The sequence below is a fragment of the Mirounga angustirostris genome, unplaced genomic scaffold (assembly GCF_029215605.1).
Source record: "Mirounga angustirostris isolate CCGP_5_RB_7025 unplaced genomic scaffold, mMirAng1.0.hap1 SCAF_9, whole genome shotgun sequence".
NCBI lineage: Eukaryota > Metazoa > Chordata > Mammalia > Carnivora > Phocidae > Mirounga > Mirounga angustirostris.
This window is the reverse complement of record NW_026991717.1, coordinates 58,944,309-59,002,343: the sequence shown is the minus strand read 5'-3', so window position 1 is coordinate 59,002,343 and position 58,035 is coordinate 58,944,309. Positions and strand designations below refer to the sequence as shown.

The 58,035-nt window shown below is 45.5% G+C and overlaps 1 protein-coding gene and 3 pseudogenes across 2 annotated transcripts; 1 reads left to right on the top strand and 3 right to left on the bottom strand.

Annotated features, from left to right (window-relative positions):
- The first annotated feature begins 12,206 nt into the window (after nucleotides 1-12,206).
- On the top strand, nucleotides 12,207-42,588 carry SORD (sorbitol dehydrogenase). 2 transcript variants are annotated; one of them, XM_064570526.1, is made up of 9 exons: nucleotides 12,207-12,391; nucleotides 21,731-21,764; nucleotides 24,464-24,628; nucleotides 28,822-29,014; nucleotides 32,304-32,422; nucleotides 35,591-35,656; nucleotides 36,779-36,954; nucleotides 40,137-40,258; nucleotides 41,153-42,588. In XM_064570526.1, exons 1-9 carry the CDS (start codon nucleotides 12,329-12,331, stop codon nucleotides 41,316-41,318), a joined length of 1,104 nt encoding a protein of 367 aa, XP_064426596.1. In that variant the 5' UTR covers nucleotides 12,207-12,328; the 3' UTR covers nucleotides 41,319-42,588. The 2 variants fall into 2 exon arrangements, with proteins under 2 accessions (XP_064426596.1, XP_045756118.1); XM_045900162.3 differs by having other exon boundaries at nucleotides 12,209-12,391; nucleotides 28,855-29,014.
- Nucleotides 42,589-46,925: 4,337 nt separating this feature from the next.
- Nucleotides 46,926-47,587, bottom strand: LOC123862339 (signal peptidase complex catalytic subunit SEC11A-like; annotated as a pseudogene).
- A 1,722-nt stretch (nucleotides 47,588-49,309) lies between these two features.
- On the bottom strand, nucleotides 49,310-49,899 carry LOC123862338 (thioredoxin-like; annotated as a pseudogene).
- A 7,220-nt stretch (nucleotides 49,900-57,119) lies between these two features.
- Nucleotides 57,120-58,035, bottom strand: part of LOC123862337 (eukaryotic translation initiation factor 1A, X-chromosomal-like) — a 1,443-nt pseudogene continuing 527 nt past the window's right edge.

Sequence of the window (58,035 nt, the reverse complement as noted above, 5' to 3'; positions counted from 1 at the left end):
TTCATCTGTTACACATTTACAAATAATCCCTTTGGCTATATCATTTCTGCTGGTGTCGGATCTCATTCCTTTCATTTGGGTCTTCCTGATTTTATTCTAAGTTCGAGGATACGTTGAGGTGTCAGTCCAACATATTGCCCATATAAATACTGTCTCATTAATTCCATAAATTAACATATGGAGTAACTAGTGTTATTTTCTTTTTTTAATGTTTTTTTTAAAAATATTTTATTAATTTGGAAGAGCACACGAACAGTGGGGAGGGCTAGAGGGAGACAGAGAAGCAGACTCCCCGCTGAGCAGGGAGCCCGATGCAGGGACTCAATCCCAGGACCCTGGGTTCATGACTTGAGTCGAAGGCAGATTCTTAACTGACTGAGCCACACAAGCTACCCCAGATATTTTCATTTTAAAGCTGAAAAAACTGACACTAAGACTTGCCCAAACTTGTCTGAAATCATACACCTTGATAAATTATAGAATTATGACTTCATCTCAGTCTGATTTCAAAGTTTAGCCTCATCTTACATAATACTGAAGTGACTATGAAAAATCAAGCTTCGAAACTGACATTTCAATCAGGAATTTACCATTATGTTCCCTAGTGATGACATCTTATACCATACACAATATTTCTTTTTCTTTCCTTCCTTCCTCCTTTCTTTCTTTCTTTCTTTCTTTCTTTTCTTTCTTTCTTTCTTTCTTTCTTTCTTTCTTTCTTTCTTTCTTTCTTTCTTCTTTCTTTTCTCTTTCTTTCTTTCTTCTTTCTTTTCTCTTTCTTTCTTTTTCTTTCTTTCCTTTCTTTCTCCTTCCTTCCTTCCTTCCTTCCTTCCTTCCTTCCTTCCTTCCTTCCTTCCTTCCTTCCTTCCTTCCTTCCTCCCTCCCTCCCTCCCTCCCTCCCTCCCTCCCTCCCATTCCTTTCTTGTAATGTCCTTGTCTGGTTTTGGTATTAGGGTTATGCTAACCTCATAAAACCTATCAGAAGCCTTTTCTATTTTTTTATTGTCTTATGTTGAGAAAATGTTATCTGTATATTTGTACCATTAAGATTGTACCATTAAGAGATTTTCTTTTTGGCCTAGTATATGGTCAGTTTTTGTAAATTATTCATGGATACTTAAAAGAAAATGTATTCTTTTTAGAATGCCACGTTTTACCTACATTATTAATTATAAATTTAGACTTTCTACATCTTTAAAGCTCCTACTACTGTGTTTCTGTTTTTCCTGGTATGTCCTGTGGTTTTATTTATTAATAGTAATTAATATTCACATTGATGCTATGGTACATAGTATTCATAGATATGCATAGATATTCATTTGGTACATTTTGGTTTGGTACACAGATGTTCATGACTTTGTAATTCATTGTGAATGCATTCTTTATCATTATAAATGACTACTTTTTGTCACTTTAACACTTGTTTGTCCTGGTGTTAATTCTGCCTGATTTTAATTATAACCCTTCTCTGCTTGTTTGCAATTGTGAAGATTTTCTGAATTATTTTGTTTTGGGTCCTTTGTATATAGCACAGAGTTGCATTTTGCTTTATGATTCTATCTGAATTTCTTTTACGTTAATAAATTAGTTTGGCCCACTTACATTTATCAAATTGATGTATATTTGGTCTTAGTTCTCTTATTATTTTATATGTCTTCTATTTCTTTCTTTTTTTTAAGATTTTATTTATTTATTTGAGAGAGAGACAGATAGTGACAGAGATAGCACAAGCAGGGAGGAGAGGGAGAAGCAGACTCCCGCCAAGCAGGGAGCCCAATGCGGGGCTCGATCCCAGGACCCTGGGATCGTGACCTGAGTGGAAGGCAGACGCTTAACTGACTGAGCCACCCAGACGCCCCTGATGTCTTCTATTTCTTTACAGATTTTTTAAAGACTCTCAAACTGTGACACATATTTTTTTTATTTTTTCTGAAAAATTGGAAGGCTTATATTTTTGTTTTAGTGTATAATTCATACACCTAATCCTCATTACTTAGGCATTATTTATCAATCCCCTAATACAAACAAATAATGAAATTAGTCCATTTTCTTCTCCTTCTCCTGACTTCAGTAGCCCTTCTCTTTTTGTCCTTGTTTTCTCATTCATCACATGGTTGGCTTAAATTCATCTTCTAGTAGTTACTTCAAGGAAGGCTTATGGAAACAATATTTGAGTTCTTGCATGTTCCAATATGTCTCACTGTGCCTTTTTGTATAAACCACAGTCTGGCTGGGTACAAAATGTATGGGTGACACTTTCCTTGAGGACTTCTTAGGTATTGCTTCTAGCAATGAAAGCTGCTATGGAGAAGTCTAAACTAAGCATGAATTTTTTCCACCCTTATAAGTGACTAGATTATTTGCCTACCTTCCCAAAGGATTCTTTATTTATCTTGGAAATCAAGCTTTTCTCAGTTTCCAGAATAACATTTCCTTGGACGTCATGTGAACTTTCAGTTTGTAGATTCAAATATTCCTTTATTTTTGGAAAATTCTCTCAAATTATATATTGAAATTATTTTCTATTCTATTATTTTGGGTATCTTCATCAGGAAATCCATTATGCAAATATTGGATCTCTTTTGCCTATCTTCCATATCTGTCATTTTCTCTCTATTCCTTTTAAACTTGTTCCTTTCCATTTCATTTTGTTTGCTTTTCTCAATCCTGTCCTCTATGTCTTTCAGTGTTTTTAGCAGTGCCTACTCCTCTGTGATACTTCCCGTTTTGCTTTCATTTTTTTCCACCTTCCTGAGGTCTTCTGGCTCACATTTCATTTCTTTCTAATATTTAACTATTGCTCCTCTTTTTCATCTCTATGCTATTTTCTTACAGAGGCAAATACATTATTGAATTTTTTCATACATATTAATTTTGTAAACTTTATTTATAGAAAAGTTGCAAGTACAATACAAAGAACTTTATTTCCTAACACAATTGTTAACATTATGCCCCATCAAACTCAGGAAATTAACATTGATATATAGTATTACTATCAGATAATCCTCCGACCCTATTCAAGTTTTACCAATTGCCCCAGTAATGTCCTTTACCCAAATGGATCCAATTCAGAATCATGTGTTGCGTTTACTTGTCTTGTCTTTTTAATGTCCTTCAATCTGAAACATTTCTTCAGGCTTTCTTTGACTCCCATGACATTGACACATTTAAAGATTACAGAAAATACTTGCAGGATATCCTTCAGTTTGAGCTTGTCTAATGTTTTCTCATGATTAGATTCAGCTTATACATTCTTTGGCATGAATATCTCAACTGTTTTCTTCTCATTGCATCCCATAAAGTGGTACATAATTTCAGTATGTCCCATTGCTGATGATATTAAGTCTGATTAAGGTGGCATATACCAGGCTTCTCCACTATAAAGTTACTCTTTTCCCCTATGTAATTAATAAATATTTTGTGGGGAGGTGCTTTGGGTTATGTAACTACACATTCTTTGTCAAATTTTCAATTTATTAATTGATTTTTATCAGTATGGAGTTATGGTTCCTATTTTATTCAATGGGTTATGATCTGTTATTATTATAATTTATTTTTTATGCCCCAATTGCCTGTGTTTTGGCCAGTAGAAGCTTCTTCAAGCTGACTTCTTTGTCCTTTGATATGTCGCATCATTTGTGGAATACTTCCTTACTCTCTGGCACAACAAGATGTTCCAGGTTCATCTTGTACTTTCCTTTTTCCAGCCCTAGATTAAGTCATTGCTTTAAGAGAAGCCCTGGTTCCTTTTAGTGGAGAATGGAAACCAAGATTTTGGTGCTAGATATATATTTTGCTATCAGGTGTCACTGTTCCTAAGCTCTTTCTATAGACAGAGCTATGGAGTATTATGTGTGTGTGTATACACATATATTTATAATTATATTTATTTCTGCCTATATTGCAGATCATGAGTTCACACTGATCCCTTCAATTTTATCTAACACCATATAGGTTTCATTCTGTTTTTCTCTTTCCATATGTATACCTCCCTTCTCCAATAGTGAGGAACCCTGTTCCCATCATCCTTAATATATTACTTATTTTTTCAGTCCTCCTGTATGTACCGATCTCTTATCTCTGTGGCTCCCTCCCCACCTGAGCAAATGCTATCCTCAACATACTCAGGATCCTATACCCAATGCTGCCCTTTCCCTACGGTCATCCTCTTCATCATACCCAGTATCCCTCACCTCACACTGAGCTGTGCTCCCCCCATGTGGACTCTTCCTCACCCTTTTAGGGCTTTGAGACCCCATGTTATTACCACCTCCCTGTGAAGATGCCCTTCTCATTCCATTCAGGCTCTACACCTATGTTGCCCTACCCCCAACCCTACACTTTGCACCCCCTCCACCCCACCCTACCTCCAATGTGGAGATTGGATGCCCTCTTTAGTGTAACAGCAAACTTTTCTATCACAACTGTCATTTGCTCCTCAGCAATATTTTTCTGGTGAATGTTCTTTATTTCTTTTCCTCTCCCTTTCTTCCTTTTTTCCTGTTTGTTTCCTTTTTTTTTTTTTTTTAAAGACTTTATTTATTTATTTGAAAGAGAGAGACACAGCGAGAGAGGGAACACAAGAAGGGGGAGTGGGAGAGGGAGAAGCAGGCTTCCCGCTGAGCAGGGAGCCCGACGCGGGGCTCGATCCCAGGACCCTGGGATCACGACCTGAGCCGAAGGCAGACGCCCAACGACTGAGGCACCCAGGCGCCCCTCCTGTTTGTTTCCTTTATCATGTTTGTACAGTTCCTATTCTGGAACTTTACCGATAACCAATGAATGATGTGAATTACTCCTGGACCAGTTATTTGTAGACTTGACATGAAGAGAAGAGGACAAGGCAGAGTTCTAGGCTAACAGGAATTTCCTCTATAACCCAGGTTGTCTATAAGAGTTCTTTTAGGGACACCTGGGTGGCTCAGTTGGTTAAGTTTCCAACTCTTGATTTCAGCTCAGTCATGATCTCAGGATTGTGAAATCGAGCCCCCTGTGGGGCTCTGTGCTGATTCTCTCTCTCCCTCTCCCTGTGCCCCTCCCCCACCCTTACTCTCTCTCAAAAAAAAAAAAAAAAAAAAAAAAGAGCTCTTTTTAGCTCCCACCTCTCCCAGCCACAGACAGGCTGTTTATAACAGAGTTGGCCAGTTCCTCCCCATTGCCTCCTACAAGTAAGACTTGTTAATGGGATTCCCTTTTCAACCCTATCTTCTCTGATTCTCAGAATCAAACCAATTCAGGGAGGTTCTATGCTCCCAGCTATGCTCCCTGTCCTTGCTGCACTTTTTGTACCTCAAAGGGAACTCCTGACCTTGGAGAAGTATGATTTTCCCACTTGTCCCCTAAGATCTTTAGGTATTCTTGCCACATTTCTTCGTGTACCCCTATATTTCAGTAATGTGAAACATTGGAAGACCTTGTATACCCCTGGATTGGGTCTCCTTGTTCACCATGGCCCTGCCACACTGCTCTTTTTTTTTTTAAGATTTCTTTTACTTATTTTTTATAAAAAGAGGGAGTGCGAGAGCACATGCACGAGCAGGGGGAAAGGCAGACAGAGGGAGAGGATCTCAAGCAGATTTCCTGCTGTGAGTGGAGCCCCACCCAGGGGCAATCCCACCACTCTGAGATCATGACCTGAGCCAAAACCAAGAGTTGGCTGCTCAACTGACTGAGCTGCCCAGGCACCCCAACACACTGCTAACTTTTAAGGATGGTCTCTTCCCCCTCTAGGACTCCATGCGTGTGTTGCAGGAACACACACTCTCTCTTCTTCACCTCACTGCTGTGACTACCTAAGCTTTTCGATTACAGCTTTTATATCACTTCCTGGGGGCAATCTTCCTTTGCTTTCAAGCTGTACTGGGTTTTCCTGTTACACACTTTCATGGTATCCTTTCCTTTTTCTTCATAGCCCTTACCTTAATTATGGTAGAGTTATTACTTTTGTAGTCATCTATTTAATGGCTTCCCCTCCTTGAATGGAGATTGTTTCTGTCCCGTTAATTGTATCTCAACATTTTATACCTGCATGTCATAGAATACTTACTATGTATTTGCTAAATGAATATATGAATGATTCCAAACCACTATGGCTCCTGTTCCTATCTTCATACCAAAATTCTTTGCCATGATCACCCAGGACCTCCTTTTGGCTAAATTCACTAGACATTTTTGGTTTCTATTGTGATCCCTCATCAGTATTCAACAGTTGGCCACTTCCTTCTTAAAACACTGCCTTTCCCCAATATGATCTCCCTTATTCTCAGGATTCTTTGCTGGTTCCTCTTTCCTTTTCCTGGTCCCTCAATTTTGGATGCTGGAAGTTCAGACCTGAAGTGTGTCCTTTTTCATTCTATATGTTGCAGGATTTCTTTTCCTTTATTGCCCACAGTTCTTGGTCATGCCACTTAGAAGAATAAAGAGGTAGACCAGAAGAAGAATGGTGGGCAGCAAAGCAAAGTTTATTGGGCAATAGTACAAAGCTCCTGAAGAAGGAGGGGACCCGAGAGAGTTGCCAATTTGGCATTTAAATCTAGGGGTTTTTAGGGACTCTTTGGTGTGGGCTGTTTTAATCTGATTAACCCTCCACATGCTTGTCACCCCATCAGGTTTTTGTCCATGCACTCATCTACCTATCAGGTAGTTGTTCACGTGGGAAAGGGTGGAGGGCTCCTTCCAGGGTGGTGTTTCGTAGCCGGGGACCAAGAGGGCGGCAGCTGCCACTGTCCTAAGGCATGCCGGCCAGCTACAAGCCACCAGATCAAGCTCTTTAAATATCCCACTGGCTGTTGAGCTGGCCCCCAGGCCTGGGTTAGGACGCCCAAGGCCATTCCCTTCCTTTCTGTCAGCCCCTTCCCTTCCTCCCAGTAGAAGACTTAAAGCTGGGGCACTGAGTAAATAAAGTCTAGAATAACAGGATGGGGTCTTTTTCCTTTTAAGGTAGTTTTCCTCTTAGGACGGGGGCCCCTTGTCCCTGCCTATCTTTCTTCTGACTATCCTTTATCACTATATACTCTCCCTACATTACCTCCTTCTCTCTTATTGCTTTAAATACAGTCTATATACCAATGATTTCCAAATTTAGTCTAGATTTTTCAAACCAAGGCTTTCTCAGACCCTCATATCCCTGGGTTATTTCTCTTGGATGTCTCACAGGCATCTCAAACTTGGCCTATCCAAAATTACCTGCCTGATCTTTCCCCAAATCTCCCTCCCTGCTCAGTACTGCCCATATCAGATAATAGCACTCATCCATCCAGTAATCCTGTCAGAAATCTAAGCGTCAACCTTCCAACTACCTTCTCCTCAAGTCTTATAAACCAATCCCTTGCCAAGTCCCTTACCAACATCAAGATAAATCTCGGGTCTACCCGCTTCACTCCATCTCCACTCCCAGCATTTATCCAAGTCACCATCCTCAGCTATCATGTAACAGTAATATTTAATGGGTGCCCTTGCTTCCACTCTTCTGTGCCAGCAGCATTGCCACCAATACCAGCAAGTGCCTCTCTCCTCTGGATAGTTCTAGACTAAAATACCTGCTCTCCTTGTTCTTTTCCTAAAGTTTTTTTTTTAACAGAGATTTTCTTTCTTTCTTTCTTTCTTTCTTTCTTTCTTTCTTTCTTTCTTTCTTTCTTTCTTTCTTTTTTTCTTTCTTTTTAAGACTTTTTATTTATTTGAGAGAGAGAGAGAGAGCATGAGTTGGGGGGGTGGAGGGGCAGTGGGAGAGGGAGAAGCAGACTTCCCACTGAGCAGGGAGCCCGATGTGGGGCTCAACCCCAGGACCCCGAGATCATGACCTGAGTGGAAGGCAGACGCTTAACCAACTGAGCCACCCAGGTGTCTGGAATCTGAAACAGACTCTGGGCTGAGTGTAAAGCCTGATGCTGGGCTCGATCTCACCACCCTGAGATCGCGACCTGAGCTAAAACCAAAAGTGGGACGCTTAACCAACTGAGCCACCCAGGCTCCCTGTTCTTTTCCTAACTTTCCTTGAACTTTGTTAATGGCAGGTATGTTACGAGTTCCTTAGGGAGGCCCATTAATCTCATTCACTGCATGTGGAATTTATTAGTTTAACTCTCATTGGTAACCTTATTTCCAAGGTCTGCAAGAAACTTCATAGTTTCTTTTTTCTTTGTTTTTGTTTTCTTTCTTTTGTTTTGTTTTCTTTCTTTTGTTGTAAATAACCAGGTTGGAGTAACGTGAACAGTTGATGACCAAATGTAACGTGAACAGTTGATGACCAAATGAAACCAGGATTTTACAACTCTACTGACCTTTAGAAAACTAAGGCCCTATGGCACACTTTACTTGTTAGTACACACTGTTATCTCTACCTGAAGTAACCCAGTGTTTATGATAGGATACTGCCTGGACTAAAGTGTCCCTTTTCCTAGATATGTGACCCTGGAGGATATACATCCTGTGATTTAATTTTTAAATTCCAATAGGAAATTTATCAACAACTTGTAGTTGTATTCAATGGAGACTGCCTCAAAGTGCTGTGCTGTATGGGAAAGTTAGGCAGGCCACCAGCAAAGGCAAAGCCAGCATTTTATGCTCTATTCAGTAAAATGCCTAGAAAAATCTGTTCCTTACCATCATGAATGCTGGTCTGTGTTAGGAAATTATGTAGAAATGTCACACCAAATTGTTTAAATACTATTATAACAACTTGCTTTTTTACTTTAAAAATGTCAGTTTCTTAAGAATCCTTATCAACTCCCCCCCCCAAAAAAGAATCCTTATCAACTCCCCCTTTTATTTTTTCTTAAAAGGCCCTCAGTCATATTTCTGTATTTGTCTCCTGCCTTTCCAAATCTCTTTACCCTCAGGCAACAACCTTCAAGACGGTTTCAAAATGTTATTGCTCATGAGAAAACAAATACCTCTCCAAAGTGGGGCCATTCTGTCATATTTTAGCGTCAAACCTCTGCTTTGGTTCTGGTGTTCTGTTTACTTAATTTAAAAGTCGGTGAGTGTCTACTTCAAGTGGCCCTCAGCTCTTAAGCCATTCCTAGGGCTTTCTCCATCGTCAGCTTCACCCACTGGAAAGCCATGCTTGGAAGACTGTGAAGGAACTCCACAAGGCAAGAAGGGAAAGCTGAGTTTTAAGTTCAGGTGCATGAGGGAAGCCAGGTAACCCCGAGTTAGTCCATCTCTCCAAGCAAAGCCTGCTCAGAAGCTGAGTGCCGGAAGTGCGGGTGGGACCTGCCAAGTATAGTCTAGCCTTGTGGGATATGTCTCAAAGTAATAAACATGACGGACTCTACGTGTCCCCTACAAAAATCCATCTCATTGCTTTGTCACACCTTACCCCCTTGCCCTGACACATACTTTCATCTTTACCATTATTGGGGTTCCAGAGCTTGATCCATGTTTATCATCAAATCTTTTTTTTTTTTTTGAGTTCCTACACTGTCCAAAACACTTTACCAAATTCTATTTTTACAAACGAGGCCTTGGTGAGGGTTCTGGAGAAAAAGAAAATTGGTGAGGATGTAGAGAAAAAAGAACCTTCATGCACAGTTGGTGGGAATACAAGCTGGTGAGACCACTGAGGTCAGTATGGAGGTTCCCCAAAATTAAAAATAGAATTATCATATGATCTAGGAATTCCACTACTGGGTATTTACCCAAAAAAACCAAAAACACTAATTTGAAAAGATATATGAACCCCTATGTTTACAGCAGCATTATTTACAATAACCATGATATGGAGCCAGCTTCAGTGTCCATCCATAGATGGATGAAGAAGTGGTATATATTTACACAATGGAATATTACACAGCCATAAAAAAGAGTAAGATTTTTGCCATTTACAACAACATGGGTGGCCCTAGAAGGTATAATGCTAAGTGAAAGAAGTCAGTCAAAGAAAGACAAATACCATGATCTTACTCATTTAAGAAACAAAACAAAGAAAAAAGAGACAACAACAACAACAAAACACCCTTAATTATAGAGAACAAACTGGTGGTTGCCAGAGGGGAAGTGGGTAAGGGATGGGTGAAATAAGTGAAGGGAATTAAGAATACACATATTGTGATGAGCACAGAGAAATGTATAGAACTGTTGAATTATTATATTGTACACCTGAAACTAATATAACACTGGATGTTATTTATACTTCAATTAAAAAAAAAACCAATGAGATGCTGGATGGAATGTATTATGTGAACAATTCAAACAAATAGCAGTACTTACAGACTGAAATAAAATAAAATTTCAAATAAAAAAAACCAATGAGATGCACTACATGTAATGCATTAAAAATCTAAAAATTTTTTAGATTTTATTTATTTATTTGAGAGAGAGAGTGCAAAGCAAGTGAGAGAGAGAGGGAGAGCACAAGACAGGGAGAGGGGCAGAGGCAGAGGGAGAAGCAGGCTTCCCACTGAGCAGGGAGCCCGATGCAGGGCTTGATCCCAGGACCCTGGGATCATGACCTGAGCTGAAGGCAGATGCTTAGCCGACTGAGCCACCCAGGTGCCCCAAAACATCTAACATTTTTTAGAAACTGACCATATCAACTGTTGGTGAGGATTTGGAAAAACTGGAACTCTCAGCTCTAGCTGCACAGCTGCTGGGAATGTAAAGTGGTGCGATCACTTTGGAAAACAGTTTAGAAGTTCCTCAAATGGCTCAACATAGAGTAACAATGACCTAATAACCCAGAAGAAAGGAAAGCCTATGTCCACATCAAAACTTGTTCATGAATGTTCATAGCAACCATATTTGTAACAGTAAAAAAACTAGAAACAACCCAAGTGTCCATCAACATGTATATGAAAAACACATCGTGGTACATCCATACCAAGAAATGATACTCAGCAGTAAAAAGGAATGAACTATTGATATATGTAACAACTTGGATGAATCTCAAAACAACTGTGGTAAGTGAAAAGAAGCCAGACTAAAAAAATACTGACTTTTTATACCATTTATATAAAATTCTAGAAAATGCAAACTAATCTGTAGTGAAGAAAGAAGAGCAATGGTTGCTTTGGATAGGGAGATGACTTTTGAGGAGGATAGATAATGCTCATTATCTTGAATATGGTGATGGCTTCATGATGTACACATATATCAAAATTTATCATAGTGTGTACTTTAAATATTAGCTGTTTACTGTATGTCCATTATACTTCAATAAAACTGTTTAAAAATTGAAGATAAAAAGGAAAGTAAGATACTTAATAGATTAAGGGGAAAAAGAGAAAGAAATGAGGCCTTGCCCTCAGTGGCCTTCCAAAGCATTTGGGGAAGGGATGATTACTGGTAAAGTATGACTGTGACCCATTTGTGGGTCATGCAGTGAGTGCCACAGAGAGATATCTTCAAGGGCTGGGCACTGGGGAAAGTCTCCTGAAGGTGATAAAATGATCCAGCAGCATATCTGGGCATGGGGAGAGGCTGTAGGGAATGAAATCCTGAGCACTGTTCTCAAAGGAGGAAACGGGCTTTATGGACTTAGGCCTGTCCTGAGGGAAGCTCTCCCCTTGGAGTAAAACTTCACTCCTAAGGAAAGAGAGGCTTGAAGGAAGAATGTAGGCAGAAATCCTGCTTCTATTATAAGAAACAGAGCCAGTTAAGAGAGAAAGTGTTTGCAGATTCCATTTCATAGCTTCTTTACTCTGATGCATCAAGCCCATGGGATGGTACACCAATTCATTGATTCACTCTTAGTAGTACCAGGCACTTTGCGGGATGCTGCGGACACGGGGACAACGTGGAGGTTGCGTCAGTGTAGAGCCTGTTCCTCAAAGTGTAGACCATGCCCTACCTGCAGCCTCAGCATTCCAATGCTAATACAAATACAGACCCTCCGGCCTCACCCCTAGGTAAGACCTAGACTTACCCTATCAGAATCGCAGTGCTGGTCCTGAGACTCCGCTCCACTTCGCAGAACTCCCTTCTTCTGCAGCTGAAGTCTGAGGACCTTGGTCTGGTGGCTGTTGCCTCTGCGGGCTACTTGAAGTGCATCAACGTTCCCTTGGATTTGAGGCTCACAGAAACAGCAGCGCCGGCAGTTGGCTGCAGAGGCCGGGGTTCCCCCCCAACCCCCCCAGTCCCCTCCCAACCTCCTCCCAGCCCCCACCCGAACCCCCTACCGGCGAAGGCCGGAGCGGAGCAGGGAGGCCCCGCCCTCCACGCTAGCCCCGCCCCGGTTGTCAGGGGCGATGAAGCCCCGCCCCGGGCCGGGCGTGCGCCTTTTCTGACAAGCAGGGCCTCCCAGCTCTTACCCTCAACCCTCGCGGGGCTGTCACCAAAACCCTCACGCGTCCTGCGGACTGCAGCCTCGACTCGGCAGGGAAAAAACGACATGGCGGCGGCCAAACCCGAGAACCTCTCTCTGGTGGTGCACGGACCCGGAGACCTGCGCCTGGTAAAACGGGAAGGGGAAAGGGAAGCCTAGCCCGACCCTGCCCTGCGGGCCTCCGAACTCAGCCGCGGTCCCAGCTCGCCAGTTGCAGCACCTCCGTATCCCGGCCACCCGGATCAGAGCTGGTTACCATGTTGGGGGGAGGGGGCTGGTGGTTGTAAGGTGCTAAGAGGAAAGTTCTTGTCGCGTGCCTCCTGGAGCCCAGCCCCGTGGCTGGCACGTGGCCAGAGCCCCAGATTCATAGTCTAGCCTCTTGTCATTGCACATCAAAAGACCAGGAGGCTGCCTGATGTAGGACATGCCTTGGACTTCTCCGGGAAGACAGTGCAGGGCAGAAAGGAGGGCCAGAGGGACATTTAAAAGCTGTGGAACTCGAATTTAATCTGTCTTGCCTGGGGCTGATAAAACCTCCTCTGCAGGATTATTATGATCACAAGAGTACCCAGCACTTATTAGGTACTCAGAAAGTGCCAGTTCCTGCCTCTTTTCCTTCCAGCACAGGCCTCCATCTCTAGGACTCCTAGTGTTCCCTGTGCCTATGCCAGACTTCTGGATCTGAATAGTGTCCATGTCTCTAAAGCTTCTTTCCTCTTTACCTCCCTTAGTCCACACTTGGTTCACTTTTCGGCCATTTTCCTCTCTGATCCGGCTCCCCTGTTTCTTTAAGAGCATTATGTGTATGTCTCCTAGGCACCATACCTTTCCCTCTGCTCCCTGGCTCATGGGGCCAAAGTCAGGGAGCTGCAGGGTTGGCCCTGTGGTCGTGTCAGGGGTCCCTTGACAAAGGCCATCTCAGATGGGCCTGGGATGGCAGTGGGTGTGTGCGATGGGTGCCAGCCATCTCTACTGCTCCCTGGCGCCTCCTTCCTCCTCAGAGAGAATATACATGAGGATCTAGATAGGAGAGACTCAGGAGATTATCCAGATTAGCAGTTCTTGACAATTTGAGAATCTGTGGTCTCTCTCCCCACAGAATGCAAACAGACTGAGTTTGGCAGCAATTTCAGAGATTTTGGTGGACTTCCTTTAAGTCCCTCCATCAACCCTCTGGGGGTTTGTGGACCCCAGACTACAAACTCCTGCCCTGAGCCAACTCTCCCATTTCCTGTTAAGAAAGTGCTGACCCCAGGGTGACAGGCTTGATTAGTTAACAGAGCCCAGATAAGAACTCAGGGGTTCAGGCTCCCATTCCGGTGCTCTCTCCACTCACTGTGGAGCCTCACCCAAGGTCCTGAATTAAAGTGACCCTATTAGTGTTTATTGTTCCCAACACCAGATGGTATTGTAAGGAAGGCAAAATGGCACAGCTCTGTGCAGCTTACAGAGTGATCTCCAACTCAGCCCTTCATTCCACAAACATTTATTAGATGAGAGGGTGCCTGCCACATGCCAAGCACTGGGCCGAGGGCTAGTGCCCCTACCCTCAAGCTGCTCTAGGGAGACAGACAAGCTGAAGTTAACAATGAGACAGGGTGACAACCTTGATGGAGGCTGCGCAGAGTAAAGACCTCACAGGGAGGGGCCCTCGGCCTAGGAAAGAGGTCCTAGAGGAGATGGGTGCTACCTGATCTGGTTCTTGAAGGATGAGTAGGAGTCATTCAGGCAAATGTAGGAACCAGTGCAAAGATATATGAAGTACAAGATTACAGGTCCTGTTTCCTGAGCCTGCAAATAGTGTGATGTACTGAGTGGAGTTTGAAGCTGGAGAGGTGGACAGGATCTGCTTTTCCTGCTGCTCAGGGCCTGCTTTAAGTCATGAACCTGTAAGTAGCGGAACTAGAATTGCAACTCCAGGATCTGCTTTGCCTTAACTCTTAAACTCATGCTCTCCCGCTGCTCTACCAGATGACTTCTTTTTTTGTCATGCTCTCTAGAGCAAAGCCTTGAAGACTGGAGGGGCCGGGAAGCTCACCTTAAAATTGATATTATGAAAAAATAAGAGACATTTTTGAAGATTGATTTTATCAGCTTTGCCTTAGAATCTACACCCTGAATTAGGGAGGAATTGAGGTAGGTGTATCCTAAAGGCTCTAGAAAATACGACCAGCTAGAGAATGTTGAGTTGTGGGATTGGTACACTAAAAGGCTTCAGGGTGGATTCATGAGTGCCTCAGGTCTGTTTGAGAGTAGCGGGTGGTGGGATCATTTTACTAGACAAAAGAGTAGATTAAAATGATAAGAACAGGTTTGAGTTTAAGATGTGTCTGGGACATGACATCAAGGTGTCTTTGAGAAATTGGTTCTAGGGATCTGGGATATAGGGACGATTTCTTGGGCTGGAGATGTAAATTCAGGAGTCCTCTGCTTCTTTACTGAGCAGTCCTGCACCCCCCCCCCATGAAGCATTTGCGAATGTGTGTGTGTGTGGGGGGGTTGTCACAATGACTGAGGGGCAGACTTCATTCAGTTTACAGCACTGTCCTGCTCAACAAAGTATTGTCCTGGCCAAAGCAGCACCCTGGTGGGAATTTGTAGATGGACGAGCTTGCCTAGGCTGAGCGGGACATGTAGATCAAGAAGGCAGCGCGTGGAGGACATTACCCTGGAGAGAGCCCCACGCTCAGGGGAAGGGGCAGAAAGCCGTCAGCTGAGAAGAGTGACCAGGGATGCCCATGCTGCCTCAGAGATACCTGGGCCTCAACACAGACCCTCCTGGCCCCTCACCACTCCCTCCAGAGAAGGACCCCCAGCACCTCACACAGAGCCCCCTGACTGCCATAGCGCATCTCTGCCGCTTCCTGTAAGGCAAATAGATAAGTGGTTTGGGATTGGGGGGGGGTGGTACTATTAGTGCACCAGGAAGCAACAAGGAGGAACAGTCCTAAGGCAGCTTTGGGAGCGAACACCAGTTCTCCGTTCTGTGGGAGAACCAAAATGAAATCCGAGATTTCCTGGCCATAGCAGGCTGTGGGCATTTTGGCCAACCAGGGTCATCGTCCACTGATAGAAATGATTGTGCCTCGGGAACTCATGTGAAGGGAGTTGTCTGGGGACAGGCCATTTCTAAAATCTGAAGCAGGATTCGGAAGGGTTCTGAAGCAGGGAGCGAGGGCTCAACCCTGCCCGGTGCTGCCATCCCACTTCGGGTAAGCCCGGGGACCGGCCAACATCCATGGCAGCGGTCTCTGGGGGCCATTTGACCTGCGCCTCTTCAAACTCCTGCCATCGTCCACCTGCCAGGAAGGAAACCTAACACCTAGCTTCTTCCTGCCTATGGAGGAAGGCAGGAAGGATTCCCTTTACTTTCTTGGTGCTGGGGCTGCAGGGAAGGAAAAATTAAATTCCTTGCCTACTACTGTGCAGCTAGTGATCCCCTTGGCCACAGCAAGGGAAGGGCAGCTCCAGTGCTCCCTGGCCTGGGGATTCAGGTCTGCATGATGCCTCAGCTCTGGTCATTTCTAAATTGGGTGGTAAGTCGGAGAGAGAGTATGCGCGCGCACACACACACACACACTGACTGGTGGTTTATCTTTTGTAATGAGGAAAACAAAAATATGAGGGGGAAAAAAAGGACTTTTACTTTTCCATCCCTAGTTTAAATAGAGCAAGGGAGAGAAGCAGCCAAGCTGATGCATAAAGAGGCAAACAGCCTGTCAGCAAAAACTGTCAGCTCAAAGTGCAGCTCACTGAAGTCCTCTTTAAATGGAAACAGTAACAAAGTCACGAGCCAGGTTGAGGCCCAGAGTGGGGTTTAGTGCTAGCTCTGCTGTTTATAGTTGTGTGACTCGCCAAATTACTTTCTGCTTCAATTTCCCATCTGTGTGATGGGCATGGCAGGAGTTCTCATCTCTGGGTTGTGTGAGGGCTAGATGGTGTCAGGGAACAAGAATTCCTGTCCCCTCAAAGGTTCTAGCTGGACCAAGAATCAAATTGACATGAGACCCATTAACAGGAGAAAATCAAATTTTATAGTTTATATGTACAGAGAATCCACACATACATGGAAATGCCAAAGACAGGCAAAATGAGGCCTCTGTGTCATTCTGAACTAAGGAAAAGGAGTTAGAGGCTTGGGACTTCAAAGGGAATGAATGCAATTTGCAGGAAGATCAAAAAGAGGAAATGTTTGGTAAATAAATATTTCCCCTCCCACATAGATGGATTACTCAGATAAAATTTATCTGTGGTCAAGACCCCCCAATTTAGATTCTTCTTTGTAGTTAAGGGTGGGGCAAAAGTTTCTCCTGAGCTTGTAGGACCTTGATTGCCTTCACCTCAAAATAATCCACATGCCAAAATGGCCCATCTTGGAGCAGCCTGCCCTCAATCAGCCCTTACAATGTGACGGTGTCTGTAAAAGGTCCAGCACAGCTAATGACAGGAGGCTAGGGCCTAGGAGAATCAGACATTTAAACCTTCTCAGCATAGGGGTGCCTGGCTGGCTCAGAAGAGTACAGGTCTCTGGATCTCAGGGTCATGAGTTCAAGCCCCATGTTGGGTGTACAGATTACTTAAATTAAAAACAAAACCAAAAACCATCTCAGCATAAAAAGAGATAAAGACCAAGATCTTCAAATACATGGGCATTTTTTTTTTTCTTTTGTGATATGTGGGCATTTTTTTTTTAAAGATTTATTTGAGAGAGTGCATGCGTGAGCAGGGCTAAGGCAGAGAGAGAGAGGGAGAGAAGCAGACTGCTGAGCGTGGAGCTCTGTGCAGAACTTGATCCCACCGATGTAGTTTTGGAATGTTGGTGAGGCCTGGAGCCAAGGGCCAAGAAAGAATTCTTGAGACGTCTTTGGTGCAAAAAGGGTGATTTTATTAAAGCAACTGGGACAGGACCGTGGGCAGAAAGAGCTACTGCACTGGGGTTGTGAGGAATGGCTGATTATAAACTTGGGAGTTGGGGGAAGTAAGGAAAAAGGGAGGTGTCCAAAAGGACTTTCATATGCTAAAGAAGACCCTCAGGATACTGGAGGTCTTGCTATTGTTAAGCTAAGGTAGTTTTCCCCTTAGCAAAGATAGTTGAAAGTTTCCTGGACGAATGTCACACATATCCCACCTAGGAATGTGTGTGTGGGGGGGGGGGTTGGTTGTGGGGTGTCACCTTATGCTTCATCCTCAGCTTGCCTTCTGTTCCCTCATCACCACCACCCTGAGATCATGACCTGAGCCGAAATAGAGTCAGATGACCGACTGAGCCACCCAGGTGCCCCTATATGGACAATTCTTAACTGAATTATAATAAATGTGGGCCCAGGCAATAATCTTGTATTCATCTGTATTTACCAGTTTAATTACTTTGTGCCTCTTTGGTCAGTTTTGAGAAATCCAGAAGTTCCTTTTGATTGGGAAATGAATTCTATCTGAGTTACTAGTTCATGAAGTTGGGATATAAAACAGTCAGATGAGTTTTTCTCCACAGAAGCTGTTTTTGGTGGGGGGGCGGGGGCTGGAGGGGGCTTTGTTTTTTTTAATGCTCTAGGTTTCACTTGAAAGGTAAGGGAAACGGAGAGAATTAACATGTTGAGTGCATACTATATTATGGACATCTGCTGGGTGCTTTGATGAAGTGCTTCACAAACTATCCCAGATGAAACGCAGTCTTATTTATATTTTCAGCCATGAGCCAATATGTTTGTATTGCTGTATTTTGATATTGCAGCAATGTCAAAATGTGGTAAATATTTCTAAATGCTCAGTTTCTGTACATATTGCATCACATATCAGTAGTAGGCCATCGACCACATTGAGTACACTTTATCTGCCTTACTCCTTTTTAAAAAAAAAATATTTTATCTATTTATTTGAGAGAAAGAGAGAGATCATGAGCAGTGGGGAAGGGTAGAGGGAGAAACAGACTCCCCGCTGAGCAGGGAGCCCAATGAGGGGCTCAATTCCAGGACCTTGGGATCATGACCTGAGCCGAAAGCAGACGCTCAACTGACTGAGCCCCCCCTGCCCCGGGCACCCTATTTGCCTTATTCCTCACAGCTCTGCCACATTTCAGGCACCAGCATCTGGCCAGGGAGAAGAAAGGAATAACACAGCCCCCGTTTCCAGGGGGCTGAACACTGAGTTCGGGATGGGGTATAGTCAGATTTTTGTTTTGTGATGTAGAGGAGGAGAAATAATTTTCTCCCTGTGCTTCTAGGTTCTTGGCTCAGACCCCTTGTAATAGAAGATTAACAAGAGAAAAATAAACAAGTTTAATAATGTGTACCTCCTGTACCTATGGGAGGTATGATGAAAACTGAGTAATTTCATGAAATGGCCCAAGGTACCACCTTAAGTACCATTTCCAGCTAAAGACAAAACATATTTAGGAGGCAAGAGGCACCTGGGATGATTCCAAGCTCCCACAGAGAGTTCTTCCTGAAGTATTTCCATGATTGATTCAGGGAGGTGGGGTGAGACCCGGAGGGGATGGACGGGGTTGGGGGGCGCATATGTATGTGATGTATTTCTGACTGGAAGTGAAAAAGGCTGGAAACCCGATGTAACTACAGGAAAGAATAGTTACCTCCACTCCCCTTTATCCCTTTGTTACTGTCAATCACAGAAAGGTAAGAAGTCCTGTTCAGGAAACCATGACTATGCCTGATGACAAAACTTTGGGGATGAAAGGGCTGTGGGGGTAAAAGTGAAAGCTAGGGATCTCAGGGGAGCTAAGAAACTGGTAGATGAAGAATAGGGTGCATGAAAGAATATCATCACCGAAATCTGAGACGGAAAAGGAGATTAAGTAAACAGAGGACTGTGGCCAGCGTCATTCCAAGGAGCTACAAAGAAAAGCAAGGTGTTTTTTTAGTAACCATGCTGCGATAACTTTCTAAAACATCATCTCCACAGCCATGCTTAGGATAACATTTACAGACTTAAGGGCTGATCTTAACACGGTCCTGTGCTTCTGCGGCATGTCTCCTGCAGAGAGCGGAGTCAGGAGCCGAGCTGAGTTGTAAGGGTGGTTAGAGACAGCAAGAAATAACGAAAAGGAGAAGTTGGTTTGCAGGGAGAGGTATTTAAGTTCTCCATAATGTGCAGTCAGCCACTAAGGAAAAGCCAGGCTGTCTGCATAGCACCCTCTAGTGTCTAGGAATGTCACTGCGGCTTTGGAGGGGAGGTAGGGCCAAAGTTGGCCCGCTCTGTCCCCTCCCGCAAATGTTTACAGTAGTAATCGCTAGTGACCCAGGGCCTACTTGGTGTGCCCAGCTGTTGATTTGAGCTTGATTCTTACCCCTTCTCCACCCCTAAATGGAGCTGCCTACTAGAGCCTTTACTGGGAAGGACAGCGTTCTGTTCCATGTTTGAAATAAAGGCCTCAGTCTTCAGTTTCAACTAAACTGCAGTTTAAAATTTCACCCAGTTTAAGAGAAACATAACTTTATACAGCAATCCCTGATGTTGGGTAATGTCAGAGATGGGACCAGCAACTTTGAGAAGGGTTTTGGTGACAGCCGGCTGTCCTGAATTGTCCATTTCTAGATGGATTCCCTCCCCCAGACCCCCTCCTTCCTTCCTTTCACGTGTAGCCAGTTTAAATTATTAACAGATGGGGCGCCTGGGTGGCTCAGTTGGTTAAGCGACTGCCTTCGGCTCAGGTCATGATCCTGGAGTCCCAGGATCGAGTCCCGCGATCGAGTCCCGCATCAGGCTCCCTGCTCGGCAGGGAGTCTGCTTCTCCCTCTGCCCCTCCCCCCTCTCATGTGCTCTCTCTCATTCTCTCTCTCTCAAATAAATAAATAAAATCTTTAAAAAAAATAAAAAAATAAATTACTAACAGATGAAAAACTGCCTTGAGCACCTTTTCCCCACCTCAAGCTGCTTTGGATATAACTCCACCAGTGACCTTAGTGCTACGATGGGCAGATCACTACATCTCCCTGTCCTTCAGTTTCATCATGTGGAAAACGGGATAATAATAGAAGGTATCACATAGGGTCATCATGAGGATGAACCGAGGCGATGGACATACAGCACTTAGCCCAGGACCTGGTAGAAAAAAGCTGGTCAGTGTTTGCTAATCAGCATTAGCATTGTCACTCTGGGCTTTGTTCCACTGGGGACAAGCAGGTCAAATTAGCATCAAGCTACTTCAACAGAAAGGCCAGTAATCTGAGGGGAGCGAGAACCGCAGACCTTCCTTGGGGTCTCTTATGGAGACTGGGTGTGTAGCAAGTGCATGCTCCCCCATGTTTGAGGCAGTGCACTGTGCCTGGTCACTGAAGAGACTGAAGCCATGGTCGTTGGCATCAGGGTTATTTTGTTAGCAAAAAAGCTAACATGTGTGTCATTTACTGCTACGTGTTAAAGCATCTGGGGGAGGCTTTCTGAAGGAGGCAAGCTTGGAACAGTGTGCCTCCCAGAGCGCTCTGTGTGGGCCCCAGCCCCAACCTTCTCCTCACCTGTCTGCCTGCTCCTTGCATCACCCTGGAAGGAGAAAAGGCATATTCCACCCTTGGGGTGCAGTGTGGTGCAGTGAGGCAGGCCGGGGAATCAGGTTTAGTCTTGGCTTAACTACTCTGTGGCGGTATGACTTTGACCAGCTTATTTCACTTCAAAGCCTCGGGTTTCTCGTCTGCATACTGTGGGCCATGTGCCATGATGTGTTTAAAGCCAGAACATGTCTGGTAATGTAGTTGGTACAGTGAACGGTTCACCTTCCTCCCTCTTCTTGGCTGCCTTCAAAGAATTCATAAAATGAACCCTCGGATCTGGCCACTCACTGCCCTTCCTTCTGATCGCCATGAATTGCTCAGCTCGTTGGCAATGGGAAGAAGAGTTAGTTAATAATAATACTAGCCATGAATGCCAGAATAGCTCAGATTGCCTTTTGAACCCAGAGAGTGGCCAAAATGCAGGTCCTCTGTGTTCCCAAAGGGCCTCTACAGCTCCACATGGGAGGTCTCAGAAGAGAGGGCTGAGCGCTGGTCCGTCCGTGTGCTGATGTCAAGGGAAGAGTGGCAGCACGCACTCTCTCCAACCTTGTCTAGAGGCCAAAGCCCTCACATGCAACTACCAGATACCTTCACCCTTCTCCCTGTAAGAGTTTCCCAGACCAAACAAATCTGTATCTTAAGAATGTGGTTTTTGAGAAGGGAAGGATCTGATATGGAAGGCAGTCCAAACGTCCTTTCTGCCTAGGGGAGCATTTAGTACCCTTTTTCATCAGTCTAGGGCAAATGGCACCGGGAGGTAGGGTGGGGTGAAGTCAGGAATCAGAGGCAGCACGATTTAGTGGGCCCCCTCAGGCATCCACCCAGCTGCGATATGGCCTGAGCCTATGTTCATTCTAAGAAGAAATACTTGAATGGAACTCCACGTTGACTAAACAATTGAAAATATTTGTAAGGGAAAGTTATTATGCATGCTAAATGATTTTTCTATTTTTATTTCCTCTAGGAGAACTATCCTATCCCTGAACCAGGCCCAAATGGTAGGTCCTTGGGATACTCGACTTACATTTTATTGTTTCTTATTACTTACCCTGAAGACATTGCTCACTTACCCCACTGGGCATTGCTCACTTACCCCACTTTTCCTACTGTTTATGACTTTGCCTCCAATTAAAAACTATCTTTCTGTTAGGCTGTCCACCTCGTCTGTTATCCACGACACGACGGGATAGATTCAACTTGACTGCCACATGAAATAAACAGTGATGGAGTCAGCAGAAGACTTACCATATCAGACTGCTGACTTGTCCCAGAGTTTTTGACATAAAATATCTTTCTGGACCAAAGGCAGAGTTGTTCCTCATTTGACCTAACCTAGAGTTGGGTTACTCTATCTACCATAGCTGCTATTCGGGTGGCCAAATCCCGCCCTAACCCTAACCGGAGCTTTGAAAATGAGTGAGTCTACAGAGCTTAATTTCTGAATCAGAAAGAGAGGGTCACTATAGGAAGACTGGGACCTTCTGTCCAGTGAGGATGGGAGGGGCCGCATGGAGTGCGGCCCCACAGTCCTGATCAACCAGGCACAGACAGTGGGTGAGTGCTCTGGGGCAGGCTTCCTGCCACCTTTGTTCCAGTGCTCTGGCCTCTCACTGGGCAAGCCTGTAAGGCCCAGCTGACAAGCACATTTCCTGGAGTGGTGTGTGTACCTGGGGAAGTCATGCCCCCTGTTGGCTGGGGCAGATACCTGCTGACAGTTTTCCAATCCCTCCCATCCCTGGAGTCCCACTTCATAATTTGCAGGACTCTGAAGTGAGGCTGAGAGCAAGGGGAAGAGTGTCTATAGATAACTGCTCCCATACCCAGCCACTCGGGTCTCCTCTCTGTCCTTGGTGAGTTGGGGATGTGCTTCCCACCTCACCCCAGAACTGTAGCTTCTGTGCGAACTTCAGATTGAAGGCAGCTTTCCTGGAGCCTCCAGAGCTTTGTTACTCAAAGGTCAGGTAGCTTATTGATTTATAGTGATAAGCATAAACACAATAGCTGTTTCTATCAGTGTTCAACACGTAATGTATATTTAGGGCTTAAACATTTTCACCAAGATATCATGTTCAGAGAAGTGAAAGAGGCCCCTCACTGTGTCCTGAAAAGTTGGTATTGATTCTAGAAGTAGCCAAACAAGGGCTGTCTTGGACTCAAAGGACCCTGGTACTGTTTCTCTCTCTGATGCAGCATTCTGCTCTTACTTTCTTGTCTCTTGCTGCCCTTGAATTTGGAAGGGGAAATCATGGTAAATTTCAGCTAGCATCCTAGCAAGTCAAACTTAATCTCTTATTACAAATTGGTAACTTTTAAGAAAGGAAACTCAGATAATTTCCTCTACCTTGATCTCAGTCTTCACCCTGCCATACCCTGCCATTTCTTACTCTGTCACCAAGGCCAAGGACAGAGAAGGTTCTACAGAGCCACACCTGGGGTGGATGGCTGGTGATTTGTGGCAAGGGCAGGGTGTAAGACACTTGAATGCACAGCAGAGTTTTAGGTCTCTTCGTCTTTCTAAGGCAGAGCTTTTTCTCAGGGAGATACTTGCAACATGGTCACCTTAGTCAGACTAGGCCAGTAATCCTTTAGCACTTACTTTAGCAAAGGGGCTCAGTAGCGTCATTATTTTTAACTTGGAAAACTGACAACAACAATACCAACAAATCTCACTTATTCAAACCTGTGAAGGGGAAATACCCTTTGAAACCTTTGGATGGTTTAAATTAAAGCTACACCTTTAAACAAAACAACAGGCATGAAGAACAAGAGAGTTCACAAAGTGTTGCTAAGCCTAGATTTTGCCAGGCTTTCTCTCATGATAGATAAGAATCAGGCATAGCATATTAATTGTGTGGAATCAGTTATCTCCTAGAAAACAGTTTTTCCCTTAGATGGCTGATACATTTTTTCCTATTAATAATATCTTGTTTATGCAGTGTGTGAGTTCTCCAGAGAGACGGAACCTAGAAAGAGAGGAGAAAGATTTGTTACATGGATTTATTTATATATAGGTTTATTATATATGTCTATAGAGAGAGGGCTGGGGGAGATTTATTTTAAGGAATTGGCTCATGTGATTGTGAGGACTGGCAAGTCTGAAATTCATAGGGCTGACCAGCAAGCTGGAAATTAGATAAAAGTTGATGCTTCAATCTTGGAGGATTCCTTCTTCAGGAAACCTCAGTCTTTTCTCCTAGGGCCTTCAACTGATTGGATGGGGCCCACCCACATTAGGCAGAGTAATCTGCTTTATTTGAGAGAGAGCGAGCGAGCATGAGCAGGGGGAGGGGCAGAGGGAAAGGGAGAAGCAGGCTGAGCAGGGAGCCCGACACGGGCCTCGATCCCAGGACCCTGGGATCATGACCTGAGCCGACGGCAGACTCTTAACCGACAGATCCACCCAGGTGCCCCGACAGCTACTGTTTGACCAAACAACTGAGCACCATAGCCTAGCTGAGTTGACACATAGCATTAACCCTCAAAGGCAACTATTTTGCTCTATGGAAGCTTTCTTGGCTTACAAGCCTTAATTGGTGTTGCTGGTTAGCTTGTTTTCCTCTGTGGTCTAAATATTGTACCTGGCCTTTGAAACCAAGCCAGAGGGTTGATTTTCCTGTCCTGAGGGGAAGCATGGTGGCGCCTCAGACTGCCGAGGGGTCGTTCCTCCCCTCACTTGTTCTCTCCTTCCTCTTATCAGAAGTGCTGCTGAAGATGCATTCCGTCGGGATCTGCGGCTCCGATGTCCACTACTGGCAGCATGGTCGAATTGGGGATTTTGTTGTGGAAAAGCCAATGGTGCTGGGCCATGAAGCTTCAGGGACAGTCGTACAAGTGGGATCACTGGTCAAGCACCTAAAACCAGGTCAGCAAAACCCTTCACCTAACTGATTTATTTATTCCTCAACATAAATGAATATTTGTGTGTACTTTCTTGGGGCCGGGCCCTCTATTAAACCTGGGGGGGTTTACAGCAGTGAGCAGGACAGTCTCCATTTCTACACACACGGACTGTAACCTTCCATGGAGGAAGACAGGTCTGGGACACACAAACAGTTACTTAATTACCGTTGTGTTGAGGGCAACAGAGAATAGCGATGTGATCAGTGTCTTCTAACCAGATCCCTGGCTCTTCTGAGGGAGGAACAATTAATGCGACATCTGAAGGCAGTGGAGGGGTAAGCCAGGTCAAGGGGTAGGGCAAATGTTCCAGGCATAGGAACCACAAACTGCCTCCACCTGCTGAGAAACAGGGTCTTGGATACAGTCTTTGATCTTACTGGATGACTGGAAAACCACCAATACTTTTCTAGATTTGCTTACTTCATTCTCTTGGAGGGAGGAATCTCAGCTGTGGCAGCCTGCGATGTTACGCAACACAGTGAATTAAATCCCAGCTGTGTGACACGGCCAGCCATTGACTTTATCCTTCCTTTGCTGAGGAGAACACTGTACAGCCCGGAGAGGTCATCAGATTATTCGAGACAAGGAGAGGTTTGGCGGGAGACGCCATTCTGTGTCAGTTATAAGGCTCTCTGAGCGCAGCTGCACGGAGAGGAACGACCCAGCCCTGAAGAAGCTGGACTTGTGTTTCCCTTAGGAACATTGTCAGACCCTCCATTCATCCTGAATGGAAGTCGAGGCCGCCCCTGAGGTTTTGTGGACTTATCCCAAAGAGGAAGATTCATAGTTTCCAATAGCCACTGATTGGTTCTTACCTGTGGGACGAGCTCTCTTAATATTAGTCATAACAGAGTGGGGTTCTTTAAATTTAAGTTATGATAAGTGCTTAGATACAGAAAAATGAGAAGATCCAATCCCTGGATACTTTGATCTAGTTGGGGAGATCAGACGTCAGGACATACATAAAAACCAGTAATTAGAGAATAAGACCATAGCGAGCTATCAGGTGTGAAAAAGAATAGGCTCTGGCAGTTCAAGGAAAGGGCATTTGTTGTGGGCAGAGGTGTTTAAAGAAGGCTCATGGAAGAGACAGGTCTTTGAGCTGGACATTTAACAATAATAAGGCAGCTAAGACTCATTGATTTACTATTTGTTAGTCTCCATGTTAAATATTTGCATGTATAATTATGTATTTCACTGTTGAAACAACTCTGAGGTAGGCATTATTTTCTTCCTTAGCAAATGAAGAAAGCGAAACATGGTGACTGCCCAGGGTCACAGACTAGCGAATCTCAAGCTGGGGTACCGACCTTGGTCTTTCTGACTCTAAAGCAAGTGCTCAGAACCCCTGGGCTGTCCAGCAGCTGGAGGCCTGAGAACGGTTTTGTATTTGAGTTAGTGAAGAGGTCAGAAGCGAATATTCTGGTTAAGAGGAACAGAGTAGGGCGCCTGGGTGGCTCAGTTGGTTAAGCGACTGCCTTCAGCTCAGGTCATGATCCTGGAGTCCCGGGATCGAGTCCCGCATCGGGCTCCCTGCTCAGTGGGGAGTCTGCTTCTCCCTCTGACCCTCCCCCCTCTCATGTGCTTGCTCTCATTCTCTCTCTCTCAAATAAATAAATAAAATCTTAAAAAAAAAAGAGGAACAGAGTAATAAAATTACAGAAGCAAGTGTAACATATCTGGGGTGCTAATAATTCTATGCTGTTCAGAGTAGAGGTTCTGTGTTGGGGAGTTAGTGGAGATGTTAAAAATGCATAATCTGTATAAAAGTCCCTCTTGAAAAAGCACTCTTCAACTGTGAGTTTATTATTATATTACTATAATGTAATCATCAGAAGACAAAACTGAGGCATACAAAACTCCACCTGATTATGAAGAATCTTGAATGCTAGCTTGAAGAAGTCATTGTCAACGGTAGAACGTAATTTGGAACAAGGGCTGCAGAGAAAGCGGAGAGGTACACACACAGGTGGAGCAACACATTTTGGTGGTTGCAGGGATTTCTGTAGATCCTTTTTTTAAAGATTTTATTTATTTATTTCTCAGAGAGAGAGAGCACAAGCAAGGGGAGCAGCAGAGGGAGAAGCAGGCTCCCCACTGAGCAGGGAGCCAGATATGGGACTTGATCCCAGGACCCTGGGACCATGACCTGAACCAAAGGCAGACGCTTTACCAACTGAGCCACCCAGGCGTCCCTAGAACACAAAATTTTTATTGAAGTGTTTCATATGCTGATCTGGACTGAAAGGTCTAATCAACTAGTCTAGAAAGAAGAAAAGCACTCACTGAGTAGTTCTTAACATTTGTTTCTCAAGTTTTAACATAAATCTTAAAGAATCAGTAAATCTAAGGCATGGAAGAATTCCTAACTTATATACAGTCTGGCTCTCTATCTTATAGTGTGAATTTCCTGTTCAGTAACACCAGCTCAGATAGTTATAATAAACACAATATAAATAGTTAATACTACTTACATGACTACTATCATCACTGCCACCACTACTGTTAAGGAGTGCTCACTATGTACCAGGACTCTGCGCTCTTCTGTGGGTAGTTTTAACACAAAAAGACATAAAAATAACTTAACATGTATCTGTTTAGTAAAGGGCAAACCTCCCACGGGTGACATGCGTCAGGCTAAGGAGGGCCCCAGCTCCACTCGCACACCCCTCTGGGGATAGGGGGTGAGGATTGACTGGGAAGGGACACAAAGGAAGGAATTTCCAAGGTAGTAGTAATGTCCTGTATCATGATAGGGGTTCATATTACACAGGTGAGTGCATTTATCAAAATTCATCTAGGGGCGCCTGGGTGGCTCAGTCGTTAAGCGTCTGCCTTCGGCTCGGGTCGTGATCCCAGGGTCCTGGGATCGAGGCCCACATCGGGCTCCCTGCTCTGCGGGAAGCCTGCTTCTCCCTCTTCCACTCCCCCTGCTTGTGTTCCCTCTCTCGCTGTCTCTCTCTCTGTCAAATAAATAAAATCTTTTTTTTTTTTAAAGATTTTATTTATTTATTTGACAGAGAGATAGAGAGAGAGAACAAGTAGGCAGAGAGGCAGGCAGAGGGAGAGGGAGAAGCAGGCTCCCCGCCAAGCAGGGAACCTGATGCGGGGCTCGATCCCAGGACCCTGGGATCATGACCTGAGCCGAAGGCAGCTGCTTAACCAACTGAGCCACCCAGGCGCCCCGAAATAAATAAAATCTTTTAAAAAAAAATTCATCTAGTGATCCATGTAAGATTGTGCATTTTATCAATACCTAAATTTTACCTTAAAAAAGAACCAGAGACAAGTATTGAACTCTGGTTAACGATATGCAGGCTGAGGTATTTAAGCGTGGCGTATACTAATGGCTACATCCTACTTGGAAATGCATCAGGAAAGAAGATGGGGCGATGGACAGAGGAGAAACGGATAGGTGGGATGGATGGGTAAATATGTGATGAAGCGAATTAGCCCCATAGTAATTGAAGAATCAAAGCGGAGGAAGTCTGGGTATTTTCTGTACAGTTCTTTCAACTTTGATGCATGTTGGAAAATTTCCATAATGGAAAGATAGAAGAGCACTTCTAAGGCTGGGTTTCCAAGCTGGCGCAGTGAGACAGAGGGGAAGGACGCTAGTTCACAAGCCTGAATGCTATTCTTCACTGGAATCTCAGGCCTCTGTGGGTCATTTGCCCGAGCCAGTCTGTTAACCCATGGATCCGTCAATTCCTAGTTACTGTCTAAATACAACCAGACTGAACATAAGACATGCCATAATTGTGGCTCTTGTGTTTGTAAAGGCGTTGCCCCATATTTTCAAAGCAGGTGAAGGAAAAAAAGTCTGCGAACCCCACACAGCAGCTTGAGATGGGTCCTGGCTTGCCTTGGATTTGGGGCTGGTTCTCTGTTTCCCAAGCTGGGAAGTGGTTGTGGAGCTGAGGGGAGAGGGGGTTGGCTTGTTCCATGAGTGGGTGAACGGCAGGCCAAACCAGTCTGTGGAGAAGTATGCTGGTCACTCTCCCAGAGTGTGAGTCTGTGCTGCATCCCGAGTTTTCTGTGGCAGCTCTAACGGGTTGGGCTTGTCTGGGGCGCCCTGGATCCCAGGTAGGGGGGTGGCTCACTGGGCCAGAGTCCCCTGTTGGCACCTGCCCAGGAGCTCGTGTCCCTTCACAGAAGCTCTGCCCCTGCTCGCGTTTTCCTCTTCAGGGGATCGTGTTGCCATCGAGCCTGGCGCTCTGCGAGAAATGGATGAATTCTGCAAGATTGGCCGGTACAATCTGTCGCCATCCATCTTCTTCTGTGCCACGCCCCCTGATGACGGGAACCTCTGCCGGTTTTATAAGCACAACGCTGACTTCTGCTACAAGTTAGTGCCCGAGGCCCGGCCCGGCCACCTGGGACCTCTCCCCACTCCATTTGGTTGCGGTTCTTTCTTCTAGTTTCCTGTGGTGATTTCTTTGTTCTTTTTAGCTCATAATTCCAGACATGAAGCATCCCCTCGACAGGCCCTTCTTGGCGGCATTGAGGGAAGGTAGCTTGCCCAGGGCTGAGACTGACTCACAGTACTTGGTTTAGTCTTGGAGTTGAAGCTCCCCTCACCTAGGACAACAGTAGAAAATTGTTGCCGAACTCACTCGCTCCCCTCCAGCTATCCTGCAGATAACCTGCTGTGGTTTGTCCTCTATTGCTGGTTTCCAAGGCAGCTCCCAGGAAAGAGAACTGGTCACAACACCAGTAACAACAGCCACTGGGGTTTACTGAGGAAGCGTGGCCTGGAGCCAGCGTGTGAGCTCTGGGACCCTGGATCCCCTCCCTCCTAGTGAGTGACGTCCCCTTCCGCTGCTTCGGTCTCATTTAGTCAGCTGAAGACCCAATAAGGCAATGCATGTGCAGTCCCAATTGTCAGTACTCCGTGCCTGGCCTTGTGCTCATCAGTGCTTTGCAGGCTCTATCTGACTTAACCTTCATAAGAACAGCGGTGAGGTGGGCACCAGTGTAGCAGTTTTGTGCAGGGGTGCAGAGGCCGGACGGAGGAGGCTAATTGGGCACACAGCAGAGCCAGGAGGCAAGCTGGGGCAGCCGTGAGTCTTAAGTTCCCGCCCTGTGCTCACTACCCTATCCCAACTCTCCGTATGGTTTTGGAAGGAGAACTCGTATCCAGCAGAAGCCAAGTGTTGCCCCTTCTGCACAGGTCCCAGCCCATGGAGCCGTGGGTGCTGAGTGCCCCTTTCTTTCTGGCCTTCTGACAGGTGTGTTTTCCTCCATCCCGGCCCGGCCCCAGCTGTGGCTCTGTTGGCCAGGATGGGGCTTGCCTGAAGGAGGCCAGGTGCCAGTCACAGGGGCAGTCTGACAGATCTGAGTTTTCTAGTGCCCCCTGGAAGCCTTGAGAGAGTCACAGGCCAGACCTCGTGATGGGTGTAAGTCAACACCTAACTGCTCTAGGAGAAAGCAGGTTACCTGGGTGGAGTCCACCTTTCAGCAAGTGGTTCCTGAACCAGCTCGCTTTGTCTGGGCCCTTTCCAAGTTGAGGCACCAAACAAGGTTGTCATGAGAGGCAGAAAAGCAAAATGGTAAAGTTGAAGACTAGCCACTGGTCTCTGCCTTCTACCAACTGTGTGACCTTCAGCGAGTTAAACTTTGTAACCTAACGTCTTTGCCTGGAAAATGGAGATGATAATAGCACTTATATGTTGAAATGCATAGAATTATTGACAGAATTCAATGAGAAAAGCATTTCAAGTATTCAGCACGAGGCCTGGCACATAGTAGGTGCTCAGTAAATGGGGCCATGCTGTGGCATAGCCATGGCCTTGTGTCTGGGGGATAGGTACAGGTTAGGTCTGAAAGGAAGCCTTGCACTGGGGTTGGGAGGATGGGATTTGTAGGGTGTGGTGGGGGAGGGTGTGTTCTGTTGGCGATGTTAATGGGAGGGCTGAGGAGGGGACAGTCATGATTGATTGGAGCTGAGAAGAAACTTAGGGTGCTCTCATCCTCCCTCTCTCCTCACCGAATAAGGTCAGGGAAGGAGGACCCGGTGACTCTCCAAAGATCAGTGGCAAAGGCGCTGGGCCTGGGACTCTGCCTGGTGCTTCTGCCTCGTCAGTAGCATAATCTCTCCATCACAATCTTCCATCATCCCCATCCCAATCCCATTTTTCCTGGGTGTTCTCCTGCCAAGGGGAAATCAGAGCGAAGGTGAGAGGAACGCACCAGTCCTGACCAAAGGCCACCCTCCGCTCAGAGCCCATACAAGCTTCAGGGGAATCCCAGATGTGAAGGGGCAGGCTAGTCTGAGAGTGGTTGGCGGTCCCTTGGGAGAATTTGGGAGTCTTCATTATTTCATTTCAGACTTTTGTCCCTTTTATAGAGTTGATGGGGTGGGTGATGTGGGTAGAAGGGGTGATGGTGGCAATCTGAGCAGGAGAGGACTGAAGTGGGAGGATTGTGGGAGAAAAGCAGAAGGGTGGGGGGGGCGGGGAGAAGGCAGAGCAGCAGGCAGGCCGACTTCGGGCCTCATTATTCTGTGACACATCATGGGAATGAGCACTTGGCTTGGCTGCCACCTTGAGGAATTTTATGTTCTAGCATGTGGAGGTTTGGGGCACTGAATAAAAATACTGGACAGTGAGGACCAGGCAGAAATGAGATATCCACAGAGGCACTTGTGCTAGGAGGTAGCTAATATGGGGCAGGCGGGATGTGGAAGGAGGAGACCTGGCTTCAAGTCTTGCTTTTCTACTCATTAGCCTTGTAACCTTGGGCAAGTCTCTGAATGTCATTGGGCTTCAGTTTCCTCTTCTGTAGCATAAAAGTAAAAATAAAGCCCTTCCTTCCTGACAAGGTCATGGTGAGGATCAAATGAGATAATGGATGAAAAAGCCCTCTAATCTGTAAAGCCTTATGCAAATGTTTGCTGTCATCATCAGTGGGACGGGTAATAGGGTCAAGTGGACACAGTGAAAACCAAGAACCCGGTGGTGAAGGTGACACAACATTTAATCATCTGCCTGGAAGACAGGTCCTTTTCCCATCATGACCGGTCCAGGGACAGCCAGGCAGCTGCAGCCATCAAATGTGGTTCTTCTGGAACATACCATACAGGGACAACAGAGTGACACCAGCTTCTAAATCACTGTTCTGCAAAGCTGCTGATAGTTGGGATTGTTTGCTGAGGTGAAACCAGAAAGGCTGTATGTTAAGTTTGAGAAGCAGATGAAATGCTGGCATGTGGTTATATTAACCTCTTGTTAGATGAACTTCTCATTATTTATTAATGACAGCCACACCATACCTTGTCTTGGACAACATGTTAAAGAAAACATAATGTGTTCACATTCACCGAAGTGATTTGTCCAAAGAAAACCATTTTCAGAGCAGGGCAGTGTGGCCTGGGCTCTGGAATCAGGCGTATCTGGTTTCCATTTCAAATCCTTCAAGCCTCTTACTAGTTTTGAACCAAAGTCATTTAATTCTCCCAAGGCTTTGTTTCCTTGTCTGTAAAATGGGAATATTAGTACCCACCCCGGAACTCTTCCAACGATTGTGTGAGTGAATATATGTAAACTGCTTAGCACATAAATAAATGCTCAATAAATATTAGCTCTTGTTATTATTAACCCAGAGGGACTAACTGAGTGTGTTGAATGACACCCCAGGCTTCCTGATAATGTCACCTTTGAAGAAGGGGCCCTGATTGAACCCCTGTCTGTGGGGATCCATGCCTGCCGGCGAGCTGGAATCACCCTGGGGAACAAGGTCTTTGTGTGTGGAGCTGGTAAGAAACAGATGACAGAATTCATTAAAGGGGAATGTGGAGATCCCTCTGCTCATCTCATTCCCCCTCCAATGGCTGAAATTGGTCCTAGACTCTTTCTAGGCGGGGGAGGGTTACATGTCCCTTTCCCTCAGTGACCAACACTTGCCTAAATAAACCGTCTGCAGACATAATAGTAACTCAGGTTATTTCCCAGGCAACATAACCCTTTTGGTCATTTAAAGAATGCAATTTGGAATTATTTTTTAACTCGGCAGGAAACGAGGGACATATTTTTGGTAGTAAAGGGAAGGGCAACTTTTGGAACTCTTAAACCATACCAGAGAAGTGTTCTCCCGGTCCATCCAGGAATAAGGTGTCATGGCCAGTGGAAGGAATGGAGTCCGGCTCACTGTGGGCCAGCACTCTTGCTTGTTGGGGTCGCGGGTGGCTGCCTTCTTTCCTTCCCTGCTTCCAGCCACCCGAACAAACCTTAGCAGCCTCAGACTGAAACATTCTAGGTGTCTAATGCTAGGGACACAGACAGCATGCTCATGCTCCTTACGGATGTGATCTGGTGTTCCTCATACACTTTTTTTAGGTATAATTAACATATAACATTACACTAGTTTCAGATGTACAATGTAATGATTTGATATTCATATATATGACAAAATGATCACCGTAATAAGTCCAGTTATCATCTGTCACTATACATAGTTACAAAGTGTTTTTTTCCTGCAATAAGAACTTTTTAAGATCTACTCTCTTAGCAACTGTCAAATATGCAATGTGGTATCATTAATTATAATCACCACACTGTACATTATATCCCCGTGATTTATTTATTTTATAACTGGAAGTTTGTACCTTTTGACCCTCTTCCCCCTATTTCACTCATCTCTCACCACCCCCCTTGGGCAACCAATCTGTACTCTGTATCTGTGAGCTTTGTGGCTTCATTTTGTTTTTTTAAATTCCACATGTTTGTGAGATCATACGGTATTTGTCTTTGTCTGTCTCACTTACCGCACTTAGCATAATGCCCTCAAAGTCCATGCATGTCACAAATGGCAAGATTTCTTTTTATGGCTGAATGATAGTCCACTGTGTACATATATACCACATTTTCTTTGTATCTTCATCCATGGGTGGACACTTAGGTTGTTTCCATATCTTGGCTCTTGTAAGGAATGGTGCAATGAACATGGGGTGCATATATCTTTTTGAGATAGTGTTTTTCATTTTCTTCAAATCCTCAAAAGTGGAATTATTTGGATCATGTGGTAGTTCTATTTTTAATTTTGTGAGGACTCTCCATGTTGTTTCCCATAGTGGTTGGAAATTTACATTCCTACCAAGAGTGCATGAGGGTTCCCTTTTCTCCACATCCTCTGCAACACTTGTTATTTCGTGTCTTTGTGTCTTTTTAAGAGTAGCCATTCTGACAAGTGTGAGGTGATATCTCATTGTGGTTTTGATTTGTATTTCCCTGATGATTAGTGATGTCGAGCACCTTTCCATGTATCTGTTGGCCATCTGCATGTCTGCTTTGGATAGGTGTCTGCTTAAGCGTGCCTGGCTGACTCAGTCAGTAGAGCATGCACATTGGGTGTAGAGATTACTTTAAAAAAAAAAAGAAAATGTCTATAGATCCTTGGCCATTTTTAAAATTAGATTGCTTGGTTTTTTTCTATTGAGTTGTAGGAGTTCTTTATATATTTTTTGGATATTAACCTCTTATCAGATATGATTTGCAAATATTTTTTTTCATTTGGTCGGTTGACTGTTTCATTTTGTTGATGGTTTTCTCGGCTGTGCAGAAGCTTTTTAGTTTGATGTGGTCCCACGTGTTTATTTCTGCTTTTATTAGAAAGCGTTTGCCTTTGGGCTTAAATCCAAAAAATCATGTCGAGGCTGATGTCAAGGAGCTTATGGTCTGTTTTCTTCTAGGAGTTTTATGGTTTTAGGTCTTGATGTTCAAGTCTTTAATCCATTTTGAGTTAGTCCTCATACATTTTTCAGGACTGATTTTGACAGGGCCAAATAAGTGACTACAGGGCTTTCTAAGAGAGGTGATGGGTATAGAACAGACTTGCCTCAATGAGCTAACACAGTGTAGTGTTCAAGTGACATAACTATGTTAAAGCCACATAAGTAATGCCTTTTTGACATAGAAAAAGAAGTCACACACCCCACACGTGTACATACACGCAGAGAGATTCACCCATAGCTCCATCACCTATCAGCCTGAGAGAACCACTGTAAATATTTTGATGTAGACTCTTTCAGGTTTTTCTAAAATGAGATCATGCTAAACACGCTTTATTTTATCTTTTATAAAGACAAAAATCAATATATTATGAACATATTTCCATGACACTAGATAAGAGAGTTATGACACGATTTTTAAGAGCTATGTGGTACCCCACTATAGTTTGTTTAGCTAATCACCTCTGTTGATCATTTCAAGTATGTTCCAGTGTTTTGATTTTGGGGGAAACTCACAAAATTATTTTCAAAGGCACTGTCAAAAAGCCAATCCTCAAAGATAATCTGCATAGCTTCATTTTGTGGGTCTGGTTTTTTGTGTATTAAAACTGTGTCATCTAGCATGCAGATTCTGTGGGAAGCAGGTGGTCTCTGGGCTGATTTTTTAGGCACCTGAACAACTTAGAGCTGCTTGAGAAGCTGGGTCAACCCAGGGAGCCAGTTCACTTAATGACACCCTCCAAGATAGTTCTTAGAGGGCACCTGTAAAGGATGTGTCTCTCCTTGGGGAGATGTGATGGACAGTAAGAAGGTAGGGGTCAAAGAGAGAACAGGACAATGTATCCAGACCTTCTGAGACATCTTACTCTCTTAACAAATATATGTTTCCTTGAGCCCTCTGGTTCTTTGACATTACCCCAAGCAGTATCCAAGAGTAAATGGCAAATTTCTAGCTCTGAGGTCTGAGAGAATTAAATAGAACTCAGCACTAGGAGCAAAATTTCGTGTAGAGAACAGTTCTTCATATAGTCATTTACTTATGTATTCGAACAGCCGTTAAGGTCTCACTATGTGTCAGGCACTGGGATAGACGCTAGAGGTGCACAAAAGATATGGTTCCTGTCCATGGCCTGGACAAGGGGGGGAGAGCTGGTGTTTAATATTGCACAAACATCTCCCATTTTCTGCTTTATTTAGGGCCGATAGGACTGGTCACTCTGATCGTGGCCAAGGCAATGGGTGCAGCTCAAGTGCTGGTGACTGGTAAGAAGGTTTTCTTTTTAAATCTTCTTGAAGAGGGGGTGCCTGCGTGGCTCAGTCGTTAAGTGGCTGCCTTCGGCTCAGGTCATGATCGCTCCTCAGAGTCCTGGGATCGAGTCCCGAGTCGGGCTCCCTGCTCAGTGGGAAGCCTGCTTCTCCGTCTCCTTTTGCCCCTCCCCCTCCCTGCTTGTGTGCTCTCTCTCTCTCTCTCAAAGTAAATAGTAAATTAAAAAAAAAAATCTCCTTGAAGAGGAAACAGCTGGCTTATAGTTTGGAGCAAGGGCATGAGAACTCTCCCCTTCCTGGGGTGCTGGGTTTCTAAAGAGGCTCCTCCTTTTTTCCCCTGGGTTCCAGGGTTGAAAAGCCCACCCAGGGGATGACCACCTCAGGGCTCAGGAGGAGAGTCTTTTGAAGCTTCTGGGAGAGGGTAGATGCTCTGGAGAAGAGGACCTGGCTCTTTATGTGTGGACCTCAGATGCCCCTACTGCTCACTTGGTTCTAAGAAGAGGCTTCGCCCTTGGTCCATTTGGCCAAACCCAGGAGGCACAGAATGGGTGCTCGTGTGTGTGTGATGTGGAGTTAGTGGGATGTATACGTTTATAAAAGGGTGTTTGTGTGTGAGGTGGGTGGTATGGGCGGGAGATGTGTGTATGTGTGAGGAGAGCTTATCTGTGACAGCATACGTGGGTCAGTGTAGTATGTGTGGAAGCATGTAGGGTATAGAGGATGTGTGTGGAGAAGACTCTGTGAGAGAGAATGTGTGTGTGTAAAGGTATCTGTGAGAGTGTGGGTGTGGGTAAGTGTGTAGAGTTGTGTAGAGTATGTGAAGGGGGGTAGGGATATAGGCGAGTGAATGTGTTTTGTGTGCAAAGAAGGTATCAGAGTGTGTGTCGAAGTTATCTGAGAGTGTATGTATGAGGAGCAGTTACCTTTCAGAGAGAGAGAGTGCACGGCTGTGTGGTGTGTATAGGGGTGTGGGGGGGTGTAGAGAGTATGTGTGTTGGGCTCATTGGCACCACCCACTACACTGGAGCTTCACTACTATTAAAACCTGCCCCTCCACCTTTTTCTCCCTAATCCACCATCCAGTTCCTCAGTTTGAAAGAAACTTTTGTTCCACTTTAGATCTGTCTGCCTCTCGGTTGTCCAAAGCCAGGGAAGTGGGGGCTGATATCGTCCTCCAGATCTCCAAGGAGAGCCCTCAGGAAATCGCCAGCAAAGTGGAAGATCTGCTGGGGTGCAAGCCGGAAGTGAGCATCGAGTGCACAGGGGCAGAGTCCGCCATCCAGTCAGGCATCTATGTGAGTTGGATGAGGGCGGCTGGTGCGCAGCTTTGGGGAATCAGCACAGGGTAGGCGGCGGTAAGGAGTGCTGGAATTGAGTGTCTCCACTACCTTACCGTGTGACCCCCAGACAAAGTGAGGTGATCTCGGTATCTCTGGTTTTTGTTTGCTTATTTGTTTTATCTCACTTGCTTCACATCCTTCCTTATTGGGTCATTGTGAGGCTCAAATGAGGTAACAGGTGTATATGGCCGTTGAAAGATGTTAGGAGACCCACCCCTGAAGTGATCATATGGACCAGTGATCAAAAGGACCAAGAGTCCTTTTATGAAGAGTCATAAAAGGACTCTTGGTAAAAAAAAAAAAAAAAAAAAAAATCAACAGGAGGAACGGGAAACCATGCTTTAGTTGTGTGTGGGAAATCCCTATCTTCCTTTATTGAGGAAAACTGCTGTCTTTGAGTCACTGATACAAAGCAACAGCCATTAATTTAGTTAGTCACGAAGGTGGGGTGGTTTTTCAGGGTCACAGTTGGCTACTACTCTTCTCTCCCAGACCTGGGAAAGGGTAAGCTGCCAATACCTGATTTGCCCCTTAGTGACCCACCCGGAATTTATGGGAAGTTGGTGGAAATGGGGGGTGGTGGGGGAGGGCGGGGAACACACAGGGGTGGGGAGTGGCGTCGAGGGATCCAAGTATGATGAAATGAGGGGAGAAAGAATACCTTCTAGGTTCCAGCCCTACCGTGTGTTGGGTCTTCTGCTGGGGGCTTTGTAAATGTGACGTCAGGTCTGCACCGTGGCCATGAAGACTCATTACCCCTTTCCACATTTTCCCATGGGAGGCCTGGTGGCTTGCCCCGAGCACACTGCCCCAACGTCTGAGCGTGTCTCATCCTGTCCGCCGCTTAGGAGAGAAGGGAAGCAGGGCCCAAGGAGCCAGTGGGCAGCTGTGCTCGGGCAGGAGGGACGGGGCTGAGGAGGGTGGGAGCAGGAGCTCCCACCCCGGGGCATTCCTGCCCTGCCGCCCGCACTGCTGTCCCGCAGCGGTGCGGGCTTCCTCCTTCCTTCTGAGTCACAGCCGGGGCATGCAGAAGGGCATTTGCAGCACGCCAGACCTTCTGGGGAAAGCCGACCTGGTACCCGGGCCGAGCTGCCTCGCCATCTTCCCACCAGGATGCCCCTGGCATCAGGGGTGAGGAAGGGGTGGGACGGGAGAGGAACAGGCGCCCCTTTCTCTTGCTTTGCCCTAAGTTGCAGCTGGAGCCGGCCTCCCCCCTGCTCCACTGTCAGAGGTACCAGCTGCCTTGTGGCAAGGGGCAAAGAGAACCCCGAAACTCAGGGGGCGATGGGCCTGTGTGTGATCAGTCGACCAATGACATGTCTTGGGCACCGGCTGTGTCCTGGCTTTGTGCCGGGGCCCTTGGGGGCCATGATGCATAAGGCATGTCTGGCTGTCTTCAAGTTGTTGGCAGTCAGTGACCCCTCACTCCACAGACAGGCAGTAAAAGACATGGCTCCCCAGTGCAAGACTTTCCTCCCCTTCTCCGCCGCCTGGAGGGCACTGGGAACAGTTGGCATCTATCTCCAGCTGTTGATGGGGGAGCCCAATTGCCAGGCTCCCTGAGGTGGGTGCAGAGGTAAATGTGACCCAAGGGCCTGCCCTGTCCTGAGTGAGGGGTGGGGCCGTCGTGCATGACAGATGCTTCAGAACACTGCAGGCCACCCCGCCAGTGCGCAGGTTAGTTCGAGGCACCTTATATGGACATACCTGAGAGCCACTTTCCTGCCAGATTCGTGACTAGAAAATGTTTGGGAGGAGACGTGGCAAAGGCTCAGGGTAGAATTCTTGTCATCTTGGTGCAGAGGTCACACCCACAAAACAATGGTCAGGTAGTCTAAGTGTTCCTTTGTCTGTGGTCAGCAAACTGCTGGCCTCCCGGCACCTTGGGATGGCCAGTCTGGCAGTGTCCCTCCTCCTTCTGACTAGGTGGAGAGGAGATGCTGATGGGGGAACAGTTTTCCAAGGAAATTTCTCACTCAAAAGAGTTTTCTGTGGCTCAGTCACAACTTTGATCCCACACCCCACCCCACCTTTTCCAGTGGGGAGAGAGCCTCCCCCCTTACCAACAGGGTTCATAAGTCACAGGTGGTTTGTAAGTGACTCTGTGCTTCAGTAAAAACAGAAAACGTGCCAAACCATGAGCCCAACCAAGTGCTGAGCACTGTGATTGTTAGGCAAACCGCCCTGCTGGGGAGGCATCATCCTGATCTTACACATGAAGAAGCTGGTTGAGAGGGTCCCACAGCTCAAAAGTGTAAATTCCAGAGTCACCCTAGTGCTGCAGGCCTCTCTTCATGGTGTATCCTTCCCCTCAGAGATAGAGGCTGTGGTGGATGCCCCTTTGCAGCTCCACTCAGTAAACTTAGAATGGTTCCAGGAAGTGCTTGCTCCTGCCAACTGTCATGAAAACTGAGGCAAATGAACTATTTTTCTGTCTCTCACAACGTTGACCACAGTGATCTCCAAAAATCTCTGGAGCAGGCACAACACTCATGTGGAATCATGTGGAGATTATCGGGAGAAATTTCCATGTCTGGCCCACTCCAAGGAGGGAACTGATAAAGCAGATAGATGTTCAAGGAAGACAAAATCTGTTGTGATTGATGATACTATTGGGATAAATGTCTCTGGAACAAAAATATTTCTAAATGTCAGCTAGCCTGCACGAATAAGGCAATGTTCAAGCCACAGAATTCTAGTGGCCCTCCCCATTTGTATGTGCTTGGTAGTTTCCTCACCGAGAGGGTGGTTCCTTAGAGGTTTGACAAAAGTCCTGTCTTTTGTGGCGTTGACATTCTGGAGGAGGGATGGGTGCTGAGATGAGGAGGTGCCTGAGCCAACACCTGGTACGGAATTAGTAAAGCTCTGAGAGATGCTCAGGGGCTGGAGGGGCTCCCCCTGTGCCTGGTCCTCCACTGGTAAAGTGTGTTACTTCAGGATCATTAAAGATAACTCTGCTGCTCTGTTAAGTTTCGTCGACATATGGAAGAGTTCAACAGTACAGAAAGAATCATATTCTCTGGAATATTTGGATACTCACCTGATGCAAACAGATATTTAAGTGACAAAAGTCATTTTGAGTGAGAAGTCTGCATTTTCTGATCTTCTGGGTTTTCTTGTTCTCATCTCCTCTTCAGGCTACTCGTTCTGGTGGGACCCTGGTGCTCGTAGGGCTGGGCTCCGAGATGACCAGTGTGCCCCTGGTGCACGCGGCCATCCGGGAGGTGGATATCAAGGGCGTGTTTCGATATTGCAACACGTGAGTATGTTGTGGGTGAGCCAGGGTGGCGAGCGGCCAGCAGGACCCCTGCACGGCCTCTGGGACCAAGAGTCTCTCCCGTTTATTCATGAAGGGCACTCCCTAGCCACACTGACAGCCACGTGTCATGGTAGGGATGCAAAGAGAGAGCATCACTCCTGGTTAAAAAACAGGAAGGCAGAGATGGCAGAGGGAAGGAGGGAAGGTGGGGGATCTTGAAGCATGCTCTTCTTGGGTATCTGCCCCTCATCACGCAGGCCCTCTCTTCTTCATTTCCTCAACTGGCCAGCTCTTCATTTTCTCTCTTTAAAGGGAAGAAGGAGAGAAAGGGGGACAACAGCAAGAACTCAAGTCCCTTGGTTTCCACCCCAGAGCCCCAGGGCCCACCCTGGGAAGTGAGAGGGTCTTAGTTCACCCCACCTCATGCTCTGTGGCCCTAGCCTCTCCCCAACCGGGCAATTTTCCCAGGACCACCTTTCCCAGCAGTGTCCCTCCTCCCACCATTACAGTCTGTGGCCATTCCGTCAGCAGAATGCCATTTTCCAATAAACTCTGCCACGCCATGCTGCAAAGGGATATGGATGTATTATCGTCGGCTGCCTCTCTGAGGCTTATCTCCCTTTCCACAGTGGCTTCCATATGCCTTATGCCTTCATGCCAAAGCAATTCTAGGCTCCGTGACAGACATTGCAGAGGGGTGGAGGCCTTTGGGAACAGACCCTGTACTCCCATATTGCAGGTCATAAGATCATTTCTACCACTGTTTGTAGAATAGACCTTGTAGAACCACAGCACTATAAATAAATATGGCCAAGCTGATCGTGTGCTTGGTGGTTTTGGGGACCTGGTTCTGTCCTCCTGTAGGTTGAATGTAACACTTGTGATCTCTTACAGGTGGCCGATGGCGATTTCGATGCTTGCCTCCAAGTCTGTGAACATAAAGCCCTTAGTCACCCATAGGTTTCCCCTGGAGAAAGCTCTGGAAGCCTTTGAAACAGCCAGAAAGGGATTGGGGTTGAAAGTCATGCTCAAGTGCGACCCCAAGGACCAGAACCCCTAATATGAATTGGGCTCTGCCCTCATCCCTGCCCCACGCCAGTATCTCAGGGCAGGGGAAGACTGTGATGCAGAAGTTTTTTTTGAGTAGCAAGAAAAATTAAAATAATTCATTATAAGCAGAGAGCCTTACACAGAGGAATTGGTGTGCCTTAAAAACACAAGTAGGGACAGTTTGGGGGAATTTGCAGCCGGAGTGACCTACCTGTTCACATAGAGCAAAGTTCAGCAAGTATAGCAGAGTTTGTTAGGCAGGTCCTGGGGAACTGCCCTTCTTCCTGGAAGGCCTAAGTAAGGGAAGAAATCTGCCCGTTGGCTTCCTGGTTCCGCAGTGACTGGCCAGGTGGGGGTGGGAGCTAAGTTATGAAGAGACAACTTTGTCCAGACTCAACTGGCACAGAAATTGATTTCCATCAAAAATCTCATTTCAGGGTCTGGGATGAAGGATTGTCAGCAGTTTTTAGAGGACAGCGTTTCTAGACATACGTGCCATTTGGTTTGATGATAAAAGGAGACTTTAAGGAACTGACCTGCCTGGATCTAGGATCATTTTTAAATCAATTAAAAAAAAACCCAAAAACTAAAATCCCAAGTGAAGTCCAACCTGCTTGCATTCTCCAATTGTAGAAATAGTCAGGAAAGTTCTCAATACTGCTGGAAGATTGCCTCTTCTTCAACTCCCGAGAACTCTGTGTAACTTAAACTGCCTTCCCCACACTCCCCACCCCCACCCTTCTGCATTTAGGGGCCGTCACTGTGGGTTCCTTTGTCACTACGCAACCAGGAGGCTCCTTTCTTAAGGCAACAGTCAAGGGGAATACCCCTGGGAGACTTGCCCAGGAGGGTTTGGCCAGTTGCACCTGTCTTCCCACCTCACAGGGTGAGCATTCCCTTCACACTCACTGATGATAGACAATTCCATTAAATTCTGATCATTATAAACAGAATTCCCTCCTCCTTCTCATAGACCGTGAACGCTCTTGGTATCTTTCTGTTGGAATGATCTCTCCTGTCTTATTTTAATCATAGGGTTTTCCTGTGTAAGATTTGGGTCCAAATCACTTGATGCCCATTAGTGACTTTGAGATTATTAGTCAAGAATGAGGATATTGTAGTGTGACATAACCTGACCTGCAGACTTTTAATCCTTCCCTTCAGCTGGGAGTGGAGGCTGAGTTTGAAGAGGCTCTGGCTTTCTTGTGACTGGGGAGGGCCGTGACCGATGCTTGGAATCCCTCAGACTACTTTGGGTAATAAACTGTGGTTGTGGGGCCTCACTATTGCCGTCTGTTTGTGCCCCTTTTTAGGGGGGAATGGCCTCTGGTTACTCGTTTTATAAAGGGAAGGATCCAGGATTTTTGAAAGGGACACATTTTCTGCATCTTATATAATGTCATTAACTGCTGGGAATTTATGTTAATGAACTCTAATCCTCACAGCAAGCCAAATGCCTAGGATTATTTTACAGCTAAGGAAATAGAGAAGCCAAGCAATTTGCTCAAGGTCACCCACCGCCACCCTTCCTCTCTCGTGTTATCTCTGGGCGGGGGGTGGATCTTGAGACTTCGGTGCACACTCAGAGGCCACACAGCCCACTTGTGGAACTGTCCCATTTTCTTCTCGGAGTCCTGCTTCGCTCCAAAGCCACACTCACCAGCTGCTGCCTCTTGAACCCCCTGCCAGCTCCGTGGTGCCCAGAGTTCCTTGAATATGGAACGAGAAAGCCTTCCCCTTCTCGATGGAAGGCTTCCAACAGGAATGCCCCGAGGGAAGTGGATTCACTGTCAAATTCACAAGTAGCCACTTTTCCTTTGATTGTGGTCTGTTGGGGGAAAGAGGCCACTGAACCTGAGAGGAACTTAGGAGCTGGGGCGGCGGGCGGGGGCGGGGGGTCGTGGCAGAAAGGTGGGGCTACCAAGGACAAACAGGTGTCATTTATCTCACAGTCTTGACTGGGCTGGATCTTGCAAGTCGGTGGCCCACAGTCTCTGTTTCCTGGTGCTTCTGGCATGTGGGCAATCGTGAAGAGTGGACAGCCTGATGGAAAACAGCAGCTCAGAGAGCACCTCCCCTTTCCAAATCCGCCCACCGCTCCCAAGCCGTGGCGCACTTTGGTAGCTCCCAAGCAGGGGCAGAGAGGGTGGCAGGAGAGGCCACCGAGGGTTGGCTGCCCAGTGAGCCCTCTGGGCGGTGAGGGTAAGAGGGCCCGAGCTCTGCCTGGCTCCCTGGCCTCTGCAGCCTTGTTGAATGTTCCCCCTGCTGTTGGGAAGGAAGTGCGGGAAGCCCAGGAATTGATTCCTCCCACCACCCCCACCGTGTGCTCAATAAATATTGATTAACTCAGTGAATCAGTCCCGGAACCCAGAATTTGTCCCCACTGGCCAGCGTGTGCTCGTCACCAGTGCCTGGCACCTTGTCAGCTTTCGATCAACACCGAGGACCCCACCCAGCCGGCACTCCCAGCATCGGGGGCGGGGGGTGTACCGGTGGAGAGCTGTGAAGAAAGACCCTGAAGACAGGCTAGACGGTGGAAGGGAGAGGCCAGCCCACAGCCCCTAAAGGAGAAAAGGCCACAGCTCCCTCTTGCCGTCCACCTGCGGCTCCAGTGGATGTGAACTCACTGCCGGGGGGGGCCCGTCCCTGGTTCTCAGGCCGTCCCGGTCAGCCTTACTTCTGTGTGCGCAGGCCGGCCTCTTCCTTCGGGGCTCCTATTTTACTCCCTTTGGGAGAACAGTGGGGGCCTGCGGCCAAGTTGCTTGGGCCAGAAGTTAGGAGTGCAGGAGGCAGACAGGATTTAGTGGATATTTGCCTTTTCCCGAACTGTCCTCTGCACATGATCTCAGCCTAGGCTTGGAAAACAGAAGGCCAACAACGGGACCCACATTCCTGAGTGGCAGGCAGATCTCTGCCACCTCCACCCGCCCCCAACACACACACACACACACACACACACACACACACTCAAGTCCCAGTAGGTTCGGGGAGGAGCAGGGAAGTGGTGTGACCAGGAGCTCCTTGCAGGGGGGCTGTTCTCTGAGCAGCACCTGCCATGAGGAAGCTGCACAGCAGTCCCCCCCTCCCCAGGCCTCCGTTCCCCCACTCCCAGCTTCCCTCTCCTCTTAAAACCCTCCTGGAGTCAGACACTGAGCTCCTTTCCCTGGCCCCTGGAAGGGACACAGGATGTACAGATGGTGTTCCTGCCAAGAGACTGCTCCGCCGATCTTACCATCAGTGGGGCGGCGGAGTAGCCTCTATCCTCAGTCTTCGACACATTGGGCGGATGAGAGGCAGTGCGTTGTAAAGGGTTTGATGCCAGGCTTCTTGGGTCCTATCTAATCCTGGACCCACCACTGACTCACTGATTGCCAGGTCACTCCCCGACTCCGAGTCTTGGTTTCCACCCTTTTTAATAGAAGGACTGGGCAAGATGATCTCAAGGTCTCTATCACCACTGATAGCGTCACCAGCTAGACCCTAAGATCTGATCTTTACTGCCCATTTGCTTGTACTCACCGACCTTTGCCCCACTTTTCCCTTATGCTCTTCTCTCCAGCTTATCTCTTAGCTCAGGCAAAAGACCTAACAGGCATAACATCCCATATTGGAAACCAAAACTCAAGCAATAACGTCTGCCCTAATAAGACCCAGACGACCCAGCCCAGTTTGAGCTAAATGCCCAACTTGAGCCTGCACACATGAACCATGGAGTGGCCTCTGGGATGATTGGCAATTACCTTTATCCCCTTATAATACCAAAATCCCCATTCATGGAGGAGCACAAGCCTCATTTACGTAATACACAACGTATGTAGGCACAACACTATGCCCACCTCTACATACCATGACAAGGATCCCCTTTTTAAATATTCATCCTAACCCTAAATAAGAGGAACTCATCCACCCTTGCTTGGGGAGTCACAGCTTTGGAAGTTATTCCCCATGATCTTATTTGTTGCAAATAAATTTTAGATTGTGCAACAACTCACCTGGTGTAGATTCTACCTGCAACTCACCAAGAAGGGAACTCACATTAGTTCAGTTACAATGTTATACAGGGTTCCCATCATGCCAAGGCCCTGGGAGGTGAGGACCCCTTAAGGGGGCGGGGGGGTTGGCCCTCAGGCTGGAGGTGTGAGGGGTGTTCTTGGGTTTCAGTTCCAGTCCCGTGTGTGCATATATGTGTGTGTGAGGAGGTCCCCTGGGGGAGGGAGGTGAGAGGAAGCAGGGGTGGAGGCGCTGCCTGTGGAAGCACCTGCGTCCTGGGCATCACCTTGTTCTGTTACTTAGCCTCGGGCCCCCAGGTATGGTCCTGAGGACGTCTGTACAGCCCAGAGCTGGGCCCTAGGAGAGCTGGCTCCATCACTGACTTCCCTGCTGGTGGTCACTGGCCTTTCTATGCTCTACATAGGACTGGAGGCAGAAGCACAGCCGAGCAGGGGGTGGGAGACCCCAGCAATCCATCCATGGTTAGGAGGGAGCTCTGGGAAGAAGGTGGGTCTGGGCCAAAGTGGGCCCGTTGTGGGCACAGCACCACCGAGGAACGGTGGGGGGGCAGCTCCCTTGGGATGGGCTCCAGCCTTCAGGAGGTTGGTGCTAAAGCCCCATGTGTCCTGCCCAGATCTCACAGGCTCCCTGTGTACTGAACTACCCGCTCCTTGAGCCTGGAGGCCTGTCCCACAGACCTGCCTCAGCAACTCCTCCCTGCAGGAATTTCAAGAGGAATCCCTGAGGGAATCCCAAGAGGAATCCCAAGAGCAGAGCCCTTGCCACCGAGAGATAAGGGTGTCTGTCCCTCACCTTATCACACACCTTTGTACATTGTTAAGAAAATAAAGGCAGGTAAGTAAGAAGAAGAGAAAATCAGCCATAATCTGTTCTCCAAGGATGCTAATAAGTTGGAGAGCTTCCTTCCAGCTTTTCCCTGTGCATCTCTATACATCTCTAAAACATGTACCTGTATTTATAATAAGGAATGGGAATGTACTTTACCTACTTTCCCCCCATTTTCACCCATAACAAATAAGGACTTTTTTTTTACTTATCACAATTCCCATTAGTGAAATTAACAATAATTGCTTCACACCATCTAACACCCCCATCAATCCAAGTCCAACTTTCTCCAATTACCTAAAAAAAAGTGAATTTCTCCACCTCATTTTCATTTTTTCTTTCTTTTTTCTTTCTTTTCTTTCTTTTTTCTTTCTTCTTTCTTTCTTTCTTTCTTTCTCTTTCTTTCTTTCTTCTTTCTTTCTTTCTTTCTTTCTTTCTCTCTCCCTCTCTCTCTCCCTCCCTTCCTCCCTTCCTTCTCTTTTCTTTTTTTCTCTTTGGTTCAAACTTTTAATATAAAAAAATTCACTGATGTACAAAATGTGAAAGTCTGACAATGACAACATATGAAATCCTATGATTTGAGAGCCCCCCGAGTGCGTGCCAAGGTGCCCATGCCCCCTCCCATACATACCCTGGCGTGGAAACAGAAACTAATGCAAACCATTGCTAACAAGCTGTGCAGATAGGTGCGTTCTCTGCTCCACCAATCATAGACCAATATCTACTCCAAACATTCAGTAAGGAAAAGCAGAGCATCTTCCGAAAACAGAAGGCAGACTTCTTACTCACGATGGACCTGCACAAACACACCCAGCCGAAAGAGTACTGCATAGTCATTCATGAGGATCGTCATTCATGAGGATTGTCACAATCCTAATATAAGGAACAAATCCCCTTGCTCTCCCCACGACATTTTTCTTCTCTAGACAGTGTTGTCCCTGTTTATAGAGGCCTCGGTCATCAACCACGTTATTATCTCCTCTTGTCAAAAATTGGTATGTCCAATTTTGCTTCTTCTTTTTTTAAAAAAAAAGATTTTATTTTTTTGTCAGAGAGAGAGCACAAGCAGGGGGAGCGGCAGACAGAGGGAGAAGCAGGCTCCCCGCTGAGCGAGGAACCCGATTTGGGACTCGATCTCAGGACCCTGGGATCATGACCTGAGCTGAAGGCAGATGTTCAACCGACAGAGCCATCCAGGTGTCCCCATTTTGCTTCTCATGAGTCTTCAAAACTCCATGAACTATAGGAGTTTCTCTTCCTTCTATCCTAAAAACAACCATTTTCTCCCAATCACATTGGATCTTCAACTCGATTTGCTAAAAAGAGAAGATCTCTATGAAATGCAGGTTCCATGCTGCCCCTGAGCACTACCACAATTGGACTTTCACTTCCAGTTATGAGCACTAACCCCTTCCAGATCATTAGAGCTGAGGAGATAATCATTCCAAAATTTAGGACTTGAAAATACAGCAGAGCCCTGTCCCTGCACTCAGCTTCCAACGCCTCGAGTTTAGCTGGGAGGCTGCCCTGCTCCAAGGCATTTTCTTGAATCAGGATCCAAACACATTGCATGTGGTTAATATGTCTCTTAAGTTTCTTTGAATGTATTATAGTTCCCCTCCATTTTGTTAAATGTCATTATTATGTTGAAGAAACTGGGTCATTTGCCCTCTACATACTGTTTTGCATTTGTTTTCATTTAATAAATTGTTATATTCCTTTTTATGTCAATATTTACACACATCATTATTTTTAATCACCATATTCCATTGTGTCACTCATAAAGCAAATCATAGTATTTTGGGTATTTGTATAGTCTACAGGGTTTGGGGCTTACAATAAAGTTGCAATTATCACTTTATCCATACATTTTTGTACTTCTTGCTTTCTAAAGTCATGTTTTAAAAATGAAAATAGCTGGGGGCGCCTGGGTGGCTCAGTCGGTTAAGCAACTGCCTTTGGCTCAGATCATGATCCTATGGTTCAAGAACACTAAAGTGAATCATCTCCTTTGTCACCCACTTTGTGCGGTGGGGTGGGATGGGACTGCCATCATTGCTGATACAAGGATTGAGATTCTAAGGAACTTCTGAAAAAACTGTTAGTAGTAAGCAGAAAGAGGACAACACATGACCTGAGAGAGAGTGAATGAGGAAAAAGCTGAGAAACAAAGGAATTAGTAATCTAGGGCAGGGTGAAGAATGTGACTCAGCTGTGGCATTTGGATACTGGGGCTGCTGGATCTGGGGAGCAGCTGGGCTTTCTGCATAGCACAGGGACAGACAGGCTCCAGCCAGAGCTTCCCTGAACCAACCCAACTTGGCTTCTCCTGGTACCACGTATAAGATTCCCTTATCTCGCTGCACACCCAACAAAACTAGAACCTGAGGAACGCTGTTGCCCTGTTCACTGGTCCCCAAAAGCCATGCTGCCGTGCTGTCTTCTCTCATAACAGGGTTCCAGAGGGAGTGAGACTTCCAAGGGGAAGACAGATATTGTTGGGGTGGTTGGCTGAGGGGTTTCTGTCACCCAAAATATGTCTTATCATGGGCCCACCTGGAAGAAAAACTCCCATGCATTTGGAAGAGGTGGTAAAGAAAGAGGCTAGTGGGGTGTTCCAATGTCATGACCTCCTTACAGTAAGAAAGAGGTAGGTACACATTAGTCTACTCCATTTCCTTATGACCTTGAGCAAATCACTTTAATTCTTTAAGCCTCATGGTTCTTCATCCTTTAAGTAAGAAAAATAATACCTAGCTCAAGGTTGTCACTGAAACAAAATGAAGTGATTTTGAAGTATTTTTTTTTAAGGGTAGAATCAGTATTTTATTTAGTCACTTATAATCAGAAGGCAGTTGAGTATGTAGCCTTCATACTCAATCTTTCCTTTTTATAAATAAAAAAGAATTACAAGTTTTAAAGATTTTTTTTTCTTTTTATTTATTTATTTGAGAGAGAGAATGAGATAGAGCATGAGAGGGAGGAGGGTCAGAGGGAGAAGCAGACTCCCTGCTGAGCAGGGAGCCCGACACGGGACTCGATCCCGGGACTCCAGGATCATGACCTGAGCCGAAGGCAGTCGCTTAACCAACTGAGCCACCCAGGCGTCCCAAGAATGACAAGTTTTAAACAGCCAATGGCTGGTTATGTTTTCAGAACACATAATTAGATTAATTCATTAATGGTAGCTTCAAGTTTTTCCTTATTAGTTCCAGAAAATTCACTCACCTTTTGTCCCTTTTTAAAAAATGGAAGGTTGGCATGTATTTGGCTTCACACTCTGAAGCAACAACCTGACTGTCACCCATGTCTACTTCAAGGAACATCGCGTTGGAAGTCTTCTCAGAGAGGGAATGAAAGAAAGCCTTGCTCATGGGATGCCTGGGTGGCTCAGTCAGTTAAGCGTCTGCCTTCGGCTCAGGTCATGATCCTGGAGTCCCAGGATCGAGTCCCGGGATTGAGTCCCGCATCGGGCTCCCTGCTCAGCAGGGAGCCTGCAGCTCCCCCTGCTTGCGCGTTTTCTCTCTCTGATAAATAAATAAAATGTTTTGAAAAAAGAAAGAACAGATTTCTAGAAAGAAAGAAAGAAAGAAAGAAAGAAAGAAAGAAAGAAAGAAAGAAAGAAAGAAAGAAAGAAAGAAAGAAAGAAAGTCTTGCTCATTTTGCAAGGCCCGCACCATGTGACTGAGAAGTTTATCTCCTGCACTGTTCAAGGCTTCCTGAAAAGTATACTTGTTCTCCATCTGCTTCACCATTTTGGTGGCTGGGGTCTGACAAGCAACTGTAAGGATTAATGAAAGTGAATCTAAAACTCCGGACAGAGCTTAGATTTGAAATCTAGCTTGGTGAATGGCACCATGATTGTGCTTAATAAGGCCCTGCCTCTCCCTCACCAAACCTTGTCTCTCCATCTGGTAAATGAGCAGGGGAGCTGATCCCCAAGACTTTTCCGGCTCTGTACCTGGAGTCTGGAAAGGCACTTGGAAGTATGTGAGAAGTTCCCAGGGTGGCAGAAAAGGCCTCAGCCCGGCACGACCCAGCACCCTCACCTCTTCCATAAACCTGTCAGGGCAAGAGCTGGAGAAGTAGATCTGGAGAGCTGACAGAGGGGAGGATTGGGAACCGGGTCACTGTACTCAGGAGCTGTCTCTTACCTGGCTGCCCAAGGCTGCCCCCTGAGACCCGAGGAGGCCCTGTACCCAGGAGCCCTGAGCAGTTGGTCCCAGTGGGACCAGGACCCCCAGAGGCATGAAGGTATCCCCCCTGGTTAGCACAGTGCCTCGCACACACAGAAGGAGCTCTAGAAATACCTGTAGCTTCATAAGCAGGCAGGCCTCCCTCTCAGTTCCAAGCCATTGCCGTCCTGCCCCATCAGCTTGAGCTGACCACGGAGTGGCCAGGAGACCTCAGCAGGACTCATTGTGTAGAAGGACAAGTCAAGCCCCAAGGACCCAAGAGGGGCATGTCGGGAAACTGCAGCAAGAGGAAGGCTCACCTGAGCCTTGAGCCCCCAGCCCTGGAGGCCCAGGAGACAGCCTGGAGTCCAAATAAGATGGGGACCAGCTGCCCACTCCAAACCTTTTTGGCTTTAAGAAGGATTGTGAGGGACCCTCTGGTGTGGTAAGAACAACACTGTATCAGGAGTTCTCGGTTCTGGGACCAACACATCCCCCCCACCCCAACTAATTTCAGGAGCGCTATTTAATTTGTGTGTGTTCTTGGGCATCTGTAGTGGGGTCAGTAACTCCTCTCCCAGTATCATTCTCACTTATACAATAGAATACTAAGCTGCTGTGAGAAAGAATGAGGGAATAATCATAACAATAATGCCCGAATGCTTACTACGGTCTGCGCCAGACGCTTCTAAGAATGCTAGATGTCTTAGCTCAGGTCACCTTCAAATAACCCTGTGGATTAATATCATTCCCCCCATCTTAAAGCTGAGAAAACTGAGGTACAGAGGTTAAATAATTTGCCCCATTCCCACCCCAACCTCATATATGCATATGTTTGAATGTATGTGGGGAAAAAATTTCTATGAGGATAGACACCAAAGTGTTAATGGCAGTTAACTCTGGAGGAAAAAATTTTGAGATTTTGTATTGTTTGAAGGGAGGGGAACAGGAGGAATTTCTTTTTTAAAATCATATACATTTCTCTATTGATTGAAAAAATATACATTTTTTAACCAGGACCGTTCATCACTTTTGGAATTTAAAAAAATGAGTAAGGAGGAGGCGCCTGGGTGACTCAGTGGGTTAAATATCTGACTCTTGATTTCAGGTCAGGTCATGATCTCAGGGGGATCATGTGGGATTGAGCCCCTTGTTGGGCCCCTTGCTCAGTGGGGAGTCTGCTTGAGATTCTCTCTCTCCCTCTCCCTTTGCTCCTCCCCCCCTTCTCTCTCTAAAGTAAATAAATAAAATCTTTTTTAAATTTAATTTTATTATGTTATGTTAGAGAGAAAATGAATAAGGGACTCACAATTCGCTGGTTTTCAGACTTAACTGCAGAAGAGCGTAAGTAGCCGCTTGGGCCCTCAAGGCGGGGGACACTCTCCATTCCCAAAGAGGCTTTGGCTGGAGCCAGTTCCCAGAAGCAGGGAGACAGAGGGAGGTACCCCCTCGCAAACAATTAGAACCCTACCCCTGTCCCCAGCAGACCCCTGTGCAGGCTGGGCAGGGTGATGTGTGACATCATGGGCCCAAGGGTGGGTCATGTTGCCTCAAGGACTGTGGGGTGGGCCCGCCAGTTCTGAGAAGCCGGCTGCCTGCATGCTTCAGCCATGAGGCTGCATCCTTCATCTTTTTAATTAATCACCTTCTGTATCCAATGACCAGCAGAGTGACTGCCAACAGCGGGCCAGGCTTTGGTGCCTCCTGTGAGTCCCCAGATGCCTGCATCTTTTGGTCTTAGCCGTGTTTTGTGGGCTTCATCACCCTGAGTTTTGTTTTTGAATCATCGATGAGCCTTCCAGTGCCAGAGGAATTCAGCCAGTCCTCACTGTGGCTTTGGCCGTGGCGTGTATGGCTTCCTCCCTCGGACCCGCCTCGCTTTCTTCTTTTGCTTCCTTTCCCTGTATGCAATTTCTGTGGGGGACTTTGTGTTTTCTGGGTCCTTGAAAGTTAGGTCAGATGAGAACATCACCTCACCTGGCTAGTTTTTTAAACTGGTTTTTACCATAAGAATCTTTAACAGAATATTTTCATCCTTTCTACTACCGATTTCGTATTTTAATCTTGCTTGAGAGAAATATGGGTTTAAGTTTCCTCCCTAGCCTTATTAACCCTTTGATATCATAGCGTTGTCTAGAAAACCCTGTGAACCTCGCTGTTCACTTGCCTGGTAGTTCTCAGGATATCGAAGCTGATACACCATTTAATTAGACCTCATGCCATTAGACGTGACCTCAGTCTTTCAGATCACTTCTGTGTTCGTGTCCCCACTGTTACTATGAATTATTTCTACAGCCCATGACCTCTGTTGGTGAATTCTTTCAAGGTTTCCATTTCTTGAAATATGCTCCCAAAGTAGCAAAATCAACTGGGGTCCTTATCTTATGTTGCTAGTTTCTTTTCCTTCATGTTGTGGGGCTTTTCTTTCAGGCTCTTCTCTTTCCCCAGGCTTCAGACATGAGGCTCAAAAAAATTTATTCTAGCTTTCTTAAAACATCTCTTACCAGCCCCCCCCACTCACCAAGTAGTGCACCCACATTTATATGATCCTATTTGATCTCATCTCAGAATTTACAGACTTGGCATATAGTTGTACAAGGAAATACGGAGGATTGGGTCGCACTGTGTGCTTTACAAACATTATCTCATCTTGCCCTCACATTAAGGGTCAGTGCAGTGATGGAACTTGAATGGAGATGACTGGCTCGTGGGGGTTTGAGCTCAAATGACAGATCCCTCAACCACAGTGATGCTGCATTTTCTTTGTGATATTCTTGATCACAGTGTGGCCCTTGGACCTTGATGTTCTCTCTGTTCAGCTCCTAGGTACGTGGTGGGGGCAGGGTGGTTTGCCTTATAATCAACTTGTTTAATTTGGCTCTATTTAGCCTTTCTAGGCTAGTATTCTTGGCATTGCTAATTATTTGCTCTCCTGTAAAATGGAGATTTAACTCAGCTGAGAAACAAAATGTCCCTACCTTACCTCAATCCCCCTTTTCGTAGAACCCTACATAGTTAATAATTTGGAGTATGTACTTGAAGATATACCCCAAAGGCTATACATACACTATGTCCATTTATCTATGTCATACATACACAGATTTAATTGTACAAAAATGGGATCATGTCCTCATTACATATATTTACATGATAAGCCATGTAGGCCCTATTCATTCTTTTTAATGCTAAAATTATTCCATTGAATGGAGGTACCATATATCATCTTTTTTTTTTTTTTTTTAGGAACAAAGATATAATGAAAGATCTTTTTCACAAGAGTGGGTTAAATACACACAAGTGGTAAATTATAGAGCAGTTTTAAATAAACCGATCAAAAACCAAAGAGTGTCGAAGATGTACAAGCGTGTGGCTGCACTTGGGGCCGCTGTGGCCCCTGGAGTGAGATCACAGCCCCTCAGCCCGGGACGCACGGACACAGTGCTTCCAAATGACGTGCAAGCGAAATCATCAAACAGGCGCTCGATGGAAGACGGCGGCAGCCAGGGGGCCAGCTCCACCCCACCGGCCCTGCCCTTCCTGGGCAGCCTTCACTTCCCGAAATGCCCAGTCCGTGTGTGATCGTCCAGGGCAGAGCCCATAGCAGACATGGATCAGTTGACCGTGTAGGCAAAAGCCGCACCCGACTACAACAAACAAGTTCGCCAGGGCGCCGCCCAGGAGTCCGTGGTGCCGGTTGGCCTGCTGGAGCCCCGCGAGGTGCGGCCCAGCCCCGGGCGCGTGCCCGTTGGGGAGCTGAAGCCCGTTCTGACCTCGGTGTGGTTCCCCATCTGGAACCACATCTGGTAAGGGGAGAGCCTGGGGTCGGCTACTGAGTTCATCTTGGGCTTCCGTTTTTGTTTAATTTCCTCCACGCCTTCATTATCCTGTAGGTGGGTGTGTAGGATTCTTCCAATATGTTGCCCTTATAAATACAATGAATTTTATTGTACATATATCTTTCCACATAAATACATAAAATATTTCTGTAGGATTGTTAGAAGTAGGATTTCTATGCTGAAGATTTTTTTTTTTTTTTTTTTTTTTTTTTTGAGAGTGGAAGAGAGCACAGGCCAGGGGAGGGGCGGGCGGGGGGGGGGAGGGGAAAGAGAGACAGAATCCTTAAGCAGACTCCCTGCAGAGCGTGGAGCCCAATGTAGAGGGCTCCATCTCACAACCCTGAGTTCATGACCTGAGCCGAAATCAAAAGTCAACTGCTTAATGGACTGAGCCACCCAGGTGCCCATGTGCTGACGGATATTAATGCAATTTTCAAGGATCACCCATCTGCTCTGTTGGGGAGGCAAAAATACTTTCCTCTTTTCTTTCTTTAAGAATAAATGCTATCTAATCAATTGGATATTTGCAATTCTTCAGCATTTCTCCCACTGTTTCTTCCTTCTTTAGGTTCCTTTTAACCACCTTTTCCCTTGTGAGGGTGAAACACTGATTTAAAAAAAAAAATTTTTTCCAAGCATTTATTCCATGCCAGAGACCATTCATAGAAATGGCTAAGATGGACATGGAGCTGACATTTAATTGAGGGTGGTGACTGAAAGGAAAGAGATGATAAACACGACCCTTGCAGGTTGAGACATTATATAAAGTAAAATATCCAGGATGATGTATTAGAGGATGTTACAGTTTTCTATTGCTGCACAAAAAACCAACACACATCAAATGGGTTAATACAGAAACACTGATTAAAAAAAATTTTTTTTGACACAGCTGTAATACAAATTTTGATTTGACAACAACCATCACTGTAACATGTCAACTTTTCACTTTTCTCTGTTGCCAATCCTTGCTTATACACAATTATAATTTTAAGATATCTCTATTTTTTATGACTATGAAAGTGATATATACTTATTATTAAAAAAATCACAGAAATGTGTAATTAGAAAATGAAAGTCACTCTCAATTCTACTCCACCCCCAAAGATAAACACTATTAACAATTTATAAATATTTTCTTAGTTACCTCAAAACATAGATTTGATTTATATTTACCTAGTAATAAATATTAGCCATTTTTATATGTTTACAAAATCTTTGTAATTACAGTTTCTCCCAAAAGACTTGTTTGGACTGGAATCTATTTTTTTAAAAAGATTTTTTTTTTTAAGATTTTATTTATTTATTTGACAGAGCGAGCGAGCGAGAGAGGGAACTCAAGCAAGGGGATATACTATATATACTATAAATGTAAATCTTTGTCCAGATTTTTTATCATTTTCCTGGGATAAGTTCCTACAAGAGGAATTTGGGAGGAGAGGGCTTAAATATTTTAAGACTCTGAAGATTTTTCCTATCCTAAATCTCTAAGTATGAGATTACTCATCTAATGATTTTCATTGTAAGTGGTTACAAAGTACTGTTTGATTCTGTAGTTTACTTAACTATTCTCTTACTGCTGGATTTCCAGATGTTATGGCTGTCTCACAGGCTGCTGAGAAAATTAAATGAGAGAGCATAGTAGGGAACCCAGCCCTGCGCCTGAGAGGGCAACTCCATTACTTTGGAAAGAGCAGGGATTCTGAGATTTCATGGGACCTGGGTTCAAATCCTGATTTTGCCTGTTACCAGATGGGTATTTGTGGGCAATTTGCTCCCTGAGGTTCAGGGGCCTCCTCTGTACAATAGGGGCAACAATATTTCCCCCAAAGGGTTAGTATGAAGATTAAATGAGGAAATTTATGTAAATGCGATATAGAATCTTAAATGTCAGTTCCCTTCCCCTAGCCAATTGAACCTTGAATGAGAAGCCTAGGAAGCCTTTTTCCTAATATGGGGGCTTCCATTTGTTTGAGATGACAAGTGTAGAAGGGAATAGTGAAATTTTAGGTCTGGAAGGGGTCTTAGCTTAATCCCTTTATTTTCTTGGTGAAGAAATTGAGGCCCAGAGAACTCAGGTGACTTCTCTAAGGTCACACAGTGATTTTAGTAGGATGGCTGGAGATAGAATCCAGGTTTCTATTTCAGCATCCAATGTGTTTTGGGCAGTCTCTCCTAGAATCTCACGGCCAGCCTCTCACTCTCGGAAAAGTCACATTATGATTCATCTGAGGTCACTCTCCCGGGAGATTTCCTGTGAAATGGCTGGAGAGATTCTCACACCCTTTATAGAATTCTTGGAGCCTGGGTCAGGAGGTGATCAGCTCACTTTGTCACATTCCATTTCAGGCAAGGCCAGGATGGAGTGACTTCCAGATGATTTGGGGGCTAGGTATCTCTAGAGGGTAGGGCAAGCCTCCTCTCTTTTCTGGGGAGATGAAAAATTGGTGGAGTGGTCACACAGGTCAGGTCTGGACTGGAAACAAGGCGCTTGACATCACTCAAGACCCAAACACTCCAGGGATGCCTGGGTGGCTCAGTTGGTTAAGCATCTACTTTCAGCTCAGGTCATGATCCCAGGGTCCTGGGATTGAGCCCCGCATCGGGCTCCTTGCTCAGCGGAAGCCTGCTTCTCCCCCTCCCTCTGCCTGCCGCTCCCCTGCTTGTAATCTCTCTCACTCTCTGTCTGACTCATAAATAAATAAAATCTTAAAAAAAAAAAAAAAAGACCCAAACACTCCAAACTCCTCAGAATATAGAGCTCTGCCTTCTGGATCCTCAACTTCTCTTAATGAAAGTAATAATAAGACCAATATTACTAGATGCCAGGCACAGTAAAGGGCTCTCCACACATTATCTTTGGCTGAACACTTGTAACCTACAAAATGAGGCACTGAGAGTTTCCTTTGTTTGCTCAAGGTCACCCAGCTGGGTCTTTTTTTTTTTTTAATACTCAATAATATATTTTATTATATTTCTCAGTAGTGGTTCCTTTCTTCCCCTTTTATAAAACCCAACTAAGGCTTTAAGAAAGGCTTAGTTTAATATAACTTACTATATAATTAGTTTTTCATTTATACATTGTAATTTAATTTTAAAAAGCCCAAAAATATGAGTTACAATGCATATTACTTTTGACAATAAATGACATATTTAACACAACCTATTCTGTATAATAAAAAATACTGTACTTATTTTACCATCAAAAGCTATCTTGAGAAACTTTCTATACACATTAAGTAAAAATACTAAACTAATATGTCAGTACTTCCAATGTAAAAATAATTGGGTTACCTAGCACTAATTTTTGTAACTACTAATCTTACAAATTGAAAATTGCTTTTCAAACCCATGTTCTAAAAACTGCATTTTGGAAATGCTTTTTTTTTTATGATGGTGGCAACATATAATGATGAAAAGAATATTTAAGTTATCAAACAGTATAAAAATACATATGACTACATAAATATGAAAATAGCCCCATTTCTTGACTTTAAGTGTAGACCTATACCTTTCTTAAATTATATCAAAAATCTTAGAAAACATCTAGTTAACTAGAATATACAGAAAGACTGTAAACAGACTAGCTGGAACAAGGCTTTATCAAAACCTATAATGATAAGGCAATTTATTCAAAACACCTATTAACTAGAATAGAGTAGTCACAGTGGGAATGACTTGTTTCTATTATTTAACAGCAGATATTGTAGTCTTTTATTCCTAAATTCAATTACATCAAAAGAATAAAGTGTTAAAATTTCACTTAAAGTAATCCAGTTTCATCAGTTTTTAGAGAAATATAATACTTCAAAACAATGAAAATAAATCAGTGTGTCTTAACAAACTAAATTCATAAATGAAGTTTTAGTCTTCTTAACAGGTA

What these genes read in the sequence shown, in the direction of transcription:
- SORD (XM_064570526.1), top strand. Translation starts at nt 12,329, where the DNA reads ATGGCGGCGGCCAAACCCGAGAACCTCTCTCTGGTGGTGCACGGACCC. An exon ending in GGTCAAGCACCTAAAACCAG is followed by an intron (nt 24,629 to 28,821) that starts GTCAGCAAAACC and finishes GTCCCTTCACAG; the next exon opens with AAGCTCTGCCCCTGCTCGCG. An exon ending in AACGCTGACTTCTGCTACAA is followed by an intron (nt 29,015 to 32,303) that starts GTTAGTGCCCGA and finishes ATGACACCCCAG; the next exon opens with GCTTCCTGATAATGTCACCT.